The sequence below is a fragment of the Salarias fasciatus genome, chromosome 5 (assembly GCF_902148845.1).
Source record: "Salarias fasciatus chromosome 5, fSalaFa1.1, whole genome shotgun sequence".
Taxonomy (NCBI): domain Eukaryota; kingdom Metazoa; phylum Chordata; class Actinopteri; order Blenniiformes; family Blenniidae; genus Salarias; species Salarias fasciatus.
Genome location: NC_043749.1, coordinates 17,926,948 through 17,999,036, shown reverse-complemented (window position 1 = coordinate 17,999,036; position 72,089 = coordinate 17,926,948). Strand labels below are relative to the sequence as shown.

General features: G+C 40.7%; 1 protein-coding gene across 1 annotated transcript; it reads right to left on the bottom strand.

Annotated features, from left to right (window-relative positions):
* Positions 1-52,165: 52,165 nt before the first annotated feature.
* znfx1 (zinc finger, NFX1-type containing 1) lies at positions 52,166-68,370 on the bottom strand. Its single transcript, XM_030091465.1, has 18 exons — positions 68,219-68,370; positions 66,021-66,841; positions 65,692-65,917; positions 65,267-65,607; positions 64,937-65,116; positions 64,531-64,637; positions 63,923-64,161; positions 62,678-62,809; positions 62,424-62,572; positions 61,821-61,964; positions 61,474-61,660; positions 59,543-59,778; positions 58,943-59,082; positions 58,394-58,526; positions 57,559-57,726; positions 55,866-55,976; positions 55,378-55,473; positions 52,166-55,172 (listed from the first exon to the last, which is right to left on the bottom strand). The coding sequence occupies exons 2-18, from the start codon at positions 66,837-66,839 to the stop codon at positions 52,731-52,733; spliced, it is 5,850 nt and encodes a 1,949-aa protein (XP_029947325.1). The 5' UTR covers positions 66,840-66,841; positions 68,219-68,370; the 3' UTR covers positions 52,166-52,730.
* Between the last annotated feature and the right edge of the window lie 3,719 nt (positions 68,371-72,089).

Sequence of the window (72,089 nt, the reverse complement as noted above, 5' to 3'; positions counted from 1 at the left end):
TGGGTCACTGAGTTATTATGCGTGTTTTTGGACCATTGGAGAAAACTGGAGTACCCAGAGAACGACCCACTAATGCACAGGGAAAACATGCAAACTCCACACATACCAAAAAAAGGGCTTTAACCCTACTTGTGCTGGGTTTTATTCTCTCCGTGGTCATCAAACCAAAGAACTTTATTTCAATGGTTTTGTGCTCAAGTGGAAGTGAGGTACAGTATCTTAACAGTGCAAATCTCTTCCTTCACCTGCTATTCTTGTGCTAGCTGTCTTCAAAGGTGAAATCAAAAGGCTAAAACAAAAAAGACAAAGCACAGACTTCACCTTCTCTTCTGGACAAGAGAAGCAGTTTCAAAGAGATCCGGCGTGTCACTTCAAAAAGCTCTTCAACTCCTTGCCTGTGTTTGGCTTTTTGTTAAAACTGTGTGTTTTAATTTTGTCCTGTAATCTTCCATCCATCTCTGCACCTTCCTCCTTCTCATCCCTGACTCTGTTTGAAATCTCTCTTTTTTTTTTTGTTGTTGTTGTTGTCGTCGTTAATCGCTTCGAAGATTACACAAAATGAAAGATTAATCAAAGCAAGTAAACATTTTTGAGGCATGAATAGGATAAGAAATTGACTTAGCAGAATGCTAACAGGTGGGAATAAGGAGAATTTTCATTTCGGCACTGCTGCTATAGAGTTTGATTCTCATGTATAAGCATCTTCAAAGGAGGGCGATTTTTAGATAATGAGTCCTGAATCCCTCACCGGTCCTGGACACCTGGTGTTTGATCATGTGGTTTTTTTTGCTCGTACTTCAAAGGTAATTTACCTTTCTTATCCAGCGCTGATGATTGCAAATAGTGTGTCTATTAACACTTTCTCCCAAAAAAAAAAACAAGTTGAGAAGATGAGAAGATGTAGTCGGTTCTGCTCAAGCAAATTTCTTATTCACAAAGGACGCGTTAAAAGACTGAAGCACACGGCCCTGAGCCGACACTGACATTCATCTCAGACACAAATCTGGCCTGATGTCAGAGAAAACGAGTTTTTATCATGTTACACTTTCCACCTCACAGCTATTAAACTTGGACTTCTACTCTTGCAGTAAAGTTTTCAAGAGTTTAGCCTATGGTGACACTTCAGTAAGAAAAAGAATGGGAGAAAGAAGATCCGTCTTCATCTCAAGGTTTGAAAGTTCATTAATTGCAAATACATATGTGTCTGCGCCTTGGAAAAAGGAAGACAAGACGATTCTGAAAATAGAAATAAATAAAACACATGTGAGGATGAGTCAGGTGCCCGAGTCGGTAGTTAAACTTCAGATCTTTGTCACATTATAAATTATTATCAGCTGCAGATATTTGCGTGCAATTAAAAATAACTGTTCTAATTGGAGGCTTTTAATTGCATATACTCAAATTTAAAGTTTAACTTCGCTCTTTGTTGAGGCACAGCGTATACATGATGAGAAGGTCAATATTTGTGCAAAAAAAACAAACATTTCCTTCCAAAAATGACTGACGCCAACTTTAATGACACCATCTGGTGCAAAATATAGTGAAATAATTAAAAAAGAATCTCCTAAAGCTGCTGCATTATGCATGTTTTTACAAACTCATCCTGGCAGCATTGCTTTGAGTAACCAGGTAGCTATAGCTTTCATGCACGCATCACTGATATCTAAGTTTGGGTGTCACGAGAAATTTGTTTTAAAGAACAAAAATCAAAAATCATCGTTTTCTTTTCGATTTATAAAATGTGTTTGGTGGTTCGGATTTCTCCTGAAAACCACTGTCGTAGACAAACGTATACACACACACGTGTTCTGGTGCTGTTGTTCTTGTTGTCGTGCTTCTTTCTTATTTACTTTAGTACCCACTAACGTAGCGGGGGGACACCTGGTCCGAGTCCTTTAGACAGATATATGAGACATTTTACTCGAACAGTTTCCTTCGCTGGCAGTGTGGGAGCAGCTGGCTGATGGCTTTTATCTCCCGCTGATAACTGGAGGTGCATCTCTGGGGGGACTTTAATTTTCACTCACCAGCATCACAACTGTTCAGTGGGAAGCACTTTCTAAACTAAGTCAGTCATTCTGCTCATTGACAAGCCGGGCAATCTAGCTGAGTGTTATGGCATTGTTAAAGCCTATAAATGTACTTGTGAGATTATGGGGCTGCCATTGTAAAGATGTAAAAAATGAGTATCGGCTTCGCAAACTCTCCCGAGACTCTTGTTTTCCTATCTGCTCGCGGTGACTTATACTTAAGGAGGTGTGTCCCTTTAATTGCAATCCTGTGGCTTTTATGTTATAGTATCGCTGGGTGTATCCTGGTCATTGGAAATTGCTAAAGTAGATTATTGGAACGCTGTTGCTGAGATAGGGATCCACCCTGATTCTGCCTTTTACTGTTCCCCAGGCTGTCATTGAGAAATATAAAATTCTCCATAATTTACATTTTAACACTTCCTGAAAGACACAGACCCATTAAGAAGCCCTCCAGAGGAGTTGCCTGTAGTTTATACTTTTATGAATCTTCCAGAAGGGTTTTTACAGGCTCGGCCTGACTACATGTGCCAGATAGTCCCCACAGCTGCAGTGCAGCACATAAAAAAGGAATGGTAATTAACGGAATAAACAACGTTTCAGCAAGGGATGCACTGATAATAACATTATCTCAGCAGACTATTTTTCAATAAATATTATATAAGCACATGTGCGCATATCTGGTGCCAGAATATGTGTTAATGCACAGCATTTGTGATGTTTTATTTGCTGCTATAATTTTTCATGTTTGTAGGCGTCACATATATTCACCACATTAATGGTCAGTTATCAAAGAAAATGCAGCACATAGTGTATATGGCATAGTTTGTCATTACACCAGTACGGTTTCACAAATGGAACTGGTGCCGACAAAAAAAAAAAAAAAAAAGACCACATAAAACCTTCACAGAGATAAAACACTGAAGATCTACATCTTAAAGTGTTTCATAAGTAATTCACAACAACAACACATTACATGTTCCATCTGCATAAGTATTCATCAAAATAAAATCTAATCGAATTTGATATATAGTAAATATATGTAATAAAGTGATATAACCTCTGAAACATTTAAGGTGTTCTTAACGGTATATATCCAGTTTTACTGTGGTTGGAAAGGTGTTCAGGTTCAAACTTCAGCAAACGTGCAGCTGTTGCTGTGGAGTGAGTTCATTCCTCAGCTGGCTGTCCACGACTTCTGCTTGTGGACTTTCATATGAGGTATTTTCTGTCTTGTATCAGTGATATAGCGTCCTGTTTTTGCTTTGTTTTTTTTCCTTTTTCAAATTTCAAGTTTTAAGCTGTAATTCTCTGATATATTCAAAAAATGGAACGAATTTCAAAACCTCCAACATCACATGTTTGTGCTTGTGGGTAAACAAACGCAGAAACATATCATTTGTACCAGATTTGTCAGGGTTTGCTCAGAGGCGGACTCAGGACGCCAGGCACCGCTGATGGTAGAGCAGGAGCTCATTTTCTTTGGGAGGCCAAAAATTTAGTTGAGATGCTGGGAAGTCCAAACACAGACTGAGACACAGGGAGCAATACCAACACAGAATCAGACAAACCAAAGACTGGAAAACACAGAGGATGGTCAATATATATACCACAAGCACCAGGTGAAGACAATCACACACTCAGAGACAGGTGAAACACATCAGGTCAGGGAGCGACAATCAGACACAGGGATGGAAGGTCAAGGAGTCTGTGTCTGAACCACAGAAAAAAAAAATAGTGAAAGAAAAGGTAGCGAAATGTGAACCATGACAAGATTGTTCTCATATAATCATACATGCAAAAAAGAATCTTGATTATCTGCAATTTAGCAGGCTTTATACAGACCTTAACCAGCTCCGAGCGTTTTTAAAATTACGCTGACAGTAGCTAATATCATGAAATATGATTTATCTTCTATTTTTTTCAATGACTTTAATGAAGAAATGAAGGAATTTACCATTCACATTGTATTCTAAGTGCACATTACTATTATTATCATTATTATTATTATTATTTTTACAATGACTACATTGCAGTACTTTCTATGTAGGTTTGACATTTGACCCCATCTATCCTTTTTTTGTTTGTTTTTAATCTTAGAACTCCATCAGCAGGACGTAAAGCCGAAGCATTTCCTCCAGCAAAGCTTCACGACTGCGGGAGACTCCAGCACACGTTCCTGTGAGATCAAAATTTTTCAATCCATCACGAGCCGCACGGCTCAGAGTAATTCCTTCGGTGTTTGCGAATTCACTACCATGAAATGTCAACAATGTCAGCACTTACCGCTCCACCCTCCGACTCCATTCCTCACCTTATTATTCAGCGTTACAACTCAGTGCAGAGTCCAAAGTCATTACTCAGCTCAGATCATCCGGGAGGAAGAAGGAGCAGACAACACTTGTAGCGCGCTGGTAGACATGGCTTCACTCTTTCTTTCAAGCAGCGCAGTGCTCTGATTAAGCAGCACCTTTCAAACATATTTTTCCCGTCACTGTCTCCCGTTCTGTGGCTTTTACAAAGACTCTGGCAAAGTCGTTTAATCTGCATACCTCACAGGAGGTAAAACGTGGCAGAATGAGAGTCTTTTTCAAAAGTAGCCAGTTAGAAAGCGACATGAGAGGGTTTTTCTTTTTTCTTTTTTTTTTTAAGGGCCACTGCTGGGGAAAAATGGAAAAATATCTTTTTAAGTTTGCCTCAAAAAAAAAAAAAATACTGTAATTTATCCTTCTCAGGAGGCAAATCACCCTCCATGGTACTACTGTCAAGAGTTTGAAATATTCAAAGTGGGATTATATGCAGAGTCTATTGTTAATCGCTGCCTTCAGTTTGGAGATGCAGGCTGTTGTACCTCAACAAAACCGAGGAGGTGTGTTCCTGTGAAGACCGTCGGCAGCAAAATGTTGTGATAATATTAGGAAGGCCCTCTTGAAAAAAAAAAAAAAATTAGTTGAAGAGTATATGCGTTTTATCATTATTCTTATGATGGAATGTACTCTATTTAGATCAGTTTCACAGTTTAGCTTAACGTCAGACACTGCTGAGGGAGCTGGGCTGTGAGCCGACAACTACCTGACACACACATTAATTCCTGCTTTCATCAAAACCACACGGGAAACACAGTGTTCCTACCATGTGAACGCCCCCGGCGCAAATCCAGATTCCTTCTTGTTGGTCTCTCTGTGTGAGGTTTGCATGTTCTACCTGCACTTGCAGGAGGCTGTTTCCAGTTTTTCAGCAGTGAATGTGAGTGTGTGTGACCGTGTGTGACCGTGTGTTTGCTCCGTCATTAACTGGCGCCCTTGTAAGATGAATGAATGAATCACACAGCATCAAACTTATTTTGTCGGGGATCAGATTGTCCCGTTTACATGGAAACTCAAAAAAAAAAAAAAGATGAAATTGATGTGTGAAAATATCCTTGTTTCAGTAAGTAGATGCATCCCATAATGCTTTGCACTGTGTTGTTGACCATTTGTGAGAATGGACACATAATCCAGCTTCACCCAGAAGCCCACGGTGGGATTTTCTTGCTGTGTTTCTCAGGTTGTTGAACCTTCTTGCTTGTTAAAATTGAGATAAGGAAGAGACCATTACATGATATGTCTCAAAGCAGAGTGCTTCACACTGACAGAGGCAGACCTGTGCAGTCAGGATAATTTCACCCCAACGCGTGAAACACAATTGGAATAAATGACATAGACTATATTCGGGATAACGATCGACATGAAATATGGCTGTTGCTTGTAAGGAAATGTCTTTTCTGATGAACTCTGTCAGATAAGAACTTTTTGATAAACATGCTTAATTACGGCATTTTCATTCTAAAATTGAATCTTATTTTATTATTATTATTATCATTTGCACAGCTATTGGTGTTTAACTGTTTGCAGCTGACACTCCCCTCTTAAAGCAAAAAAAAAAAAAAAAAATCCAAGCTTGCACTGTGTCCGAGAGTCTTTCAGTGAGTTTGCATGCTCCCCCTGTCCCGCCTTGGTTTTCCAACAACCCAGTGATAGCCTGGGCACGCTTCAGCTCTCCACGACTCGAACTTTGATGGGGCAATATGGCTTTGAGCAAAGCAGCGAGTGATGTGGTGACAGAAGTAGCTATAGCTCACAGTGGAAGACTTACTTTGATACTTTAAGGTAAACTTTTGTTTCGATGACCATAATCTGATTTGTTGCTGACTCTGCTTTCTACAGCAATGTGTGTGATATACGATCTCTCATCTTTTATAGCTCCGAGCTCCTCCGAATACAAGACTGACCTCCGTCCACTGCAAGTAATACAGTGGCAATCAGTGAATAAGCTTATAAATGTATACGCATCAATTCCAAAGGGGATTAAGCAAGAAAGAAAAATACAATAATAGATACACTTACAGGCACAAATAATGGAAACAGTTCCTTTAAATAAGTTACATTTCAGTAAGACAGATAGTATGAATTATATAGGTTGCCAAAAATAACATGGTGGCATTATTTCCCTGCCTCTCCAGTGCTTCACCCGCACTGTTCAGCAGAGTCTGAGTTGAAATGAAGGATTTCCACAGACTCCTCTGAAATGTCTTTCTCTCCACCCGCTGGGACACTGATATGACACATATGTTGACACTGGCGAGATGGCACAAAGTTCGCATTAGCCATTTGCTTAAATGCCAGCTTCATTCACTTTGACTGGCTTGCAGGAGTCCCTGCACAGAGCCGGGTCCTCCTGCTGCTGCTGCACCACACTGGCACACACACACACACACAGTTAAACAAATGATGGTGTTGTAAAGGCTTGCTGTCTCGGTTGGTGTCTGTAATCGTCAAATGCCAGTGCATCAAAAATGCAAAATTGTTCTTCCATCAAAACGTTATGCCTCAGTATAACATATTGTGTGCTGGTCTATGTAAGCATGGATTTATGTTGTCTATTCCATTAACATTCTACTGTTTTTCTCAAGCTTTATTGTGTATATCATCTTAGAATAAGAGAGTTTTCTTTTTCACTGTCAATCTGAGACAGTTCTTTTCTGATTTTCTTATACTGCAGGTGTGAAAAGAACAGGACTGACAGCAAATGACATTTCATGGTCACAGGTGGCTCATCTTTACAGTGCAGTTCTCATTAAATTGAGCCTCCTTCAGGTAAAATCAGCTCTCTTCCACATCAAACTTATCAGACTGTCTCAAAACAGAAATATTAAGCAAAGAAATGTTCCTTTTTTTTGTGTTGCCTTTTCTCTCTCCTCTTTGTAAGATATTCCTTGAAGTGACTAAGCTTTCATTTCTCCAGAAGCTACCAGTAGTAAGATAATCATGGTCCATTAAGACAACACACACTTGAAAACTGTGTGCCTCAAGATGATTTTGACAAACGGGCCCCGAACACTGAGTGCCTCTTTCAATAAGAAACATAAAACATCATGATGTGCTAAATTAAAGAGTAAATGCCAAGTCAAAGCATGAATAAATCCAGCCTCCATCCACTTCCCAAATCCTGTGGTGGCGATTATAAAGTGGGCAAACACAGAAAGTTAGAATAATTTCCACTGTTACAAGAGCCACTCACTTCCGAAACAACCATCGCTCACGGAAAAGTGCAAGCAGAGACACATCAATCCTGTCTTCCAAAATGTTTATGTGCAACTAATTTGGAAATATTTCAGAGGGAAAATATTGCTGCATGGATAATGTCATTTTTAAAGACAACAGGGAAATTATTAATTGACATATCTTGAAAAATGTGAGTATTTTGCTCACTGACATGTTTCATTTGTTTTCTGAAAATAGTTTCTCTTGCAGAGCATCTGTTTGTTGTGTTGAAGTACCCATAATGATTTTTTTGCCTTACACAACCCACTAAATATATGACACACAATGCAAAAGAAAGCAAATCATTCAATCACACAACCCAATGCATCTAGCATCAAAAACCTCCAAAAGTGAATTTATCCCCATCAGCCTCAGTTGTTCTTCACATTTAGTGCTTGCAAGCATATGTTTACGATATGAGTCCAAATAAATTCCCAAGGCACTGGCATTGGTTTCTCTGAGAAAATAACATTAACTAACCACAAGCATTTTATGTGGTAAGTCAAGGTCATGTTGTTTGGAGTGCCTGTACATTATAAGCCAAAATGTTGACCTTTAACCACAGGATATCTTTCCGTTAAGTACTTGCAGTCATCGGCATTGGTTCTGCTTTTCAATGAGAATTTCCCTTAACAAAGTGTTTCCTTGCTGAGAAAATCACTTCATTTTCTGTCTTTTATCTATTGGCGTGCACACTCAGGCTGGCTTACACAGAGGTCGGTGAGACTCAATGAGACAAAAAGAAATATATATATATAAACTGAACCATAAACTGTGCTCCACTTAGCAGATTTCTCGTCAGTTAAGCTCTTAGAGAAGACTCTGCGCTGAGGAGAGTTTACTCCATTATCATCAAAATGCCAAATAATGAAAATACACTAGGTGTAAAGCAATACTGAACTTAATGGTCCAATGCTGATGCTCTAATTGTGAAAGCAATATCTTAAAAGCTGCAGAAGTCTCTTATTAAAAATCAATACATATTACTTCCAACATACGGCTCCGGGATGATTTTTGCAGTGTGTTTGCTTTAAAGCATCAAGAGAAACTGTGAATGAAACGGAGGCTGAAGGGACCGCATCTGGCAGGAGGCAGTGGGCGTAGCCTCTTTTTTTAGTCTCTTACTGCATTTAATATTTTTAAAGATATTTCACACCAAAAAACATACACTTCAGCTTTTTGTTGACTGTGATATATTGAATATGCGAAAACACACATTATTCAATACGTACTTTTTTTAAATGATCAAATTCAACTTAAATTCAAACATCCTTTCCAAAATTATTTACTAGTTTTTTGCATGATGCTATAAAACATGTAGAAATATGAAAAAATATTTATGTACAAAAGTGACTTTCATTCTTATTTCTGGAGACAGTAATTCAGATTTATTCAACTGGCAGTGACCAGTGGTGACCATATGAACCCAGACGTGACAAGTGTTTGCTGTGGCGAAGCAGTGAGTCACAGGCCGTGTTCTGCATGTCCAGACTTCAGTTCTGACTTAAACGTGATCGTGCCAGAGGGCGTCCACCAGAGACGGTCGAGGGCTGGGGATGAGGGCAGCACGGTGCTGAGAGCCTTTCACAGAGAGTTACTGGTTTTACATGGAGTATCTCTGTATGTTTATGCATGGAAAATCTTAGTTTGATTTCAAATTTGAATTTTTTTTTTCACCAAAGCAAATCAGATTACAGGATTCTGGCGCACGTAAACTCTCCATTTAATTTAAAGCTGCTGATTACTGCACCCGCCCCCCCTTAACACCACCGCCCCATGCTCTGACCATGTTGTCTAGTCATCACAAATTCCTCATCTTTAATCTTGCACATTGTTCTCACACAGCAACTATGTCGAGAAAAATGCTTTTGAACCTATCCATCATTACAAGGAGCCATGCGAAAGAGTTTTTCTTTTCACCTGCTGGTTAGAGTTCTTTGTGCCATGTGTATACTTTGCATGCTGCATATGATCAAAGTCGTGATCAGACACATGGATGGTGTAAAGAGGTACACACACATATATATAAACACAGTCATTGATGGACAATCAAAAGGTTTAAACTCACACTCAAACTTGTCATGTTATGCAGAGTAAAGATCAAAAGATCAAACATATCCTTGATACGAAAAGTTTGTGCAACCATCCAGACTTCAAACCTTCCTTCTTCTATTTTTTTTTTTTTTGAAGAAATCCACACTGCTTCGAACGGTGGCACTGAAAGCAAACATAGGTTTCTTCAGAGTTGACTGAACAAACAAAATGGACGGCCTCATCAAATGCTCACTGGCTGAGAACAAAAAGATATCTGACAGCGCTGAGGTTAAGACTGTGTGGCACTCTGAGCAAGTGAGAGCAATTGGAAGTCAACCATAGAGGTGGTGAACTAAAGCAACCTGAAAGGGATCCGACGCTGCGGGGAACTTCAGAATGATGGGAGGGTTTTCACCAGCAGTATAGCCAACCTGAGACATCAGAGAGCCAATTCAACGACTTGTTATATAAGATACTTTTCCTGTATGGATCATTTGTCTCTGATGTAAGCAGTATATTCACTGAGCTATAGGGAGAGAACTGGGCCACCCATCAGCTCTGTGCATCGCCTGATGAAAGGGTAACAACATGCTTATTAGTTTTCTTATTAGAAGGCAACATGGCCAGACGTTATTGTGTAATCACACATTATTCCCTCTATTCATTCAACACGACTGCAAATCTCTTGACCTTTGAAGCGATCTGCACAAACATCACCTCCGTGATGCCTTTGAGACGCTTGAGAATGAAACATTATCAGAAAGGTCTGAGAGCGTCAACATCTCCCAGGCTGCTTTCTCAAAGGGTGAAAACATGAAATAAAGGTAGCAATGTCTGGCTCTCACTCTCAGTCTGACTGAGACCTCGCAGAGTAGTATGGATGGCAATGTCAATACCGCCGGCTCTTTGTTTTATGGTCATAACAGCTCACCATCCATCCTTGGTTTACAGGTTATTGATTACAGTAGACTTAACATCATGTGAATTCTATTTGTGCCCTTGGCCACGACTCAGTGTAAAAGCGTAACTACCCATTAAATCTTCTCTTAGAGCACAAGCAAAACCTGCACGGCCTTCTTAGTAACAAATCCTGAATAACATTATGCAGGTTTCATATGTGACTTTAATATAGTGACATTGGCTCCTGCTGTCATATTTACTCTTATTACACTTCATGAATGAAACAAGCGAACAGAGAAGAACCTGGATTATATCTGCCTCGGATAGAGCAGAAACATTTTGGTATCTCAAAATAGTAGCCCGCTGTCCAATAGTATAAATTAATCTTATCTGTATTGACGGAGATATGGATGGAAATTATTATATTTGGAGTCTTTCAAATATTGTAAATATGTGTTATTTTGATCTGTTGATAGATCCAGTGTCCAAATATAAGTAAACAGTGGCTTTTTAGATGGCCAATTTGTTGCAGCAAAATTAGTATTGCAAATAAATGGTACCAGATGATTGAATATTTTACTATTTTCACAATAATTGACCACAATCACAGCAACTTTTTTTTTTTTAAATTATAAAGAAAAACAATCTGGTTTTTGAAAGTTATGTAAAGGAAATGCTACTCTAAGATATATTGGGAAAAAAGAAATCACAAAAATCATCCAGAAGCCCAGAGGTCTAACAAAAGGTCCACTACATGTTAGACAAAAATATTCTTATTTGTGGAGGAAAACAAAAAAAAAAACAACTATAAAATGGAGGGACATTTTGCATATATTTGCAGTTGAAATGCATGTACATTGCATGTGCAGATAAAGCTCTTTACCTTGATATTTTCACTACCTTCTTTCTTTGCAACCACATGTAGACACAAAGCCGAAGAATCACTGCTGCATCAATTCTAAAGTAAAAAAAAAAAAAAGCTTTTATCGTCTGCCTTCTGCATCCTCTCATCCTCCTCCTCGAAACCTCGCTGGAAACAGAGATCTACATCTTGTTATGAAGGTCAGCTGCCAGCAAAAGTGTTCAGCTGCACATTCAGCAGCAACACACACACACACTGATACTACACCTGATAGGAAATAAGCTGTTGGACATGAAAGATTATATTTATATTTCACTATATGTGCATGCATGCATACCATTAACATCTGCCAGTGTACCGTCTTCAAAAAGCAAACAACCTGCATGGGAGGCAAACAGATTTAACCACATCTGCACGCATCATTGTAATGCCACGCAACGTCGGGGCAGGCAGATGGCAGCGGGCTGCAGCTGAACAGGAGAGATCAGGTCTGAACTGCAGGTTCTTCCTGTCTCGCTCTGAACTGTAACATGGAGGCTCATGGGAATTGCTCAGACAATAGGGCCAGGCAGGCTCCTAGAGAGGTGAAGAACAGACCACCTGTGCCAGCGAGAGCGTGTGTGGGTGTCTGTGCGTGGGTGACATTGTGTGTGTGTGTGTGTGTGTTATGTAAGGAAGGGAATGAGGTGATGAATGAGATCTTACAGCAGGAATCTATCCCGAAATTTTTATTTATCTTTTTTGCTTTTTATTAATGCTGAGGACAGCAACAGAGTAATGGGAAAACTGAATGAATTTTTTACTATGTGGATGCGCAGCACGTTTTGAGCATGCTGTATCTCGCAAGATTAACATGCAAAGGATCTTAGCAAAGGATAGTTTAGGAGGCTCTTAGTAAAATCCTTCAACAGAAAACTATTTGATGTTTTGTCCAAAGGGGGCTCATGGTTCAGAGACCGTAGAGGTTTATAATGTTATCAAGTGTGCAGTAGGTGCGCCTCCCTTCATTTTCGGAGCATCTACGCAAGTAAAAAGTAATTTAGTACCACACACTCACTTTCACACACTCACTCTAACACATGCACAGAGTGAATGCTTCATTAAACTGCATCCGTCCTCCCAAATGGGCCTCAGTAAAACCCAGAAGGGACGCATGCAGACAGAGATGAAGACCAATGCATTTCTGTGGCAGTTCAGCTTATCTCAGAGATAAGATGGAGACCCTTCAGGGAGATGAGAACAGAGACTGAAAGATGGAAAGAGCCAGAGAAACGAGAGGCAGCTCACCAGAAAGTAATGGGACAGATGTTGAAAGAGAAAGACAGGGGAAACAAGGAGGAAAAGACACAGCTAAAGACATTCAATCTTCAGATAAGACAGAAAGACAGAGAGAGAAAGACAGAGAGGGATGTACATATACATATATATATATATATATATATATATATATATATATATATATATATATATATGAAGTTGGAGTTCAGTGGCTTGAGGTCAGTCTACCACTCTGTCTATGTTCCTTTATTTGGTGCTAAAAAATGGGTAGATTAGGACTGTGCTCTCCAAATGTAAATCAGCTGGTGGGGAGATCAAACACTTTTGGTTGATTTAGCCCTTCGGTCCTCACACTTGCTTCCTATCAGAATGGAAAATGTTACAGTTCTCCCCCTGTAAACCCTGGGAGAATAAGAAGTAGACTTGCTCCTGACTGCAGGAGCAGCAACCTAACTTTTTCCCTCTCATCCACAGCTACACTGTGACCTCAGATTTACAAGAATGTAGAGAGAATCCACAGGATACTTGTGCTAGCTGAATATGTAATTTTTACTCAAATATATATATATATATATATATTTTTGCCTCAGTTGAGTGGAAAGTATCAGGTTTTGGCACAACATGATTAGCTGGAAAAGTCAGTTCTAATTAGGGTTTAACTAAAAGGCACCCTAAGGAGACCTGCGTGTGACTCTCCATGCAAAATATCTAACAATATTCATCCCTTGAATCTACAGTGGAGTGTGCAGCCATTCGTTGATAACCTCTCAAAATAGACAAGTAGATGAAGAGTTGTGGTGGGAATGAAATGGTTTTCACTTACCGGGAACACATTGGATTGACCTCCATTTAAACATGGAACACATGAAACCCACCCACAGTCTAATGTCCACATTGAGAAATGCAAAATGAGGCTTGCTGTCGGTGTTGCGGTGTTTTCCAAAAAAACTTTCAGGCTTCTATTACGGTTATGGAAACAGTATCAGATATGTTGCATATCACAGGCCAGTGGAGACTCTCAAGGTAGAAACTGCTCTGCACTGTTCTGATAATGCTGAATGGTGGGCTCATACATACGGGCATTTTTTGCCGGGACATTTCCTTAATAATTAAAACTAATCCAAACATACTTTTCCTCAAAGGCCAGAAGCGTCTGTACAGACACGCAGATTTTTAGAGTTTCATTCTGGCCCGTGGTTAGAGATTTTCAGGAGGGGTGTGTGAGTGTTTAATGAAAGTTGTCTCCATTATTGCATAACAGTCGGACAGCTCTCTCAACAGGATAAAGAAATACATGGATTTCTCCTTGGGCATCTCATAAAATACTGGTTTTGTTGTATATTCTCAAAGTTTAAAGAACCCGTGGGCAAATGGATATTCAGAAAGTAAATTTTAATCTATGCCTTTTAAGGCATTTGCTTTACATAAATGTGCTGTGCAAATTATAATAACAGTGAAATTGATAAACGTAATTTACCCTGCAAAGCAATGATATTTCCTTTGACTTTTACATTCTGGGATAATTCGTCCTATCCTCTTCTATAACAGGTATGACTGTTGTACTGCAGCCAGTCTTGGTTTACAATGGGCAAAAGGCCACATCCTTGTCATGTTGCTCGCTCCGTACAGGGTTAACGCAGAAAGACAGGCAATTCTTCATGCACACACTCATAGCTATGAGCATGTATTTTATATTATAGAAAATCTTGAAAATTACACAAGGAAGCCGATAACTGTACCAAGGCTTTCTGACTGTGAAACAGGAGAGATGAAGACCGCATCACGGTCCGGCTATGGACGCCTCACTTGAGTGTGCCCGGGATCTTTTGAGCTCATACCCTCAAAAACCTGATGTCAGTGCAGAATTCTATGAGAATCTGTCTAGCAGATGTTCGCAGGATTATTAAAATCTTCAATCTACTGAGAGCAGGAAAGGGCAGCACCAGTGTCATTAGAATTCATTATGTCAGCATCATGAATATTTGCAACCAAATTTGATGGCACAGAGCCACACAGAAGTTGAGGCAAAGTACCGGAGTCTGGCAAAAGAGGAGAAACTCGTCAACCAAGAGGCAGTTTACAATGGATGTATAAAACTATGAGTCGGTTGTGTTTTCTGCAGACAAACAGAAATGTACTTTCACATTACAGCAGAGGTCACATTTAGATTTTCAACTTACTGAGAGTTGTTCAAAAACCATCTGCCATGGCGCCGTGCATAAAGCATGTCTTTAGCAAAGGTTAGCAGGAGTCCGGCGCCTAATGGGGGTCACTTGCTTTTAAAAAATGTATGCTGTGGAGCTTCTGAAATTACAGCGTTCATTATATGGCAGATGCGGCGGCGGCGTATCTCATTCACGTCTTCATGCTCCGCTGGTCTGACACGGACCCGAAGCTGTTCGCTTCAGTCAAAGGTGTTTTGTTGAACACTAAAAGCTTGACGCCTGAAGTGGACAACTGGTCGATGATTTACTGTGCAGAAGGGCTTTTACAAATTATGGCAGTTTGCGGATGTTCCTAAACCCTGCATTGTTACTGCTCAAGCATCTAAACAGCTGGAAGTGATGGATGGTTTATGGTCTGACAAAATGTAACATAAACTCTGTAAATATATGGGCGTCATCATTCTTCTCTATTCCGGGCTGGATTTTGTGAATATGCTTGAAGTCGTCTGACACGGAAGGAAATGGTGATGAAAACTATTAAAACGTATAGGACCTTGCAAATCCTTGTGCTTATATACTGCATATACATGGATTTAGTGTACAACTCTTTTCAGCACAAATCTTCATGATTTCGATATTCTCCTGCTTTTTAGCTCATTTTTTTTTTGTGAATTACAAAAATTCACAACAAATATGTAAACAAGCCAAGAAACAAAATCAGGCTTTGTTTATAAGGATAAATGGAAGCACTAAGGGAAAAGGCACTGAATAAATAAGAAATAACCCCTTCAAGTGAGTTTAAGCCATGTGTAAGTGTGTCTCTGAATGACGTAATTCAGATTTGTTCTGTTATGCTCCTGAGTGCAGCCGTCTGAGACCCACCACCCCAAGACACCACAGCCGTGACATTTGAAGGAGTTTCAATTCAGATACACCTTAAAGGGAACAGGCACTGGAGGGGAGAGATGATGCAAAACACACTGGTGACTTCAGGTTCCAATCTTTGCACAGAGGCCTTGAGAGTCTGGGATAAACTCAGGGTGTCTTACAACAAAATTAGCAGTCAAAAGACATATTACTGTTGCATCCAGTGAGTTATATTCACAGGAAAATACAAGGTTACTCCACCAGGCACCTCCAACCTGTGAGGCTATCCTGCCAAAGTAATGAATAAAAGATGTTTCACTGATTATTAAGTTACAGTGCCAGCACTTTGAACAGACAGACACATTAGTTTTCAGGGAGAATAAGCTGATGTGTTTGCTGGCTCCATTGTAAAGATTTGGCAAGGTATGTGTAAAATATAACTTCATTAAAGTATGAATTGCTTTAAACTTTGCAATTACTGCATATATGATATAAAATTTGTCATTAAAATGAACAAATGGGAGTTGGACAACCACGTGTCATGTAGTTTACTTTGTAAAAATGTGTTAAAAGTGAGGCTTTTGGTGTGTTAGTTCAAGTCAAGATAGAGTTTCCTTTATTTTCCATTTCTGTTGGGTCAGAATGACAAAATGATCAATTTTGGTGCAAAACTTTCTGCTTTTCAGTTCAGGTTTTCCAACAGGTATATGGGCATCGAGAACCTCAAGATACTACATGTGCAAGAAAGACTTGAGACCTGGTTCTCAGCTTCAGATAAAGTTCAGCAAAAAGGCAGAAAAAGGTGATATTTCAATTTCATTGTCAGGATTCTAACTTTGACTGGGAAAGCAATAGTAAGAGCGCATAATCACCCTGAAGGAAGCTCACAGAATCAAACCACCATTCTTTTTAATCATTCTGAACCACTGCTGCAGAACCAAACGGAGATCAAGAAACAGGACGGACAAGAACATGCAAACATTGACCCACAGCTTATACACCACCTAAAGTGCTCCTACAGTGGAAAACACCAATAGAAAATTCTCTTTTCACAGTTTACAGGGGTTCACATGACAGTAACAAATAAGCCACATGGCCGCCTCCAGCAGCGCTGCTTTAATGCTGCTGTCAGAGTCCAGAGAGGAAACATGCTCGTCATCAGATATGTCAACCGAGAGGGCGGCGAAAAGCTCAGGAGGAGCAACGTATTTCCACACTACAAATATGCACATTTACTGTACAGCTGGTGGAACGCTTTATGTCTGTGTCACTGAAGTGGTGAAACGCTGAGTCATCGTCTATGCTGATGAGTACAAGCAAAAAGAAGAATGAAATGATTTTGTGTGCTTACTAAGTAAAGTATTACACATTTACTCAAAACGCTGCGAAGTTGAGCGACGTCAGACCTACTTCTGGAAGATCTCTGAAACATACACTTTTCTAAGCAGGACAGTCACGCTTTCCCTGTTTATCTGGAGGTGAGTAGGCAGAAAGCGGATGGAGAAATGTGCAAAATAAGCAAACATGAACAAAGGCTGGGATGAGTTTCTGAAATTTTGATATACTGCTGTGACAAAATATCAGTTTACATCAACAGAGAAAACAAAGCAAACATGAATAATCTTATTAATCACAATGCAAAGTCTGTTTCAGGGTAATCCTACACTATGAGTCTGGCGTCTCAAATTCCAGCTCAGCAACCACAGAAATATGCGCTAGTGTTTAAATTTCAGCTAATGTGACAGCATACAAGAAAGAAAAGGCAAATAAATGAGATTCTTACGAGCATTCCTCACACATTGTTTTAGTACTGCAGTGTGGAGCAGCCATAATACAATTACAATCCTCGGTACACAGACAGTTACAGATAATACACACCATAAAAGACATTATTTATGAAATGAAATTAGATTTTATGCTTGAACCAGAGATTTGGCTCACCTCAGATGATTTTCTGTAGCTTTCACTGCGGCTGCACCCCAAAACAGCTATTCTGTCAGACAGTGCCGGGAAGGGAGACGAGGACTCAGCAGTCACTTTCACAGAAAACTTTGGCCGTTAAAAGAGTTGACTTGAAGATTTTCACAATTTATGAGCGTTTGAAAGCAGCCTGAGCTCAAATGCCGAAACTCAACACCCAATGGAGTAAAAAGGGTTTTGTGGCTTGCTATCATACATGTCAAAACAAAAAAAGAATTGAGAATTAGTAGGATTTATGCAGTCTGAGGAACATTTTTGTGCTTTTTTTTTTGCATGTCCGAAACAGCTTTCCTATCGTGAGCGACTGTTATCAACATGTTGTAACAACTGGTCGTGATCATATTTATTCAGTTTAAAGTAAAGGTTGAATAGAATACCTGAGAGTGTTTAATGCAATATCAGAATGGTTGTGAATACTGTCACAGTCAACTAAAATGTAATCTGTGAAATGAAAAACAAGAACAGAAGATTCCTAAAGAGAAAGTGACATGAGGGTCTTCAGGGGTAAAGTAGTTATTCAAGTTAAGCCTGTGGAGAAAGGCACTTTGTGGAAATTAACTTTTTCAAAATCATTACTGACAACACTTCCACTGCGGCTGTGCCCTGGGTATGAACCCTAAGTGATTCCACATTTATTTAACAGGAATGAAATTCTTTGTTTTGCAGAGCTTGTTAGCGGCGCCCATTACGCTCCACGCTGTGGCCCGTCTGAACAATGGAACCAAACACTTCCACTGATGCTGCACCGAAACAATATGTCAGGGTTCCAGGTAAGAGTTATTCAGGCTCAAAAAAAAAAAAGGAGAAAGCACTCTGTAATAGTTTATTTGAGGTTTCCGACAATTACTGAAATGAACCAAAGCCCACAAAGCAAAAATTTGAGAACAGTACCACAGGAACCAGGAAACCATGAAGAGAAGTAGGTGGAGATGGAGCTTCAACGCGGAGGCCTGGAAGCCCGATTCAGGGGCTTTTACTCAGGTTTGTAGGGACCAGAGTGCACATTTCCTGTAGATTAACTTGTAAATGAGGCACAGTGGTTTGGTGTCATGTTTCAACGACTGCTGCATTGCATCATGGTCACAAGGTAAAAGGCCAAAAATATTTTTTTTGCCCGTCTGCAGCAGACTAAAGCCGCTCTCCATGAGCCATTTATTGACTACAGCAAACACATCACTTCTTGTGCGTGATGGATGGCTGTGCAGTCACCTTACCGAAAAGGCAATGCATCTCGCCTCGGCTCCCGGATTGGCCGCGGTTGTTTGTGTTCTCCTTCGCCATGTTTAACCACATGTGAAACGCTCCGGCAGTTACAAACTACGGAAAGCGTTGGAGCTTCAACGTGTGGCATCCATTTGGTCATGATTTTAGAGTGGCGTGGTGTGAAAGGACCGTAACTCTACCGTTTCAAAGCAGGATCTTTCAGTCCTCCAAGTGATGGTGCAATCTCCTATTAAATCTCTTCATTTTTGGAAGTGCTCTTGAGCAAGGCACTGAACCTCAAATTGTTCGAAATGAAGATTATTCTGCATGGCAGCTTTTACCGTGTGTGTGTGTGTGTGTGTGTGTGTGTGTGTGTGTGTGTGTGTGTGTGTGTGTGTGTGTGTGAGTGAGAGAGAGAGAGAAAGCAATTGAGTGATCCAGTTATAATTTTTTTGCAAAATGTGAAAAAAAAATTAAAACTGTGGATTTCTTCTTTTACTGTTCACAAAATGCTCCAAAATTTCAGAACTTAGCATCATTTTATCCAAGTAGAATCCATCCAAAAGACATTCTTCCACAATTTGTTCACTTTCAGAAAGATGTTGAACTGGTACTTTTACTTACACTAAAGTCTTACTTTGCTCGCTTATAAGCAAAGAATGTGAGAAAAGAGCGCCGCGCGTCTGTGCTGGGGTCTGCATGAGTCTTTGCACTTTGAAATCTTTTTGGTGCAGTCAGATGTAAGCCTCGGAAGCTGAAAGGTTTTGTCTGCCAATCCTTAGAAGCAGTCAAGGGATGGAAACGCGTAAAATCACAGGTATTCTACAAAAGAAGTACAAAGACGGGAGAAGAATACCTGGAGGTGGATTGACAAACATGATCTGGCAAACACTGTCTTACACACATCTGAAACAATAAGGGGGAGGGCTAATCAATACAAGGGACGTGCAAACGACCACACACACACACACACACACAAAGGAAAAAAGAGAACGACTCACAGGTGCAGCAGGAACTGAACAGAAAAGTACTGAGACAAGATATGATAACAGAAAAATAAGACATGAAGGTATTCATAAGAAAGAAACCATATCAAAGGAAGACAAAGAGCAGGAGGTTCAAGGAACAAGGAGGAAATACAGATGGAGGAGAGCAAGGCCGGAACACAGCAAAGCACGAAACATGACGGTTGTGACACAACAGTATTCAGTGGAGTCAAAAATCTGACAAATATCGATACAAAGTCATCGCTCCATAATAGTTGTAAAGGCAAAAAGGTCTTTTTTTCACCTCACAGATATGACAGTTGCTTTAAACTGGAAAATCAGTCATGCACTGGTGCTTCTGTTGGCTGTTTGACATCCTCTATTAACAGAATTGCCAAAATACTCCAACTTGATTCAGTTTTTTTAAAAATTCAGTGTTAGTTTGTAGAGAGAATTGGCAGAAAATGAAAACTGCCTTTTTCTGCTAATTTCACAATTAAAATGTCACTCCTACCAAACGCTCCAATGTGGCCTCAAGTGTCGTTCACTCTGTGCTCCAAACAGTTGATGTAGCGTTCGATGACCTGCGGCTGCAACAGGGACAATTCACATTGCGAGGCCGTTTTGACATGCTTCACTACTTCTGTTCTTCTTTCACAAATGCCGCGAATTTCCTACTTTCATAGTTTTCTTTGCAATTTCATAGTATTGGGTCAAGAATCTCCATATATCTGCTGTTCACTTGAGCATACATTCACTTGCCGGCACCTCACATAGCTCCTTTTTGTAAGTGGATTTCTATCATTTGTTTGTGTTATGTTTTCCTGTTCAGTCATTAGATTTCCCGTTATCAATTGAAAATGAAGAGAAAACATCCACCTTGACCTTCCTTGTATTTCATTAACCTTTGAAAAAAGAAATAAAACATTTCCCGCCTCTTTGAAATTGATGAAGCCAGTAAGAGGAAAAAAAAGCTTCTTCCCTCTTTTTTTTTTAAAGCTCATTGTTTATTTATTGCATACAGTACACAATGCATTTTTAATAGCATTCACTCATCACAGGCTTTCTCCAGGTATGTATGGTACTTTTTGTATTTCAATGACTACAGTTTCTAGAATAAGCTTGCAGATCTCGTCAAAAAAAAACCCATTTACGTTCTCTCTATTATGCTCACCTCAGATGTGTTTTTATTTGACAAAGACGTACTTGACGCTCCTGTGCAAAATAATAATTACGGCAATCGTTGCTCAACATCTGCATGTTTTCTGATAATGCCACCGAAATCCACCTTTAAAAATTACAGTTTATATTGGATCTTCAATGGACGCATTAACAGAAATACCTGCAGTCAGAGAAAAAAAATATGTCTTATGAGAATCTCTTTCCCTTTAGACATTTGAATAATAAATGATCCCTTCTTCTCGGACCGTTCCTGCAGGTCCAGGCCTGATGTATGGGAGCCCAGAGGGGACAGCCGGATGCGTTAGGTCTGCACAAATGGGAAGTGAGTGATGGCAGAGAGTGTTGACATCCTTTGACAGCTCAAAGAGCGAGAAAACAAGGCCTGGCACTTCAGTTCCAGTCATCCGCAGACGGAGGTAATTCATACTCACACGAGGAAATGTCTGCAGGACAGGAACATGTGGCGAAACACTTGGCGCGAGATAATTTCTCGCTAAACTTTGAAGCATCAGTGAAATGTTTTTGTAATCACTAATCACCTTTCCTTGGTATTGAATTCCTGTTACACCGGGCCTGCTTTGCATAGTGCAGGCCAATTAATCCAACTTGGCTGCTCCCTCTTTGAGTGCTAATGCGATTAATGGGATTGTGACTAAAGCTAGTTGGATGTGGGTGACCGTACTCCCGCGAGCGGATGAAAGCAGTCGCAGAAAAGCACATGTTTATAGAAGTGAGGAGATATTAAAATCACTTTGAGGCGTTGTGGAAAATCAGTGAACTGTCGACCTGCCGTAACATCTTTAGGATGAGAGAGAGGACAATCACCGAATGCTCACAGCAGCCATATAAGAGTCCAAAGAGTGGAGATGAAAGAGGAATATATTACAAACACGAGTACAGGATGCTGTGGCTGGGTGGAGCAGACATTTCACACACACACACACACTCGCGTCCAGTGTCTGGCGAATGAATGGGTCAGTCTGACCATGGTTTGAGAATGCTTGTGTGGATGTGAATAGAAACTCCCACACCACTGCCACAGGGAGTCAAGGTTACTGGATAAGATGAGATAAAGAGTGGAGCTGTTGATGATACTTACTGCAATGAGAGGGAAAACGCAAAAGAAAATGTTTCCACGTGTGACAGAGATGATGTGTGCAGTGAATGTACACTTTGTCAGAGAAGAGTGAGCAGCTCAGCCACTCTGGATTCTGTCATTGTTATCGTGGTGAAACTACTGGCACGTGCACAAAGAAACTCTTGATGAAGTATTGCACGCTTATGAAAATGTGATTTTCCTCAGGAACCACTGTCGCACAGTGAATAGATAACATAAACATGTATGAAGATAAAACATAGGTAGGAAACAGGGCCAGAGTTGTTTTATTCAAAACAGGCACATTTTTTGAGCTCCAGAGATCATGAACATGGAAATAGTGGTGCGGTGGCTGAAACCCAACGATTTCATTTTAATCAAGAAAATGTGTCTGGCTTACCTATTATAAGGTTGTTCCTTGATGCAACTCTCAACTAATACATTAGCTGCCAGCTCACTTTTAGATAGTTTTATAAAACTTGGCAGTGTTTTATTCTTTTTTTGTCAAATTTCATTTGATTCTTATGCAAACGATGAAAAAAAACCCTCAGCTCTTTGAACTGTTCCCGCCGCTTTGAAAATATTGTGTGAAATAAAACTGCCATTTTACGGCTGCAGCAAACAAAAAAAAAAAAAAAAAAAAACACTCGAAGTGGGCCACGTCCTGATTGTGTGCGGGCAGTTCAACTACAAACGCGCTCCTCAGTAAACTCCATCCCACAGAGGCCAGTGCCCTCACAACTGCAAAGCAGCTCAAAGTGTTTCACAAATCCAGAGACAAAAGGCAAAGCAAGAGTGAGCAATTTAGTGTTAGCTGCTTTGTGAAGGACCTCGCAGCCCACACAGCGCCGTTCAGGGGGCTAAAACACTGGCCGGGATTACGCTTATCAAGCATCAACTGTTTGGTCACACAGACAAAGGCTTATTGCTGTGGGACAACTTTAATGGCCTGTGGCTAAGTGCAGAGAGCGCCTCTTCTAACAGAGAAAGAGAGAGGGGGGGAGGGGGGGGCGAGGCGGGGAGGAAGGCCGGCAGCGGCGGCACAATCACCCCCTTCGATAATGATGAGAGCAAATGAAGGGATGAGCAGTTCGGGTTTGTTGAATGGCATTATCTCTTTGGGCCATAATGAAAAGGGAGCAGCACATGAACCGCTGAGTGAGAGAGCGAACAATGGCGGTCCCTCGCCGTCCAGAGGTCCATGTGAGATTCAGAAGCCAATAATAGCTGGGCGGATGAAAAAGTCTGCTGGAGCTGCGTGATGAAGGAGTGAGAAAACGTTGTCATGGAATTCAAATCTGTCAAGAACCCGCTGTCAGAACAACACACGGAGCCGTTCCAGTCGGTTTGGCGTAAATCCGTAAAATACAGTTTAAACTTTCATGACCTTGGATAACAGGTGTGCCTCGGCACCTTGCTGTCACCTGCATGGGCTAAATGCCCTGCATTTGATGAGAAATGTTTTTATTTTATTTTATTTTTTTTTTTTTTGACATTGTGCAAATCTATTTTACTGTTGTTGGGATGTGACATTTTGATTTTTTGAAGTTCTTTAAACTGTAAATCATTTTAATTGTATTAAACAATGTCGACTCGTCCTCTACTTGTGTAATTATTGGCAATTTTGGGTCTAGATAAATGTATGGATATATGAATTTCATTTTTTGAGCATTTATGATAAAATGTGGCTAATGATAAATATATACGGTACCTATCTTCCAGTCACCATATTTTGATTTAAAAAAAAAGATTGATTTTTGGCACAGCCTCAATAGACAAAATGCTCTTGAGCTTTATTCAATAATTACAATAAATTCTTTCCTTATTTCCTTTGTAAGGACAGAAAATTCTTCCAGAACTCTGAAAGTCCTCAGATGTTACTCAGCATGCTTCATTTTTGCCTAAAAATAACCTTAATTTAACTAACTGTGATTGCAAAACAAATGACCTTTTGACCTTTTTACCACAAACTTCACCTCAGACTTGACTTCCAGTGAGTGCAAATCACTGACAGTAGACCTGAGCAGTAATCCACAATAATCCTGTCAAGAAGATATGACACTGGTCACGCCAAACACTCGTTCTGTTTGTTTTATCCCCCTCCGCCAAAAAAGCCACCAGCTTAAAATCCCATCAAGCCATCATGTGTCCACTGCTTTTTTAGGCTCTCACTTTTGAGGTGGGAAAAGAAACCTTTTTTTCTGGTCCAACCGAATCTTTTTTTTTTTTTTTTTATCCCTTTCTAAGTGACGCCGCTTCATGTGCTCTTTTCTGCCTACTATACTTCAGCTCATGCCATGTAATACTTTTATCCCGGCGTCAACGTTACACAGAGCTCACCTACGTATTCCAGTAACCACTGATACACTCTCCCAAATCCATCAGATAGAGTCCTTCCTTCTGCAAATCCATTCAAAAACTACATATGTAAATCCTGTTCTTCATTTTTTTTTCTCTCTTCCTGTTATTCTCTTAATCCTCGGCTCTATCTCTCTTCTCTGTGTCTCTCTCGATGCCACTTCCTTCCCCCTTATTTTCCTTTGCCTCGCCTCCTTAAGATCCCCTCCACATCCTGGAAGCGCTGAACTCACACCTGCATTTGCTCAAGGGTAATACGTAAACAGTAATAAATGATTTGGCATCGCTCACCGCGGATTTCCTTCTGTCCCACTTCTCCCACTCCTCCTCCGTCTCTTTACGGCTGCTTGCCTAATTAAAAGGCACACAAAACATTTTATTATGACTCTGAGACTTTAAGCTCATCTCCTTGCAGATCTACAGTACAAGGGTCAATTATACGATGCAGACTGCAGAGAAAAATTAAACCCTCCATTAGCTCCTTTGTGCCATCTGCGTTATTGCAGGGTACACATGTAGAGATGTTGTAAATTTCAGCCTGATTTTTCTTGGAGGGCCATGCATTGCTGAGTTTGCTCTTGTCATGGTAAAGCATAATTATTATGGAGGAGTTGTGTCACAGTTAATTTAATTCCGCGATAAGATGACAGACTAGCTACTTGGGGACACTGGGTAATCACAAAATAGCTGCTGGGGCAATAAAATGTGTGTTTGTGTTTTTGTTCCACGAGCCCAGCATTTGAAATGACACGCAATGGACCAGAGCCTACTCTGCCATCTCGGAAACCAGGCCATTACTCTGCCTATTGATATTCCATAACAGTCCTCGTTCTGAGGCATCTCCTCACTTGCATCCCGGTTCTTTGCTCTGATGTGACAATCTCTACTTGCACTCCAAAGGAAAAAAACCCCAAATACACACAACATGAGAAAAGCAACACAGCGAAACCCAACACAACACAGCTCTACACGTGTGCAGTCAAAGCGGTGGAGGTCGATGAGCCACTCTCCATTTGCGTTTGTTCTCGTCGTGACAGTCTTTCCTGTGGAGTCTGTGGCAACTGAATACTAAAGAGAGAGCAGGGCTGTGATGTGGGGAAGGCGCGCGGGTCCCAGCCGCCTCCCCAGAGACGCCAGGTGCCTCGGCGAACAAGGGAAGAAACGGAGACCTAGACTTTATTCATTGATACCGCCCACTGAGCTAAAGAGTTTCAAATGGGTGGAATTACAGGATCAATAGCGTGATTAGCAGAGGCCTTGTAGCTATAGCGTGTTGTTGGCAATCCATTGCATCAAGCTAAACCCAGGGGACGAGGGGGTCGGCTGCTCCTTCCACATGTGGAGACTCGAGAAGGATGAGAAGTGCATGTGAAAGAACCTGGAACCAGTCTGAAAACCTGCAGAGTCAACAAGATTTTACATGAAATATATCACCTAACTGTAATACTTTTTTCTTTAATGATTACAAACATTAAAAAAACAAAAAAGCATTTCTAGTAATAAATATTGAGACTAATGCTATCAAGCAATGTTGTATTCCATTAATGCAGATAACTGGCACTGGTGAAACCTGAGAAATGCATTTCTGCCAAATAAAAGTGAGAAAAGGGATAAAAAAGACAGAGACATATGGCAGGAAGGGGAACTTGTGAGCTGTTTGAATATTGAATATGTATTTGTTCTCGCAGGGATCCAAACGTCAGTTTCGCTCTACTTTCCTCTTTGAAGTGAAGATGTAACTGTGATCTCCCAAACAATATGAAACACACTAAGATGAACTATTTGTGGGGTGTGATATTCACATCAAGCGGACGGAGATCATTACTGTTCTGCGGTACAAATAACACAGACACAGAGATCATTGTGTGAGCAGTCCTGTCCAGGTTGAACCTCTGCTGCTCTGCTGTGTCGAGCTGTTCCTGGGTCCAGTCCTCATAACAATCAATGCAAAAAAACACATGAGAAGTCCATAATTATCTCTCCTCTCAGATGGATAAACTTGTCCGATTAAAATGAAAAACATGTTTAAAGCTACTTGTTTTGCTTCAGGTGCAATTCAGGGATTTCTGTTGTTTTCTGCTCACCTGTGTACATTTACTGTTCCTGGAGATATTTTCTGCGCTCAGATTTTGAAAAATGCCGCTTGTCATGTTGCACCTGCCCGCCGTGACAGCGCCAGGAAAGTCTTTCGAAATGCAGCCCAGTCGAAGCCGTGCATTTCAAGTCATTCTGGGATTTTTTTTTTTTTTTTGTGGATGAGGAATTTAAAACATGACAGAACATTCATTTCAATAAAAGCGTGCTACTGGTGCATGCACTGTAAAACTTTCTCTGGTTTTGTGCTGGGATTCCAATAATGCATGCTGATTAGTGTCTCACACTTGACTGCGTCTGGATATGTGTAAAAAATCTCAGCATTTCTTTTGGTCAGATTCAGGCACTTTATGGAGCTTTATTACAGAGATAGTCATATTTAAGTTTTCATTATAGCACAAATATTGTACTTGTTTATCTTTGTTCAGAAAGAGCATCTCTCATCATCAATACGGGGAACAGTTCCTCTCTCATTCTATGTTTCCACAGGTATCCTCAAGGGACAAACCGACACTGGTTAGAGTGACGACCTTCCTTCTTTATTGACAACTGTCTTACACATGGGGTTATAAAAAGGGCTTTCATTGAAATATCGAAAAAAAAAAAAAAGAAATTTAACACTCAACAACTTTTCATGACCTACTTTTTAATGTTTGTGACTTTTTAGAAATGCCTTAAAAAAGAAAACAAACCATTATTGATATGTCATAAAGTCTTTGGAAAGAGTAAAACTGATTGGAATAACTTAGAATTCCAAAAAATATCTGGATGTGCTCACAAAACCTTTCACAAACTTGTTGCCTCAACTTAATCACAAAATGGAACTGCAAAAAAAAAGTGTTTTTATCAGAAGAGCAGTTCTGGAATTGTTGTTCACTTATCATGGTTAGTTTTAGAGAAATAAGAAAAAGTGCACCAAGGTTACTCGCCCTGTAACCTGCTCAGGGAAAAAAGACTCAGGTGTCCACAAACTGCAATATTGTTGTGAGATGCTTCAAAAGAAATAAGACTGAAATGTTTTGGGTTTTTTTAGCCATAAGGACCTATTAAGCATATTTTGACCTTCATGCATCTTCACCGTTTTCTCACCAGATGCTCCTTTTAGCGTTTGGAGGTTGTCCAGAGACCCAGAGAAAGGATCCATTGATCGTGGGATTCAAATCAGTGATGTTCTGGTTGCAAGTTTAGTGACCAGTGGTTCCAAAGTTTTATCTTGAGGGACTCAAATTATTACCATCATAAACTAAGGCGACTGTCCTCCACACCGTATATGAAATCCAGTTTCTTTAATATATTCTGTAAAGACGGGTTCCTTTCTCTCTTCGGGTTTACGCACTGTCCGCTGTTTGTTGGACTGGTGCCACTTCAGCTGCAGTTTCAAACTTTTATTCACCAGTTTTTTACGACAAAAGCTGCATTCAGCTCGAGTTTTGTCCATTGCTTCAATAAAGCCAGATTTTATGTAACTCTGAGTATATCCTTTTTTACTACTGGACAGATTCATCTTTTTCTTCCGCCTGACGTTAGGAGCGTACCTTTGTGGATGTTGGTTTTGAATTTAAATCTTTCTTCACACTGAGAATGGCATCATGCTTGAATGTTTGAATCCAAGTTTAAAGGACTTTCTGTGTGAAGTTTGCATCTTCTACCTGTTTTTTTTCCTCTTCTACCTGATTTTGTGTTATTTCTCCCCCAAAAATTGACTTTAAATGGCCCCTCTGTGTGAACTGAGTGTAAGACTGTCTCTCTAATTATATGGCATTAATTGAATTAAAAATATTTTTTCAATAATGTAAAGTGTAAAATTTCTCAAATTTTCAGAAGTTGTGGTTTAAAAAAATCTGCAAATAGAATAATAAAATTCTGATTGGAAGTCATTCACAAAAATGTCACTTGTTCTCTAATGACTGACTCACTCTTAAAGAATCAAGAAGAAGCAGTAACATACAACGCATGACTGCTTTTCCCAAAGAGGGTGTAGAAGATAGATGTGTTTAGTTTCTGCTTGCTGAAAATTTTTAACATTTTTCTTTCTGAGCATTGTTTAGGAATATTTTATCCTCAAACTGTTTCCTCTACCTATCAAATCAAACTCAGTATCGCCATTAATCTAAATTCTGAATAAAGTATCAGTTTAATTAGTGTTTTATATTGATCCTAATTGTGAAATATTAAACCAAATGAGCCTTGGACACTCCCAGATTTCATCTATTTTTCAGAAATAAGAAGACCTGTAACAGTTTCCTGAGCTGAATTTGGCCTTTCAGCCTGTGATAATGGACGGTGAATTGAGCGGGCCGGCCGGCTTTGTTTTGAGGCCCTCACACAACGTCTAACGTGTGAAGAAAAATTCCCAAACAAACAGCGCAATAAAGCACGAGTTCATGACATTACTTTTTTTTTTTTTTAAATATATATATATATATATATATCACTCATTGGTCCCCTCAGAGCCGTTTTCCCACGAGCAAATTATTGGCCACGGCGGGGCATTGCACACTCGAGGAGGTGAAGCACGGATGCTGACCTGCAGGTAAAGTGGCAGACCGGCAGTCACTCTGTCCCCCTGCCTTCTGCTGTGCGGCTCTACAGTACCGCTAGTTTACCTCAGTCCAGACCGGTCTTTATGCATTTAGAGCTGCTGGTGCTGGCATACTGGCTGAATTTCATTACAGCGTGCTATTACACGAGCAGGGCTGCCGGGCCGGCCTTGGGATGAGAAGGCCAATCAATACAGTCAGTATCTGCCCCCTCTAATCTCTGTCGCCTGTGTCAGCCCTGCTATCTGTAATAGATCTTAAGGATTACAGGAGCCCTTCTTAAGACACTTCTCTTTGCTGAGAACTGGCTGCCCAACAGGACCCAGGGGGGGGGGCCGGGCCTAGTCATGCTGATCCAGCAAGAGTCGCGTGGGGAGTGCCAGCAGGATGGTGAGAGTGACACGCTCACGAAAAAAAAATGAGAGTGGAAGCAGTGGCGGCATGGCCAGAAACGGAGATAGGAGAAGGCGGGCTAGAAGTAAGGGGATGTCAGGGGAGGGAGGTGAAGAAGCCAAGAGAGCAGCCATGACATGGAGAGATTGATAGAGACAGGTGAAGAAGAGAGAAAAGGACATTGGAGTGGGAAAATGGTGGGTAAACACAGAGCGAGGCTAAGAGGGTGAGGGGTGAGAGAGAGAGAGAGAGGGAGAGAGAGAGAGAGAGAGAGAGAGAGAGAGAGAGAGAGAGAGAGAGAGAGAGAGAGAGAGAGAGAGAGATGAGCAGAGAGGAGGATAAGCACCAGGCCAGGAAAGGCGAGAGCCTATGTAATTTCTCTAATCCTCCTGGCATTTACACTTTCACCAGACAGATAATAAAAATGAAAAATAAAATGGAAAACTTTCCCCCTCAGACTGGGCACAGGATTTTTTTTTTTTTTTTTTTTTTTTTTTAATCTGTTGCACAGCTCAACTTTTTTTCCTTTTTTCCTTTTCACAACGCCTCAGTGGATGTGTGCTGAGTCGGCAAACTTGTGTCGGCGTTATTACTGCATGTCATGGGAGATGTGACTCACTAAGGCTTTATTTCATCAGCCGAGGCAGACACAGACGGATCCATACATACATAATTATATACACATACACACACGTACATACATACATATACACTGTCTGTGTGGAATTTGCATGTTTCCTCTGTACATACATGAATTTTCTACAGACCAAACCAACGCCTCAGTTTTCTATAAGAGTGTATTGCCTATAGCTGTGAGTGTGTGAGAGTCTTTGTCTGTCTCTGTGTTAGCCCTGTAATAGACTGGCAACTTGTCTCGGTTGTACCCTGTCCTTCATTCAATGTCAGCAGGGATGGACTTCAGTCCCTGCGGCCCAGACTTGAACAAAGTGGGGATAGAAGATGGATGGAGAGATAGGCGGCTCACTAGTGCAGTGATTGGCACGGTTGCATTGCAGCAAAAGGTTCCTGTTTTGAGCCTGCTGGGAAAAGGCTTCAGCTGTACAGTTTTCCCTAAGCGTGTGTGGGTTTTTCCTGAGTGCCTCAGCTTCATCCGGCGATCCAGAGACGTGCATGTGAGGCTGGCAGCTCTCACTTGGTCATCAGTGTGAACATGTATGTGGGTGTATGGGAAAAAAAATGGAGCTAAGGTGCTGACAATTACTTGCAAAAAAAAACCAAAAACAAAAGCGAGAAACAATAAATGGTGTAGAATCCAAACAAGGGACTTTTGGAGTCCAGAAAAACTGATTTCAAGCAATAACCGAGCAAGCAACGAAAAGCAGGGCAGGAAAAAAAAAAGCATTTAACAGGACAGGATTGAAGGCAGTGACATAACAGTGTGGGGGGGAAAAAGCTGATTGAGAGAAATAAACAAACTAACAATGACACGAGCACAGAGTGCCTCTTCCATATAGACACAAGCAGAGGGTAAACAAAACACAGCTGGCAACAATCAGGGAGAGTAATCAAAGAGGAGACACAACGTGGGCGGAGCTACAGGACAGAAAGAGGACAGAAAGAGGGAAGGGACAGACAGGAGGGATGAATCCACACAAGAACTGGAAACACACATGGCAGACAGCAAATCACACTTGGTCTTGATGCTTTGTTAAAAAGATCTAAAAACAGTAACGGTTTAAATGGCTAAAACAACTTAAAACACCATTGCAGACCTTCAAAAGGTCAGAAAAAGGTAAAACAGGTGAAGTTTTTACTTAAAATTACTGAAAACAAAATACTGAAAAAGGCCAACATGTTTCATGTTACTGCATTCTGCAGAAGGCTTCATTAGAAGAGAAGAGACAGGTGGCTGAATCCAAATTATTTTTTTTTACTGTGTTTTTTTCCAACTTGAATCTCATAGAAAAAAACAAAAAAATAACAAAATTCTTATTGTGGATTTATTTCAAACACATGATGGCCTTTTCATGAAGGAAATAATTCCATTTAGAGAGTTCACATACCTCTTCTTACAACTATAAATATATGAAGTTTGAATGGAAAGAAGTAATTAACTTTCACGTTAATGCATTTCAAACTTTTCACATCATGACAGGAGTGTGATATTTTATGTGTCAGCTTCCCTCTGTGACTCGCAAACGCCATTAAATTCCAGTAGTAGGCGGACAAATCCACTGTTCTGCTTTCTTTTCATTCCCCTCTTTACGGAAGCAGCGACGCACACACGCAGTCACACACACATGCACACACATGCACACAGGAGATTGAACTGTCGTAATTGTGAGCGAGCTGGAGGGCAGGAGCCATGTCCAATTGTTTTTAATGTGCATGGCATGAGAAAGCAGCTTCGATACACTTGTAAATCAGGGCAGACAGCATCCAGCCAATTAGAGACACGTCACTGTTCATAACCAACAATGCATGTTTGTGTTGCTCACGCTTGTCAGGATGAGGCGGCGGCACGGCGGAGAACCAGCAGTCCAGCCGTTCTCCAAACACCGTTTTTTCCCCACGCGGGGAATCTGGTGTTTACCTTCATGTCGAGCAGAGCGTCTCGACATGAGAAAAGTCTGTTGACACTTTAATGTCACGCATAAAACACCTCGTTACTATTTTGGCCTTGTAGTTTACAGGCGCGGCGTTTCACAGCGGCGAGCTCCATACACAGTTTGTCAGGATAATTACTCGACGGGAAACAGGAAGGGGATTTTGTATTTAAAGTTTCTCGCAAGGATTTAAAGTCAGTTGTGTGCCGCTGCACCAGAGGATACAAAAGGGCTCCTCCCTCTTGAGTGAGAAATTAAGATGAGAGAAAATTGCGGTACTTTCTGGCTGGTACACAAAGCACTTCACGCTCATCTGCTGCTACTTCTGGACTCCAGCAAACCTGTCCTCTTTTCTGAGCACACCACAATTAACCCCGAGCACAAAAAGGTCAGGACAAAGTCATTTCAGTCGTTTTCAGTCATTTCAACAACTCCGATAATGCGACTGCCTCTAAATCTTCCTGCTTCCCCCGCTCTATGATTGGTTCATCCAGGAGCCAGATTAATGTGTTTGTTATACAGCCTTCGGGAGGTTAATGTAATTGCACAGAGGAAATGCACTGAAGTTATATGTATTCAACACCATGTATTATTGTCCTTCTTGTGTGTGTAATCACAAAGAAATGGTGAAAAAAAAAAAAAATGTTTTTAAAATAGTGCTTTTTTTTTTCTTTTCTTTTCATTGTCAGTGTTTGATCATGACCTTAAACCAGTGTTTGTTATCCAAAGGAAGACATCAGCAGTCTTCACAATTTCACATTCACCCTAAAAGTTTCCTGGTAATTTCAAAAGGTTATTGAGTTGACCTACTGACCGTTCAGAACTTTTGCTGTGGCCACAGTTCAAAATAAATAAAGGAATACACAGGGCAGTGAACAAAGTAGGACAACAGGCTAAAACGTGAAATTCACAAATAACTTAAAAATCTTAATACGATTAACTGTAGCAAACCATATTTTAGTGAGATATATATTGACATTTCCTCTAAATGTCACAAATGTAAAACATGTCCAGTATGAAGCATTCCTATATTCTTGGTATGCTGAAAACTAAAACATTTTTGGAAACAGGTACAGGAACTGACTTTCCAGCTCTTGGGGACTCTGTCGGTCATCTCATTGGTACAGCAATGGACAATATGCAGGACGAAAAAAGAACTTTCTTCTAGTCATACATTGCTAAGAATTTCATTTTCCTCAACTGGAACCATTTAATACAAAAAACTAAAACGATGCTCTTATGGGGAGAAAATCTCTAAAAATGTGAAAACCTTCCTATATGGAAGCATCCACACATAGTGATCATTTCCATTGAGTGTATTGTAATCATTATAATCTTTTTGAAAGATATTGATCCATTTAATTTTTTATTTCCCATTTTATGTTGTTTTGTTGCATATTTTTCAATAGTTTTTCCTGTCTTTGCTGTTTTGGTGTGGGAATACTTGTAAAATGTTAAACAAAAAAAAAAAAAAAATCACCCTTTTTTTCAATTTAAGGTCGTGTGACACTGGAGTCGATCCCATCTGACCGGGCTACACTGGAGACCTGGCCATCACATGGTGAACACAAAGAGATGGACAACCCCACGCGCTCTCATTTTCACCTACGGGCAATTGTAGAGTCCTAATCAATCTATCTTCTCTACTGCTGAATCCAATTCGGAGCTGCAGGGCAGGGGAGTCGATCCCAGCGAACAGCGGGCAGAGGCGGCGCTCTCCGGACGGGTCGCCTCTACATCACAGGGCGAACTCATCACGACCGTTCACATCTACAGGCAGTGAGGTAAAGGGAATCAGGGGGTCAAATATAAACTTAGATTACAAAACAAAACAAAGACAGAAAAGGAAACTGCCAGCCTCCAATCCTCACTAATGGAAAAATGGCCTTTCAAGTAACCACTCCTCTTTGCTCAGGCCATAGGCACCTGAGAAAAGGTAAAGGGAATCAGGAAAGGAATGGCTGCAAAAGCGTGTCTCAAATTTTTACCAGCTGTCACTATTTGCTTTAGATTTCCAGGTTAGTTTTTGCTGAAGGAGTGCAAATTCCATTTAGCAGATTTTTTTCGTGCGTCTGTCACGACTGCTTTACTGTACCTCAGGCCCCTTTTACAAGCAACCAAATCGCACAGTAACATAGAGCTGCAGTGTTTACAAGACTAAGCAGCACCATGAATTCTGACTTTGCAGGTATTTTGCCGTTGCTGTAACTAGACTCATGAGAGGAGCCGCCACACTTGCAGGATGAAAACCTCTATGAGAGCAGGACCTGCCAAACAGCAAATGGTGAAAATAAACATTAGAGAGATTTGATGGTGAAAGTAGGAAAAGCTAAGCAGCTGCCAACTATTAAAGCGGCCAATCTCACCTCCAACTTTTCACAATCTAAGTCAAACACACACGCAAAAAAAAAAAAAATACAGAAAAAAGCTTCCTGATGGTGCACAGCCAGCACTGCGTGGGTTTGTTAAAGAATAGAACAAATCATATCAAATAATTCATATATACAGTGTTATAATGTGCTTCAGTCAGTGGTGCTTTATAACATTTGTCAGCCCACCCCCGGTATGGAGCATGAGTGCTCGATCCAACCGGCATGATGAATAATTTGACCCTTTTAATGTACCAGTGACTGGTCTGTGGGATATTTGCCATCAAAACTGCCCAAACGGCGCACTTTGCATGGTTTTAGCCAGTAAAATCACAGTCTTTTGGAAATGTGTCATCTATTCTTATATTATTTACCATGCACTCATAATGCCGCATGTGAATTACTGCGCAGAAGCCTGAGTCAGTAATAGGTGTTGATACAACAGAAAAGAATCACACATAAGGAGAGACCATACCAGTACTTTAATTCATGAGGTTATTTATGTGGAAATGCAAACGTCAAAAATATTTTTTAAGTTTGTTTTTTGATTTGCGATGTGAAATTATGGAGCCATTTAAAAGCAGAGTTGAAGAAATTAATTTGGACGAAGCATCTAAGTCACAACAACTTGGTCCTGGGCATCAATTTCGTTTCTGTTTTTTGTGTTTGTTTTATTTTATTTCTGTATGATCATATTGTACCGTTGCTTTATTTTGTATTCGTGATAACTTCAGTTCATTCATTGATTCACTGAATTGCCACATTTAAGACTTGTAACAATGTCAGTGATGAAAAGGTAAACCTGCAAGTTTGGGTAAGTTGACAGTGTAGCTTGAAAACGCGAGGAAGGCTGTGTTCTGAAGGTCCCTCACTGCAGCTCCCATTATCCCAGTATGAGTTTGATCAATGACTTGCTCTAAGGTTGAATAGCCAGATTTTGAGCGTCTGAGTTCAGAGTTAGAGCGAGGAAATAAAAGACCAACTTCTTTTGAAGCTGTGGCCAGCAGCCTCCTCGCTCTCTGCAGCACGAGAACCCAGTTTTCCTTTAATTTGGGCTTTGGCACTTCAACATCGCACGCACCATTTACACCATTTACACCCATCCATCATCGCTCATTACAGATGTTACAGACAATCACACTCCATTTAATTGTCTTCCGTTTGATTTATTTGAGATGAAATGAAGATTTTTTTTTTTTTTTTTTTTTTTAAGGGCGTGGGATGTCCTGTGTCCTTTTCATTTTTTTTTTCTGACGACCATGTGAAAACTACAATTACAAACACAACATTAACTTTATTTTTTTCATGTTAATATTTTGAAAAAAAAATAAATGTGACAGTAGTAGATAGAACAAAATACTGACAGCTAAAGAGAGAAAATTTCAAGTCAAAACAACAGTTTGGCACAAAAGATCAAACCTCTTTCAAAGTTTTTTGATTTTTGAAGATATGTTCAGGTAAATGCAACCACATTCATCAATTGGAGCTCTGATTATTTATCGTTAAAGTCTCCTTTACAAGATTAAAATGAGTATGTGGTTGTCCTAAATAGTTTACTCGATGGTGTTTATTATGTGTACCCTGTGTGACTGGTGCTGTCGTATCTCAGTTGGTGAATTAGTGTGTTTATTTTATTTTTAACAACAGAACTTTGACTGAGTTCATGTGATTTCCGATAGGACCTGAGCTTCGGTATTTATTGTTGAACATATCAAGTGCAAAGGTACAGTTGCCAGGAGACGCTGTTGGAACTGGCTTCTTTGTTTGGTATGTTCTGCGTTGCAAATGTTTTGATCCAGTCGTTGGCACCGGAAATCAGGGAAACGATTTCACTTGGTGTCAGGTGGATTAAACGAGGTGCGTGCCTTCTTTGTGCGCGATGCTGTGCAGGATGTACAGGGCGGCTGGAGATGCAACCTGGTATCGTTTAAACATAAACCTGATGTTCTCGACAGCTTTTGTAGTGGTATTCTGCTGCTTGCCGGTGACAGTGCGTTTAATACAAATATACTAAACCATGAAAAAGAGGACTCAGAGTGACAAGTACATTTCGTTTCTGAAATGTGTTTTCAGAAAACTGCATGGTGGAGTAATGGTTGGCGGTCTTGCCGTATATTTAGAAAATTAGAGGTTTGAGTACAGGCCAGGTCTTTCTGTGTGTTCTCCTTCCATGTATGTGGGTTTATTTCCTCCCACAGTTTAAATCATGTATGTGGAGTGAATTGATCCCATCATATTGCCGGTAGATGGGCGTGGTTCTCTGTCTCTGGGTTTGCGAACAGGTTGCTCTTTATAGATGTCATCTTTTCTCTATTCAGGACATGCCTCTTACAGCATGGTTCATCATATTCCTGCAGCCATCGGATGTGGATAAATCTAATATCCAATTATTGAAGTGTGTCCTAATTTTCTTGTCATCATTCAAAGAATAATAGCGTAGCATCTAAATAAAATCACTTTCCATGGGTGAGAAATTATATTATTCTGACACCAAATGTATGCGATGATTTGACAGTAATTTTCCAGGGCTTTTGTGTGAGTGGAACCTATTTTGCGCGAGAGGTCATGAATATCTAATTAAAATGTTAAAAGATAGAAGGGGAAATGCATATTTCCTCTCATTTTATTCATTATCTGCCCCAGCAATTGGCACAGAGTGTCACTGAGGCGCGATCAGATGCTGCTGTGGCGGTGATCAGGTGAGCGCCTGGTTCCTGTCAGACTGGGCACAGATCTGTCACTAAAAGGACTGACAGAGGGCTTTTCAATGGCTCCTCTCCTGAATCCTGTTTTTTGCCGTCGCGGCACAATGTGACTATCTCAGCCTTGACAGCTATCCAAATTCATTCTCACTGCTCACACAGTGCTCAAAGCGCAGAACATTTCCTCTCAGTCTATCCAGAAAATAGAAAGAAGAGACCATAGCAAGATCTTCAAATACAGGTCTGTGGTCAAAGCCCGGCACTATAACTGTTATTAGCCATACCGTCCCACTACTTCAGGCTACGACGGCACAGTACTTACCTGAATAAATTTTAGGCTCCACTGGGACCTTTTCTTCGGTACAAATGAATTCAAACTGAAACAACCATTTGCTGTTTGACTCCAATTTATGCTCAAAGCAGAAGATGGGATGGTTTGGACAACGGGGCACACAAAGTCCAAATGTTACTGAAAAACCTGAAGAATGATGTCATGTTTTGGCAAAAAAAGCCTGAAATTTTTCTTGCAAGACCATAATCAATGTTACAGGTGCACCGGTGGCAGAGACTTACAATAGCTCTTTCATTCACAGTGAAAACTTTGAACTAGAACCCATCAGTGAATTATTTGCCCACGCCTTTGGCGCTGTCAACATCTTTGATTTTAACAATACAAAAAATGTCCAAATGTTCAGCCAAAAATGTAACTGGTGTGTGGAACAAATGTCACATTAGATTCACTCTTTATGCCCTAGAGCTGAAAAATCAGATTCACTCAGAGTCTAAAATATGAATTAAATAAGCATAAGGAGGGATATGTAGACCAGAAGCTGAGGGGATATCCCTGAGGAAGTGGTGAAAACATTTTAATGGGCCATGTCCAAAACACCCCAACTGGATAAACTTAGGCTCTGGTTTGAGATCATTTCAACCTTCAATAATATCCACATCAAGATGAAAGATGAACATGAGGGGGGAAAAAACTTTAGACATCAATGTCAGCTCTGAAATTTCTTTGCCATGTCAAATCCAAAGAAACTCGTCATTTTTAAAGTAGTGCATAGGTGAAGTGAGTATGTCTAAAGTTTGAGCTTTCTGATCATTACTTTGTTTCATTTAAAGTCTCCATCTCAGCTGAGTGCAGCAGAAGTGAAGCTGAGTTGAGCAGAAAATGCCACATTGTTAAAAACACATGCACATTCTTTCCCCAGACATTCAATTCGGCTTTATTTATAAAGGTCCAATTACAACATTGTAATTTCTAGACACTTTTACAGAGAAAATCCAACAGATTCACATATAAGTCACCTATAAGTCTGATGGGACAAAAACCGCTACATGTATTGATTTGCTTTTCACCAATGCAACAGATTCATGTTCAAAAGCAATTTCAACTGATGTTGGTTTCAGTGATCATAATTTAATTGCAATTAACAGAAAAACTAAAGTACCAAAATCTGGACAGAAGATAATTATAAAACGCATTTTTAAACAATTTAGTGAAGCTAGTTTTTGTGCTGACATTAGAAATGTTGATTGGTCACAAGTGTTACTGGAAGATGATCCTGATACAGCTTTGGAGGTTTTCACAAATTTTATAATGCCAATTTTTGATAAACATGCCCCATTAAGGCGAATGACGGTGAGAAATATTGCATCCCCATGGTTAGATTTAGAACTCAAAGAATATATTAAACAAAGAGAGAAAGTAAAGACAGAGGCGATCTCATCAGATGACAATGCATTATGGGAAAGGTACAGACAATTAAGGAATTATGTTACCAAATTAAATCGAACAAAAAAGAGGGCTTATTATGAAACTAAATTTAAGGAGGCAAAAGCAGACAGTAATAAAACATGGAATACTCTAAATGAATTAACTGGAAGAAAATGTAAATTTACACCAACATACATGGAAGTAGGTGATTCATTCTTGACTAAACCGTCTGATATAGCTGATCATTTAAGTGATTATTTTAAAAATAAAATCCAGAATTTAAGGAAAAACCTGATTTCAAAGACTAAAGGTGATTTATCATTTAGAACAATTAAAAATAACATTATGAATGGGAAATCGTGTGCATTTGCTTTTGATAAAGTAACTGTAACTACAGTGGAAAATGTGTTGCAAGTAATGAAAGTAAAACCTCCAGGGATTGATGAACTTGATGTACAGTTATTGAAATTAGTAGTTGATGTAATTTCGATGCCTGTGTGTCATATTATTAATCTAAGTTTAGAAAAATGTAAATGCCCTGTCAAATGGAAAACAGCTAAAATCGTTCCTATTCCGAAAAACACTAAAGAACCCTTTTCTGGGAAAAACAGTAGGCCTGTTAGTATTTTGCCCATTTTGAGTAAAATTATGGAAAGGATAGTTTATGATCAAATCACTTATTATTTTTGTAAAAATGGGTTGAATTCACCGTGTCAACATGCTTATAAGAAAGGGCACTCCACAATGACTGCCTTAGCTCAGATGACTGATGATTGGTCAAATGATATTGATAAAGGGAAATTAATTGGGACTGTATTGCTAGATCTGAGTGCAGCATTTGACCTACTTGATCATGATTTAATTTTGGAAAAGCTAAGTTGTTATGGTTTTAAAAACTCTGCAATTCTATGGATTAAAAGTTACCTTATGAATAGAGATTATACCGTATTGTTTAATGGTAGTTTTTCTGAGACAAGGCCTCTTTCATGTGGAGTGCCGCAAGGGAGTTGTCTAGGACCGTTGTTATTTTCCATTTTTACAAACGATTTGCCTTTTATTTTGGAACATGCCACTCTTGTTCTATATGCAGATGATTCAACTATTTATGTGTCTGGTGACAATATTGCAGAATTGAATACACGACTGAATAATGAATTAAAATTAGTAGAATATTGGATCAATGAAAATAAGTTGGTAATTAATGCTGAGAAAACTAAATGCATGGTCATAGGTTCAACATATTATTTAAAAGATATTCCTGCTTTGCGTTTGTCTGTAGGATGCACAATCATTGAACAAGTCACTGAGGCTAAGCTGCTTGGTGTGACTGTGGACAGCCTGCTTACGTGGAATCATCAAATAAAACAGATATTACATAAAATGGGCAGAAGTTTGGCAGCAGTTCGAAATTGTAGAAAATGTGTACCACACCGAATAAGAAAGATTTTGGTTGAATCAATAGTTTTGTGTCATTTAGATTATTGTTCCGTTATTTGGTCAGCCACTACAGAAACTAATATCAATAAACTTCAGGTTGCACAAAATAAAGCAGCTCGGCTCGTCCTGAACTGTTCTTTTAGGACAAGCATTGAAGACATGCATAACCAGCTGGCGTGGCTGAGAGTAAAAAGTAGAATAAACTATTCTCTTACAAAATTTATCAGAAATATTATAATTACAAGAACACCAGCAATACTCTATAATAAGCTGACCTTTTTCAGTGATGTGCATCAGCATTCTACCCGTCAAACAGTTGAGGGACGTTTTCTGTTACCTGTCTGTCGATCCAGTCACATTCAGAGATCCGTGCACTATAGGGCAATGGTGGCCTGGAATCGTTTGCCGCAGTTTTTGATTTCACAGATGCACACAACTTATTTTTGTAAACAAATGAGACTATTTTTATTCACTCAGGAATAACATGGAACTGGTCATTTATGATTGTTTAATGGTGAGCTATTTCGTCTGTTTTGATATTGTTTTGTTTTTGTTAATGTCGTCTTTGTTGATAGTTATGTTATTGTATTGTCTGTATGAATGTTGTCTGTACATCCTGTTGTTGACGCGTTGCTGAGTGTTGGTGCAGAAATATTTCTGATGAAGTTTAGACCCCAGGAAGAATAGCAACTGTTTTAACAGTAGCTAATGGGGATCTCAATAAAACAAACAAACAAACATGAGCAATCTCCTAGATTATCGCCAAACACGGTGTTAATGCACGTGCTTTGCTTAGTGTTGCAGACAGACTTATCTTTTAACACAATTCCTCAGCATCAGTCATTCCTAAATTGTTATCTGATGCAGCATGCAATTATTTTGCATCCCAATTCATTCCAAAAATGTACACCAGTAAGAGTGAGAGGCAGCCAGTCTACCTCAGGCATTAGGACAGTAACAACCGGAACAAAAATGTTCTGTTTAATCTGGTATGTTTTCACCTTTTAGACCGCTCAGCTCTAACTGATGTTATTCAGCACCTCACGCCCACAACGCCTTGACACTCTGCCCACAAACTTTTTTCAAGATTTTTTTAACTCTTTAGCTCACGATGTAGCTAGTTAGCCATTTTTTTTACCCTCTAAAAGCTCTAAAGACAACAATTATCAAACCTCTTTTAAGAAGGATTAGTTAAACCTACCTTTCTTAGGTAAGATTAATGAAAAGGCTGTTTTTATACAACTTAATGCTTTTTTGGCACAAAACAACTACTTCAATGATTTATAGTCTGGATTTGATTAAATCACAATTTGGAAACACCATAAAGTGAAGAATAACGTCTATGCGAGTCTCACTTCCAGTGTCACTCGATCTCGGTGCTACTTTTGACACAGTTGACCACAACATACTGCACAAGACACTTGAAAAATATTCGAAAATCTCAGACGCTGTGAAGGTACATCTTCATTTTATATTTCTTAACTATTTATTCTCCTGTTTTGTCTTTGAAATGCTCTTTCATATTCTTAGTATGTTGTTTTGTTTCCATGATTTTAATGTCATTTCACAAATTGTTTGATTTTGTGAAGCACTTTGAATTGCCTTGTGTATGAATGGTGCTGTATCAATACATTCGCCTTGCCTCACCTTGAGTTGGTCAGCTCTCTTTGACTGAGACTCTTGCTGTCACTTCACACTCTTAATATGCCTTTTAGTTTGAAAATTGTGAATACCTAAGATTTGGAGTCAAAATGAATTCACAGTTCGTCAAACTGAGATTGCATTTTCATCGAAATGCCCATTTCAAAACACACACAGCAGGACTATACAGAAAAAAAAAATCCTAATATAAGTTGCAATACATGTTAGCAGTCATTTGCTAAGAATGCTTTGTTTTTGTTTTTCTTTATAGTGTATTTTTCAGTGACAAAGAAATTAGGATTAAGTGTTATTCTAATTATGAATTTGGCATGAGAATGTATGCTCAAGGAACTGGTAAATCCCTCCCGCTCCCCCTCCCTAAGACAAGTTCTCATGCTTTGGAAACACTTTAAGTTAGCTCTTGTATTCTTTCAGACGGATACGCTTTTAAATTATAAACACATGACGATATTCATTTGACTTAAACTGTACAAAAAAACCTTTGCGTGGTTAAAACGCATCTAAAGAGACACTTATTGCAAACACCCTGTATTTTCCCACTGGAGCGGCTTGAATGCACACAGGGTGGCAAACGACACCTTTGCCTCTTTGGATTATCAACAAATGCAGATTCATTCATTTTACACACCCCTATCGTGTTTAATTAACTAAAGGTAACTAGTCGTTTGGTGTTATTTAGTGTCTAGCAGTTGTTATAATGACTGGACTGAATGAGAACGACACGGCGGTACAAACAGCTCAGCAAACCGTAAAAGTGTGAAGACAATACTACGCCTTCCCCCGCTGAGAGAGGAGCAGTCAGGCGGGCCGAGGCTCAAAGAATACTGACACGAGTAATCATATCTGGATCGCTTCTCTCACTAAGTGTTTTTAGATTGCATCAACTCTGCAGAGGCCATCTCACAAATTAGAATGGAAATGTGGAAATGCTTTTTACCAAGCACGCTTTACATGTGCAGTTGGTGCAGAAGTCAGACTTAATGATTCTCATTTCTTGAGATCATGAGGTACCGTTAAGAATGAATTCATCAAAATAACAATCCTGTAGCTATTCATTGGGCAAGCGAGCACATTCAGTAACTTGTGTGTCTCTTTTGGGGTTTTTCAACAATGGTGAATAGAAAATAAGTATCTATTGAAATAAAGGAAGAACATGGTCTGTACAAATGTTTGTATGTAGTGCACCTGCTCAATTGTTTTTCTACAATGACACTTTTCTGGCTCAGAATAATTCCTTCAGTGTCTTTCAGTCAGATTTCCAGCCTCATCTGCACACAGAAACAGCTCTTGTCAGTCTTCAATGCCATTTGTCTGAACACAGAGAAAGTGAGAATCTCAGTTCTGGTTTTGCTTGATCTCACTGCTGCTTTTGATATTGTTGATTAGGACATTCTGCAACAACGACTGGAACACTGAGTAACCATCCTGGCACAACACTTAAGGGTTTAAATCCTCTCTAAAGGACCAAAAACTGTATGTGTACAACTGCAATTTCAAGTCTGAGCTCAACAAAATTATGTGGTGTTCCTCAAGGCTCCATTCTGGGCCCACTTCTGTTCAACATCTACACGTTCCCTCAACAAAATTTGCTATCATAGCTATGCAGATGACACAGATTTACAATGCTCTCTCACCAGGTGGCTCAGTCCTGATGAACGTCAAAAAAGTGGACCACATCAGTCCAGTTCTTAAGTACTGGAACTGGCCTGTTCAACACTGAATACATTTCAAAGACTAACAACTGGTCTACAAATCTCTGAGTACCTTAGGCCCAAAAATGTGTTTTGAGCTATCCAGATTTCCCAGGTTATCTGGATCAAGCCTGCTTTCTGTTCCCAGAGTCAAAACCAAATGTGCAGAAGCTGTTTTTTAGTTTTTATGAACCAAATATTTGGAACAAACTACCTAAAAACTGATGTAACTTAAAAGTTTATTTAATTTTATTTCAAACCAGGCAAAATACCTTTTTTGCTGCTGCTGCCTTTCAGTAAAGACTGAATTAATTTTATGCTGCATTGTTATCTTTATGCTTGAACTTTACTGTTTTTCTTTTGCATTGGAATGTTATGCATAAATTTTATATTTTTTATTTATATGCACCTTTTTCTTGTTCTTATCCACTACTTGCTTGTTTTTGTCTATATGTTTCATTGTGAACTACACGTTTGTTAATGTAATGTGCTATGAATTGCATTGTTGATTAAATTTATTATACAAATAAAGCGGCCTTGCCTTGTCTGCTGCAAATGGCATTTTCTATTTCCAAAAAGACATAGATTAAGTCTGGTTAGTCATATTTCATATATGTCATTTCTAAATAACACATTGTACTGTACAACAAGAGCACTCAGTTATGCATAAGCAATACTAATAGTGGAGTAAAGCTCATTTAGAAATGTGCCTTTACTAGAAATGGTGAAATATGTGTGATTTTGCTCACTCCACTTTGGGAGAGAATTGATTGTTTAATTGGCATGTAGAAGTTTAGAATGATTTTTAAGTCTCTCAACAATATTTTAGGAAATGAATTGCACTTTCTACATACTCAAAACTGTTAACACCACTGGTTAGAGATTTTTTTTTGTTATTTCCCATCAACACTTTAAAAATCTGCAGTCAATACAGTGATCAGTCTGATAGTTGTATCGGACTTAAGAGTCTAAGTATATGTACATATACTGACTCATTTATGATCACATTTGTAGGAACAGATTACTAAATACTGTCAGTTAGTAAAAAAAAATATAAATTTCAATCAAAAAATAATAACAGGAGGAAAAATATAAATATTGAATGTGGAGTTTGGAAATTAGACTCCAACAATGGCAACACCATGACTCAGACAATTAATGAAGGTTTTCGAAGGTAGAATGAAAGACTGAGGCAATTTGAAAGTCATGGGAGATGATTTGCTTCTGATACTCAAGCAAAAAGATCATGGGGTGGAAAGAGGAAGCAGTAAAATCATCAGTCAATTGATTTAGGAAAGTGGAAGTGACTTAAAAGATAAAGCAACAGGAAACTGAGCAACATCTTCAAGACTGCCAGTAAATAATAACATCACGTTAGTTACTTATCCTATTTTAACTAATGAAGTGTTTCGGAAGATAACTACTATAAAATCCATATGGTTGCCTTTTAAGAAAAGACTGTCGTTTTCACTCCAACACAAATGGTAACAGAAGCCTACAAGGTGCTCTCTCTCTCACACACACACACACACAGTGAGGGGAAACCTGGAGTTCAGTGTCTTGCTCAAGGACACTTTGACACATGTACAGGCTGAGATGAGTGATTAAACCGTCAACCTTGAGGATAGAACTGGCCGGACCATCTGAGCCACAGTGCTCTGCCTCAGCACAGACTCTGGACAAACAGAGCTCATTCACCAAACAGCAGGACAGTTTACCATTGGTCTGTTACTCACACAATTACCATCAATTAGCATAAACTGATCAAATCTGCTGCTGATAAAAATTTTTTTTTTTTTTTTGGGGAGAAAGCAGAGATCAGACGTAGAGAGACGCCTGACTGTTTTATCAATTAGTCTTTGCTAAATATGATTACCATCCAGCCACAGTGAAACCAGCCTCTGCATCTAAAGACAGAGTGACTCAGTGAAGCACCGGAAACATTTTTCACATTCCCACCTATTTTTTTATTTTTTTTATTTTAGGAAATTATTATGCAGCAAAACTGTGGACCCAGCTCTGGGAAAGGAGAGACACAGTGCAACATCAACCTGCTGAGCTGGACAAAATATAAAGTTAGATTCGGTAAATTAAACATCTGATGTTGATTTTCAGCCCAAACCAATTCATCAAAACATGCTTTGATCAGCTCCTTTAAAAAAAGCTGAAAAACATATCTGCAGTCAGTGTATTATTGACCAATCGGTAGGAAAATGTAATTATTGTTGTTGCACTGATCATGAAATATCAGACAGTACATTTCATGTAGCTGTTATTCTGGCATTTTGTAAGTCTCCAAGCTGCTTGTTTGCAGTAGGGCACACACACACACACACACACACACACACACACACACACACACACACACACACACGGTATGACACAGCAGAGTGCGGAAGAGGCTTTAGGTTATTTCTTGCTCGAGTCAATGACAGCAGGGCTCGTTACCCTGTAAGTGCCACAAAATCTGCCAGTAAGGGAGAGAGTAGAAGCAATTTATCAAGCACCTGTTGAACAAGTAAAACTCAAGTGGCATTTGTTCTGCAGAAAACATAACAAAAGCAGAAATGTAATATTTTAAACTGCACCCTCTCTGTCAACATGCTGCTTGGCAGTGTCTGTCTTGTCTATCAGCTGCATATCACATCCATTTATCCTTTATAGCACTTTATCAAACGTACAATCACAGAGAAGGCAAAGCCAGCAATGGGGGAAAGGGAGGAGAAAACCCAGGCCTGCTCAAGGAGAACATGCAAACTCCTGCTACTCGCAGTGCTCACCATGACACCACAGTGCAGCGGAGGCAACATGCACCCTGGAAAGGTTGCTAATCAATCACAACACGAATCTCACATTCACACCTGACTCCACACATCGTCCACTCACACGCAATTCATCATCCATCATAAAGCATCTCTTTCTGGAGCACTATCAGTCATATACAGTGCTGATTGATTAGATTATCGACCACTGTTGAATATATAATGTCCAGTGTGTTTCCTCACCAATACAATGGCTGAACGATATAATGGAGCGGCTATTATCTGAGTACAAGGATGCTAATTATATGACCTTTTTCTGCCTCATGGTGGAGTAATGTCCAATAAAAGCTGTAAATCTAATGTCATCTGCGGGTCATTTGTTACTGAAACCCATGTTTTTGTGTAGCCTTCACACAGCTGCTTGCCTGAGAAACAGAACTCCACAGTGAACTGTCAACTTCAATCAGATTACAAAGAACAATCTGCACTGAACTCAAACAACCACCTGGCAGCAGAGTTGTTCCTGTAAACCATGCCACATACGCATTCAGAAAATAATGCATAAAGATTACAAAATGTGGTTCTTGAGCGCATCATTTTATAAATCTGTCCTCAGATTATGATACCCTCCGCCTTGCGAAAGACTTGGGGTCTGAACAAACTGAATAGTGTGGAACTTTTCTTCATAGGTCTGTATATACATGTATATGTATCGAAAATACTTATTACTGTCAAAGTATAAAGAAATTAACTTATTTGTGAGAAATAATGGTGAAACACTTCTCGTAAATGAAGCCATGGACGCTGAGTGTCTTTGTTGCTGTGAATGTGTTTTGCTGTCAGTGTTATCCAGTTCCTCCTCAGCCATGAAGCGACTTGTCTTCAGAGTTTACGTTCAAAAAGCACCTTGTTTAGTTCCATGTCTTGCATTCTGTGTTCTTTTATTATGATTGAATAATCCTGAAAACTCAAAGCAAGGCTGAACTGAATATAAGAAGGACTTTAGTAGCAGGATGGATGGACTGATACTTAAAGGATTTTATGCATTTTGTCATCAATTCATCTTGAAATCAGACTTAATGCTACAAGAGAACACAGTAGCACAAAACGTGATGCAAAGCTTTGTTTAGAAATAGAAGGACATACTCAAACACCAGTATATCTTTGAGAAAAAGTAGGTGGATAAAATAAATAGAAAACAAACAATTAGGATAAGAATGAGCTCTTTAAACTCAATGGGAACATTTTTTATTTGTTACTTCACATCTCTGGCAGATTTGTATATTTTGTAAACAATGCTAATTATTATATTTCATCTTTTCTTTTTTTTTTATTAGCTATTTACTGCTTGTCATCGTACCTCTTATCCTTTCATTTGAATACTTTTATCCACAATACTAATGTTATTTTAGACCCAAGTATCATTTCTCCTGGAATAAAGAGGTGTAATGACACCAATTACCATGCAGGGAAGTAGAAAACAGGAAGAGAGCCAGCAGTAACACTGCAGTCCTGAACGGGAGTGGATCGATGGAGTTTGGTTATTTATTGTAGATCACGTGTGAATACCAAATGCTAAAGAGAAGCGTGTGTGCATGTCTGCGTGCTTCACATAAATGGCCATTCAACTCCTGCGGCAGGTTCAGGAGCGCCGTGGCGTCGCCAGGGGGGGACGGGGACGTGTGTCTTTGCTTAATGCTTTCCCCGGATGGAGCAGAAACACAGTTTGTTTTAGTCCTGTCATGGCCTGGTGGGGCTCTGCTCGATGGCGAGACGCCCTAATACATATTGATAATCATACACTGATGGTAATGGTAATAAACCACCTTTGTCACAGAGCTCAGGCATAGGAGAGTAGAATGGATTAGCCGGTGTATTATTTCCCTTTTCTTAGCCATATTTCAACCGCTACTCTGTGAGACACTAAGCCAAGCTCATTGCATATTCTGCAAAGCACATATGGTCTTGTATTAAAAATTTGGAGGTAAATCCAGAGTTATGAAGCGGCAGGAGCCACACTCGGAGGCCCAACGCAGCAAAACAACTTAATGTCACTCACTAATCTAGTTGCAGGTGTTCAGAAGAGCAGAGCTCAATTAAACCAAATTGGCTTTCACACAGTTATTCAAATTAGTTTAGAATCAAACCCTCACAAACTAAATATGCTTACCTGGGCAGAATTGCCCTCTTTCCTCCAACTCTCTCCCGTGCTCCCTCCTTTTCTGAGACACTGTCGAATTGGGAGGAGCTGGAAGAAAAATGAATTTACATTTAAATCAGTGTGGAAGGTGAACAAAAAATGCGATCAGGGTCTGCGCTTCTCCCACCGCCTTAATCAAAGTTTTGATGCGATGACACACGTCCTGTGGGAAGTTTCCCCGGCTGGTATCTCAAGAGAGGCCAGAGGTAATAAGTTATTAATATACTGCCCACGCCGCAATTAAGCATCAATTAAAGCCACAGGCTGTGTCCGCTATATTACTGGGCTATAAACCTTTTAAACCTCTCAGAGACTTTTCACTCGTTTCTAAATGCGCTTGAAAAGTCGTGACTGCCTTGGCTACGGTGAAGGTGATTGGAAGATAGGCTTGTTTGGAAATAAATTCAAAAAAAAAAAAAAAAAACTCCTAATGGCTGAAAGCAAAGTGTTGAGAGACAGTGTTATTTGTAAGAAAATCAAGTGTCTTCGCTTGGAGTTAATCCAGCAAAAAATGCAGAGTCAGTCTGAGCAGCTCAAAACACAGCAGCTGCTTTGGAAGTTTTAATTGCAAGATTCATGATAGTCCCTCCAAACTTGATATAGATGAGGCGTTTTGCAGTTGGTGGCTTGAATTTATGGCATTACCTTGAAAAGTTTCATTTAAAAAACATCAGCCTCTCATGTATTTCTATTTCATTGACGTTCACAAATACTTTTTTCACACCTTTCACTCTCTTGAAATAAGACTTCTCATTGTATTTTGTTCTTTTTTTTTCTATTTTTTTTGTATCTTCTTTGCTCTTGTGTGACCTCCGAAAGATCCTTCCTCCAATCATATTCACTGGTCAAAGGATTGCAGCAACAGTCAAATCAGTTCATTCACTTCATATCAAATTGGGCTTACTCTGAATTTATATCACTTCTTCCCATCTTCCGTCTTGCTTTCCCCGTCTGCTCGCGTCTGATGGACGGAAGACAGATCAGTCAATCAGTCCAGTACATCCCCTTCCCATCCAATCTCCACTTTTCTGCGCTTTGATTTTTATCTCTGCTTTTTTTTTTTTTTTCTCGGTGAGTGCGCGCGTGCCTCGGCTTCCGCTTGTCTTTCTGTCTGTCTCTTTGTGTGGCTTACTCCGTCTCTCCGGCCCAGCAGATGGGGATCAGTCAAATCCAGAGGGAAACGAACAGCATGTTAACAGAGCCCGGAGTACCTGTGGGAATGATGGCCAGGGATGGGAGGCCAGTTGAGGCTAAGTGAGTCTGCCACTGTGAGCCGAGAGAGAAAAGGACTGCTGACCTGCTCCGTCAGAAACTCTCACCTGAGGTTTGCAGACAAATTTTGCAGGAAATTACAACTGATTCAGCCGTAAAGCCAAAGAAAAGGAGATAGCTAATTGAATTGGGATTGCTGCCCTGTCTTTCATGACAACTTGTGATAAACAGCAGCTCACTGCCAGGAATGCAGGCGGATTTCAGAAACAGTGCCACATGGTTGTGGACTTGTGTGGATTATGACCTTTCGAACCAAACAAAAACAAAGTACTGTGACTTGAATCGACCTCAAAGTGCATTCATTTATTTTTTTTTCCCCCCGAAATGCCATAAAGTGCAAAGCTAAAAGACACTCCGATCACACAGCATCATTAAAATCCTTCCCCCCTTCCCACGTCGTTTGAAGAAAATGTTGGGGTAATTCCTTGTATTTTGCAAAATGCATGCAGAAATATGCTGCAATTAGCCCATGCAGCACTGTAACTGAGTTAAAAGACAACTTCTCCACAGTACAACCAGATAAACAACCTTTCATATATTATTGAACATACTTTTGAGACATGGCTTCTTGCACCCGAAGAGGCTCGAAGGTAAGGCGTGCTACCGAGAGTTTTGCTTCAGATCTTTTGGCCTCGGACCAAGGTTGTGACGCTCTCCATCTGCGACACACAATTTCTGTCTCATGAAAACTTTGGACCACAACCTCCTTTACCGGTGAAACGCCTCCAAGGAAACATTAATGAGCAATTTTCTGATAAAACAAACCCATTACCCTTAGCTGCCATAATACCAACAGTTCATCCTGTGAATATAAATCTTGTTGATTTTCCACCGAAAAGTGTATTAATGCTACATATACTGCATTCTCCCACTGACTGAACTTTTAAAATGCAAGAAAATGAAATTGACACCACCACGACAAGCCCCAAAAAAGAAATGGGTTAACCCTTAAGTTACCTTGATAAAAGAAAATCCCACCTCGCAGTGCAGGCCTCTGTTCAAGCCTGGAGATTATTTGCTGACAGGGTTTCAAAGAGTCTTCCCGCTGTCTGAATTGTCTGAAAGCTTTTCTGTCAGTTTACATTCCTCTCTTAGAACTCAACATAAAGATCACCCGCTGAGACACTTATGAGAGTGGTTTGAAAAAGCAGCAATCTCGAGTCTGCCGAGCCTGCAAGATCAATTAAAAAGGAGACACTTTGGAGATAGCAATCAAAGAGTCATACATTTTTCAAGGAATTGTACTTTCTTTAGTTGTGATAAATCTATACAGTGATTTGGCTGAAGGTGTTGGGAAACCCAAGCCCTAAAATGAACTGACATGTTGTAAAGGTTTCAGAAAAGACAAATTCACTTTTTCACTACAATCAAGAAAACATTTTTCATAACTGTGTTTTACTAAGACCTTGAATTTAGCTGTGTTTTTATATGTGTATACTACATATATGTACTTTTTTAATCCACACGTTCTTCAATTGTCTTGGCATCTAAGAGGTGGTCATCAAGCTTTGTGCGATGGACAGGGTGTGGGGCAACTTGGTAATCTGTATTGCAGAGGCACACAAGTTGAGACTCCGCCAATAACATATTTTAAATCTACCTGGCATGATAGATGAGACAGTCTGCCCTGTAGGATATTACCATTTTTCTCTGGTGCGTCCAGCTCGCTCGCTCTACTTGGTGATTGTATCCTATAAATACTGGCAAGGTTTTTAAAGTTTGCTCAATTTCAACACTTGTCTTGACAGCACATTCCTGTTGTTCCTTTTCTCCCCGGGCAGACAGCACCGTTTGCATTGGAGTTGGTTTTATGACAGGGACACATTCATCATGTAATAAAGTGATGCAAGCTGTTTGAAAAACGCCAAATTGAAACTCAGCGACTGTGAGTTCCTATAGCAGTGAGGAGGGATTTGAGCTATTTTGGGGATATTTGTTTTGCCTTTGGTGCCAGTGATGGCCAGTTACAGGCTGGAAACATAAAAGATAATATTTACTTGAATGGACAGGCTTGATTTTGTTCACAAATTTGATAGCACATCAGTATAAACATGGATTTTTTTTCTTAAATCAATTCATGGCTCTATTCCAAGTACATGGGTGTCAGTCTGGTTGAGCTTATTTCCTTTTTATAAACAAAAACAGCATCCTCTATTATAGTTTCTGAATCACACTCACTGCTCTCCCTAATGACATTATAAATAAAATGTGTATATATGTAAAAGAAGACAACATGTTGGTCCAGAAATGCATCTTTATTGTAAATGTGTGCAAACATAACTCAAGTAATGATGCATGTCATTTAACAGTGTTTTACTGCCACCTATTGTTAGGGCGAAGAATAACACATCCTTGAAAGAGTTCTGACCTTTGAAAGGATTACACTTGGAATATTCATTGAAAACAAGCATCTATAACTTCATAACTCCAGTGAAATCTTTTGTGCATTTTTTTTTCTTTCAAAACAAAACCATACAGTATATTGAAGTAAAAACAAACAAGCAAACAAAGAAAAAACTTCCATGCACTGAAAGCCTGCTGATTTATAAATAAAGTGACATTTTGAATGTGCAACAAACAACCACTGCTACTAACATCTACATATTATCTCCATCGCTCGAGAGATTTTAATGCTGTGAATCAAAACAAGCAGTTTCATTTCTAGTACTTAGTATACACAGTTTAGGACTTTTCCATCATGAACAATTGAACACAGGAAAACCAAAGCCATTAGTAACTCAAAACTTGGACTAAGGCTGGGGTAACAAAAAAATAAAAGAAAAACACAACTGAAATCAAATTCAGAAGCCAAACTGATCAAAGTTCTGAAGGTTGTTGACTTCAGACCAAGCACTGTGCTGTGCACCATCCATTTCTGTGGCGACTGCATTACCACTGTCAAGCCTGTGATTTTGGCCTCCGATTGTGGCGTCGCAATCGGGGCACTTTCTACTTTCCATAGCCCCGCCGCACTCTGTGATGAGATACACGTGGCCGTTGGGGCATTTGTGCCAATGTCCAGGCCGCATTTTCATGGCTGAGACGATCATCTTTTTCTCCTGCTCGCTGATCCCCAGGCCCGTCAGTGGAATCTTCTTTGCCAGCTCCTTCAGAGCTTCTTTCACTCTGTCTTCATCGCGCTCGGAAAACTGTCCAGGCATTTCCAAAGCATCTCTTATTTTTTGCACAGCACATTCAATGTCAGCTTGTTTCTTCACGAAGGGCGTCTTGCAGCATGCTTCGAGTTCAGCCAGGAGGTAGAGCCTCTGCAGCTCTCTCTGTAAATCAAAGACCTGTTGGTCTGTGAATCTCTGCTGCTGATGTTTGAGCCAGTACAGAAACTCAAACACTTTGGGTGTGAGGCCATCCATGGACCGCAAGTCGGTCCGCGCAATGTTGCAAAGCTTTCCCACCCTTAACAGAAACTCTAATTTGTTTTCCAGAAGCCATAGATCATTTCTTGTGAGGCTGCTCCTCTCCAACATTTCCTTGATGTCCATAAAATCCAGCTCCTGAAGGTCTTCAAGAATATTGCCGTTTTCCTGCCACCGATTTAGCAGGAGCATCCTGTGTTCTTCAACATCTGGTTGGTGTCCATTTATTTTTTCCTTCACCATTTCTACTTCTGCCAGACGTTTGTTGATGCTTGATCCATAACGCAAATTCTTACGAACTGGAGTTCGGCACTTGGGGCATTCTTTGAGTTTGATGGCCACTTCCTGTCCCTCTGCTGCTTCGTCATCATCCAACTTCATGTATGTATCCATGGCCGTGTATTCTATGATGTGCCCACAGTCTTCAAGCTCAATGAAGCAAGCGTCGGGTTCGTCTTCAGTCCCAAAGAAAATCTTTGTGACCTCTTTGCGGTCGCAGACACGGCATTTCTTTGGACACTTATCTCCACACAGTCCGATACACGGGTGGCCACAGTGCAGGGTCTTATCGCAGGGTTGGGTACAAGGTGGCCGATCGCATGGCTCGTGGCAAAGCTTGCTGCAGCTTTGGTGCTGGCACTGCCAGGCACAGGGCTCCACGCAGGGAGAACAGGCCTGTCCGCACTGCTTCATGCACTTACTGTGGACACAGCAGTTCTCACAAGGCAGCTGACACGGAGGGCACTCGCGTGTGCAGTTTTCCCTGCACTTGTGAGAGCAAATCAGCAGACGCTCACATGGGTGAGAACAGGGTACGTGGTAGCGTCCCTGATTACACCTCCCGCAGGTACCTGGACAGGTGTGGCCACATTTCAGCAGGTGGTTACAGGAGGTCCTGCACTCGGGCTTTGTGTCATGTGTTTTGTAGTAGCACGCATCCTCCTGGGTGTGTCCACACTTGAGTTCCAGGCTGACCTTCACTCTGCAGAACGGGTTGCACGGTTTCCCACAAGGTGAAACGCATGGATGGCCACACGGTAGGAGCTTCTCGCAGCGATCCTTACATGAAAATGTGTCAGGATCCTGAGAGCAAGGAACCATTTGTGTGTGCTGACATTGTGGTACGACCTTCTCAACCTTCACTTGACAAGTCGCTGGACATTGCTGGTAGCACAGAAGTTTGCACTGGTGCCCCTGGTCACATAACATCTTCTGGCACGGCTTCACACACTTGAAATCCTTGTGCTCTTGATCGTTTGGGTGACACACACTTGAGCAAACATGGCCGCAATCCAAACGGAACAGGCATGGCTTGGTGCAGCCGCCCTCAGGTGCTTGTTTGAAGTCCTCAGCAGTGGAAACTTTTGCCTTTTGATCTGGATGGTTCTGGCAGCACAGGGTCAGGGCCTTTCCAATCTGCTTGTGTTGACTCAAAGTGTGGAAGATGTTTCCCCACAGGTTGACTCTGCCCAGAATCTCACTGTTCCCGATACAGTAGAGACCCTTCTTTGCACGAGACAGGGCGACACAGACGCGATTGGGAATGCTCAGAAAACCGACTTTACCCTGCAAGTTGCTACGAACCAGAGACAACAAAACAATGTCATTCTCTTCTCCCTGATACTTGTCTACAACATGAACTTTTACCCCCGAAAACTCGCTGGCGGGCATAAGTTTGCGCAGACGGTGGAGCTGGCCAGTATAGGTCGTGAGGATGGTAATTTGGTCTGGCTTATAGCCCTGAAGGAGAAGGTAGCGACAAAGAGCGACAACAAATTTTGCCTCATGTTCATTCTGATGACTCTTCCCATCTTTGATCTCCTCTTCAAGGTGGTTGTGCTCCACAAAGAACAGATTGGCTTCGAGACCCTGTAATTAAATAAAACTATATCAAGGTTTGCTTTTTCCTCTATCACTTTGAAGAATTCTTTGGAAATTTTAATTCTTAATCTCTTTTTACATTCTCCAAATTGTGACTGAATTCTTCATCGTACACAAAAGTGAAGACAATACAGATATTTTGAACAACACAGACCAGAACCGAAACAATATAGGACATTTAAAATATCCATACCTTGATGTGTTCGTAATTCAACACAGAGGGATGATTTTCAAGCTCTGGGTAGATGTGTGGGGTCAGAAGACGAGCAATGTCTGCCCTCATGCGATGCTGAGGAACAAAGAAAAGAAAAAACATTGAAATCACACAAAGCTTCTGGTCTGTGATGGGCTGCATGGTGGTGTAGCAGTGAACACTCCCACTTAATAGTGACAATGACTTCCTACAGATTTTTCTCCCTTTCTGTGCATGTGTTTTCACTGGGTACCAATAACGTGCATTTCAAGTGAATTGCTGGCTGTGCATGTGACTGCCTCGCTGCGTCCGCCCTGTGACGAACTGACTACTGTCCTTGTCTTCATCAATGGATGGATGGATGAAATTACATGCAGGAATGCAAAATCAAATTCTTTCATCTTGATCTACATCATCTGTAGATGTGTAATGATTATTGATAGATTCAGTCAAAAGGTAAACAAGTTATTATAATTAGAAACACAAACCTGGTAGTCGAGTCTGACGAAGGGCAGCTCCATTTTCACCAGCCTCTCAAACATGGACATCTCCAAGTTGAAGTTCTTTGCAAGGTCGTACACTGTGGCACTGGGACGTAGCTAAAAGGGAAAAAAAACATGTATGTAGTCATCTCATATGCTACATGTCTTGTTTAAAAAGAAAGATAACAGATCGTATGCTAACAGGTTTGTAAACTATATAAGAATGAGGTTTCTCTCTTGAGGCTGCAGATCTTCTGCATGACAAAAGTTTAAACTCTTCAGGAAATAATGTAAGTGAAGATGACTTTTCTGATCGCAAAAGTAACAAGATTCATTCAGTGAAAGGAGAGGATGGGGCGGGGGGAGAAGGCGGGAGCGAAAGAATATTCTGCTGTTGTTTTGAGTTTTAGTGGTGACTGGAAAATTAATAAAAAACAAACAAAAAAACACTAACTTTCTTCTGCTGTCCTTTTAGGTTTCTGTTGTTGTGTGTGTGTGTGTGTGTGTGTGTGTGTGTGTGTGTGTGTGTGTGTGTGTGTGTGTGTGTGTGTGTGTGTGTGTGTGTAAAACTAATTTAGCGAGAGGACAGAGTGTGATTGTGCATGTATGTGGGAGGGGTGTGGAGGAGGCAAGACAAATTCTCATATAAATGTGAGGCATTGTGTTCTGCTCGATTCAGCACTGAACCTGTGATTAATGAACAGCACAACAATGCGCCAATGCTTATTTTACTTGGAAAGTGTGATCCATCCACCTCCATTACATGCATGGATTCGAGTTTGGGTTACTCAAAGAAAACAAACAAAGGAAAAAGAGGCCCTGAATACGTGCTGATGGGATCAAAATAAACATCAGCAAAAGTCCCCAGAATCCACAGAAAAACTTTTATATGTAGACACTTAAAGTACCATATCTTGTTTGCTTTTAAGAACATTCTACATTTAACCTACATCAACTTTAAATTGAGGCACCACTGATAATTTAAAATTGACTAATTTTGAATTTGGTCAAGCACACTACGCCTATTGTTTCACTTTCATGTTGGATAGTTAATTTTAATACTACAAGAGTATCAAACCACTTTTATGACTGATTTCCACTGGCGTTCCTGGCTTTGTTACAATAAAAGAAAACAATAAACTCCTTCTGAAAATTCTCTCCTCACGATTGCCAAACACTCAACACAACAGCTTCAGTTTTGTTTAAAGGGTTAAATACGAGTATAAATTCATGCAAAAACTTTGTTTAACAAGCAAATATTAGTTTGGAGAAGGCAGAAGTTTCACAGGGAAGAGACAGGGATCGAACATTGAGAAGTGTGATGGAACTGTGTGTATTTGTGATTGCATGCTGCAGATTGCTAGACAGCCTGCCTGGCCATATGTCCTTGGCAGGCCTTGAAAAGTTGTTGTATAATAGTCTACAAACGCCCAGCATTTCACTCCTCACTCTTCTCTTGTCACTTGTAATGGCTAACACGATTTTTTTTGTCCCCACTGAGGCAACAGACGACACAAATCCACAAATTCACAGTTAAGATTTTGCCTCAAATTTCTACCTGGGTGTGAAATCGGATTTATTTCAGTGCGGAGCAATTATTCATGTCAAAGATAGTTCTGAAGAGTGTTGCTGGGTGCAAGTCCACTAAAAAGAAAAGAAAAACAAAACTGCAAATGCAGCTGTTCCTAAACCCACTGACCTGCTGGTGGTCTCCAATGAGAATGAGGTGTTGGCAGTCTTTGCTGAGTGTGGTGATGATGTGTGCCTCCAGAACCTCTGCAGCCTCTTCTACAATCACCAGGCGAGGACGCACTTCCTGCAGGGCTTTGCGAAACTTGGCCGCTCCTGTTGTTGTCATGCCGATGACCTGAGGAAAAGGTAATATTGCATATTTAGGACTTCAGCACATTTGGATAAATATCTGTGTTGGTTCACCGAAGTTGTAATGTCGTATTGCCTTCCCTGTACGTTAAGATTTGGGAAATTCTACTTCAGAGTATGGAATATAAACAAACAAGATCTGGAATGATGCCCGTCCCACTTTTCGAGACATAAAAGCCTGTGTTAAACATAATTTCATGCTCCTGGATTTAGTCTGAAAGACTGCTTTCTTTCACCTGTCTATTAAATCAGAAATGTTAACTCACAGTGAGACTAATCCCTGCATTTGATATTTCCAGACTGATCACAAGCACAGCTCAATAAACCTCCATATTCAGACTCTAGTCTTTCATGAAATGCATGTTTAAGAATTTCTTTGTTTCACTTATAACCACAGGATAGCAAGATTTATCATTTTCATGTCCAAACCACAAACATATCGCAACAGCCAACTGATGGCTAAAGCACACAGCAAAATGGACAAATTCTTCAGCCATGGACATTTCTCTTTTTGATTTTCTAAAAGTACAGCAAGATTATATCACGAAAAGTTTCTTTTAATCAAACCAGGTGAATGCATGGTGGGATGAAAAAGAAAAAGATGACCCTCCCCAAACACATTCTGAGTATTTAGTAGTCTGGTTAATATGTACCGTTGCCTCCTTGAGGACACAGAGGCTCTCGCGTCGTTTTACATCTGCCAGTCTGTCCACTTCCTTCTGAAAGGCCTCTTCAGATAGTTGTGCCTTCATGCGAAGGTCCAGCCTGTAGCGTTTCACCCACAACCTGCAGACATCCACCACAGAAACGTGTAACATCTGGTGCCATGTGATACTACAGCGATCATGGCAGGAATTATTGATTTTTGTTGATAATGATAATCAAGTCTGTGTCAACAGGAGTGTTTTATAGTCTTGTTGTCACAGCAGCAGAAGTCTGGAGCCACATTTTGGCTCTGTATGGTGAGAACATCCTCTGGGACACACTTTCCTGGTGATTAGTTGACTTAATTACACACACTGGGAATAAACTTCTTCCAGAATGAGGTTGCTTGGGGAATGAGAGGAGCGAGGCAGGAGGAGGAAAATTTTAAGGAGAGAAACACAAAATTTGCTTTAAGAGGTGATAAAAGGAAGGACTTAAAAGGGAGTTGCATAATATATAAACGGGAAGATAAAAGTGAAAGATAGTTGTAGACCCACCGATAGAGCCGCCATCTGTCTTGTTGACTCAGACTCCAAACATCCAACACGTTGCGCTCTTCTTGTTCAGTCATTGCAGAGCTCTTTCCCAGCTCTTTCCGAATTACTTTTTTCATCTTTTTCTTCTGTTCCTTCTGGAACTGTAAGAAATAGAACATGAAAGGACATAAACAAGCTTAAACTTCAGACCACCAGTTTGCTTTCAATTAAATTTCAGTTCTTCTGTGTTCAAATCAAAACTGGACGATACAGTTTTGCCCCCACCCAGAGTAGAAAGACAATGTATCGGAAGGAATCTACAAAAATAAAATGCTGTTGCCAAACGATTCATATTTCAGTATTTAAACAATCAAGTGGTTAAAAAAAAAGTTTTTTTGTTGATATTTTCTTTTAAATATATCCACCAAATCCACTTATAGATAACTCAAAGTCATATTTTTTTTCTTGTTGACGCATCAATTTCATATCAATCTTGATTGCAGGTAATCGCAGACATCGCAGATCCAACCTGTAAGGCTGTGTCTCAATTGATTAGCTATAAAATCGAACTGTTCTTAACATTAAACCCTCATGTCATGATGAATATCCTCCTAATCTCACCTCAAATCCGTCCTCACTCTGCTCAGGCTGTTTGTCAGCATTATCCAGGTTCATCGCCAGCATCAGCTGTTCCACTTCTTTGACAGCCATCTTCATTCTCGTCTTTTTGTCATCTTTTTCACCTCTGGGACGAAAGTTCCAGTCTTCAATAATCCTGTCTGCCTGGATCCAATCTGCCTCCTCTTCGATTTCAATTAAATCCTCTTCCATCTCTTCATCCGACGCTACAGGCGGCACTTTACAGGGAAAAATATGGTATAAGGATCATTTTACCAGCAACATGTACATGTTTGTTCTTCTTAGAGAGAAGGCACGAGGTTTCATAAAGCAAAAAATGTCAGTAAAACAGATGTAATGTAAAGAATGTAAAAAAGCAAAGCACACAAGTGACAGTCTGGAATAAACAACCCGATGTGATTTCAACTGGGTCATCCTAGAAAAATGAGACAATCAGAATTATAAATGCCCACAACTCAAAAATGTTATGTTCAAGTATAAGGAAATACAAATACAATGTGAAAATGTTCATACTAGATAGACTTTTTCAATACCAATCATGAACATCTGCCAGAGACTGAAATTGACAAAGTCAGTCGCTTCCCTATCTCCCATGATTTCTGAAACTTTTAGTTTGCATTAGTTTTTATCAATGTAATTTTGTTAGATAGGGGTTTACTGGCAATTAGCTGAAAATGGTGTCATTGTGTCCTCTAATCCGACTGAAATTGTGCAACTGTCAAGTAAAAAAAAAAATCTGTGGGGAGGAAAAAAACAAACAAAAAAAAACTTGCTTTCATCGAAAATGTGCAGAAAATGTCTGAAACTTGCTTTGAGCTCAATTTAATCATGCTTGAGTTGAACTAGTGAAATGGAAGCATAAATATCATCGAAAAAATTCCAGCTCCAACTGTTTGTAATTTTTTTGGTGCAAAGGAGTTTAAAAAAATGTTACTTTAAATATAATAAGAAAAAAAAAACTGAACAAGTGCAATTTCGCCAATACCTCCTGGTGCCCTCCATTTGCACAATATATTGAATTTATTTGCAGGGTGTGTTTTATTTGGCATCTTGAGTAAGTCATTCTCTGCTGGAATAGCTGGAAAACACCCTATTGCTTTGCAGGGCAGTTTTTACAAATCCAATCTCACAGTACGGCTTTGATAAAGTAAGGCTACATCCATGGCAATAAGGTGGCCAGATTCACAGCTCTCATTACTGATATCTCAGTAGGGTCTCAGAACAAGCAATGAGAGAAGATATTTTAATCATTCTCTTATCTGTTTTGTTGGTCGGACCCTCGAACAGGCCAACCATGGCCAGGGGTCGGTATTTTTGACACCCTGAGTTTGTAATTTCATAATTTGAGAATCGTCCTGCAGGCCTGTTTGGACTGGTTTTTGCTTGCGGGTCATATACAGGGACTTCTTCACAGCTGATGCTTTTAAAAATTGATAACAACTAATGGCAGCCATTTCCATGTTATAGCTCACCATACAGCTATTGGTAGTTTTTCATGTTCAAGTATTTTCTACTGAATGTACCTTTGGAGATATGCAAGAGACTGTTATAGGTTTGACAAATGTCATCAAATTCTTCAATTTGATTATGAAAAATAACATTAAAAGTAAGTTTTTCCTTCCAAGGTTAACTGTGTATGTCACTGACATAATTTAAAAGGACTGCACAAATCATGCTCAAAGGGGATCATAGTTTATTTCTCCAGCTGAAGGAATCTGAAAGTGTACGGCAGCATCCAGTCACTTCAACTGAAGATTCCTCAACGATCTGAAAGCTGTGCTCGAAATATATATATGGGACTTTGCAGTAACTCTTTGTAAGAAAAAAAAATCTGTTGACTGTCGATTAATTAACTTCATTTATCCTGGGAAGGAATTGCTTTTCTGAAGAACGTCAAAAAGCAATGAGCTTACCAGGACTTGTGTTTTCATTCTGTGTCTCCCTCTGGAGGAAGACGGTGGAACTCAAGCCCAGCCACTCCATCATCACACTGGTCTTCTTCTGTGTCTCCCTCTGGTGGAAGACGGTGGAACTCAAGCCCAGCCACTCCATCATCACACTGGTCTTCTTCTCATTCGTGGCCATGAATCCATCCTGTTCCTGAACATTGTCAGAAAAAAAAAAAAAAAAACAACAACAACAAAAAAAAAGTCCTGATGAGTTCACTGTTTTGAATTCTGGTTACACTCCACTGACACACACACAAACACATACACGCACACACACATTCAAAAATGTATCGTTGTTCGATGAAACTCACAAACTGAAGGTGCAAACTGGTCCAGTGTCTCGGTGAAATGAACATCTTCAAGAAGGTCTCACGCAGGACACCTTTCAGAGAACACTCCAGCTTGATAGTGTGTTTCTGGAGCTCCCTCTCCCTTTCGCACACATCCTTGTACACCTTGTGAAAGAAAAGCACATAAGATATTATTACACAGTAAAAACTGGGTAGGAGCTGAAAGATGCGCAGCTTGAGCGTCAGGTTGAAGTTGACTGGGAAATGTATTTACATTTATTGCACATCAGTGAATTTAAAACATAAGAAATTACCTTGTAATTATTTTAAGCTGATGTGATTAAAGTAATTAAACAAAACTGGGATGCGCAGAGAAGAGGTGAATATGTGACAATGGACAAAGCAGACTGGATAAATTTGGGATTTTACGAAGAAGACTGGTTTTGGTTAGGAATAATTAAAATTTACTATGTTTACCAGACATGCGAAGATGAAAGATGGAAGTAAAATTTATTTGTATAGCGCTTTTCACAGATCAGCCGTCACAAAGTGCTTCACAGTGGCATGTGCGTGTGACAAAAAAACCTTCAACACATCAATATTGATTCTGAAATAGAACCTCACTGTGCTAAACGCATTTTGAAGGTGCGCTGGCAGAGTGCGTCTGAAGTTGGGCGAGCTCATCAGCTCTCTCAGGGTGAACCTCTGCAGTATCTCACTGTTGCTGCGACCTCCTACTCGTACGATGCCTTTTCCCAGAAACCCGTGAATACCTGAGTCACAAAGTCATACAATGCACATTACAGTTTACTGTGGTGGGAGTTCACGCTAATATCATTCCATTTTGATGCAATTATGAATTTGCCCTGAGAGCCTACCCTCCAGGAACTGATCCAGCGCATGGTTGGTATAACACACGACCAGCATCGGAGAACTGTCTCTTGGATCCCTCCAGAGCTGTCGATTGGTCAACAGAGCCTGAGCAATCTTGAGGCCAACGTAGGTTTTTCCTAACAAAAAATGAGAATGCAGAAGAAGACATTAATGTTGCTGTTAATAATAGTGGAAAAATGAACTTCTTAAAAAAAAAACTCTTCAAACGTCTTAGCATACGAGGGGGTGCCCAAAAATTCCCGGAATTTGATTGTAACTTTTTATTTATGACATTCCAAAATAAAACACCACCGTCGCCTTCAAAAATAATCTCCATCTGAATTAATGCAGCGCTCCAGCCGTGTCTCCCACTTCACGAATGCGTCGTCAGACTCGCGCGTAATTGTGCCATTTCTTGCCGTCTGCGTTTTTTCTGTCACCTCCTCCATATCTGCAAACCGCTGTCCCTTCAGCTCCTTCTTCAACCTGGGGAACAAGAAAAAGTCACTCGAGGCTACATCTGGCGAATAAGGTGGATGGGAGGGGAGATTCATCCCATTCTTCGCCAGAAACTGCGTGAGGCGCAGCGCCGTGTCCGCTGGCGCTCTGTGGTGGTGGATCAACCGGGCTCCACTCCGCCACAATGCGGGCTGCTTCCTCCTCACATCCTCACGGAGCTGTCTGAGGACTTCCATGTAGTAGTCCTGATTTACAGTCTGACCTGGAGGGACAGACTCGCTGTGGACGATACCCTGGACAGCGAAGAAGCAGCTCAGCATTGTTTTCACTGCTGAGCGGACCTGACGCGCCGACATCTGGCCCTTCTTAAACCGCCCGGACCACTCATGGACCTGATTCTTCCCCAGAGCATCATCCTTGTAGGCTTGCTGCAACAAGGTGAGTGTTTCTGCTGCTGTTTTTTCCCAGCAAAAAGCAGAATTTAATGTTTCCGCGCTGCTCTGGCTTTCCGGTTAATGTCGCCATTTTGGAAAAAGCGCAGACCGCCGCTGAACTCTGTTACTATAAATAGCGCCTGACAGGCGTCAGTGTAACTCTGGGAGCTCAGCTTTTTCACAGATATGCACGAGGCTTACCTGTCGCACATCTGACGGCCAGAAGTCGAAACTCATTATTATTAGTATTTTATGACCACATTCCGGGAATTTTTGGGTATGCTTGCATTCCACACATTTAATTTGAAAATGAAGTCATCCTCCGAACAACGGCTCCTCAGCTTCTCAGTTTCTTACCTGTGCCTGGAGGACCTTGTATTATGGCCAGCTCTTTGGTGAGGGCCAGCTGGAAGGCTTTCATCTGAGACTCATCCAGTCCCAGCTGCTTCATTTCTGGCCAAGCCGCTGGCACCAGGCTGGAAAAGGGTCGCATTTTCTTCTCGTGGTGGCGGTCAGCGACAAATGACAGATCGTAAACATCATTCCCTCTCAGATAAGCTGGGGGCGCCACTTCTTTGTTGCACTCCACAATGTACCTGTAAAGAGTTATTGACTCTCGTTAATGTGTCGCAGATAAAGGATGAGTGAGGTTTTGAGCTCTGAAAACATGACGTTTTAGTTGAAACTGTTCAGCTTTTTCATGACATTATGTTCAAAATTTTTCATTGCAAGATAACTAAGTGTGCAGAATTAATAACCAACAGCACTTTATCGCAAAATTCGTGCAATTAACAGTTGTTTTATTTCATTTTTAGGTGACTGACTTGCAAGTGGATGACTTATTCGTGCCAGTTAAGATTGTAACTGCTGAACACCTTCAACGTGAATGACTTTGTTCTAATTCAGGATTTTCAAAAAGAAAAAGAAAAAAAAAAAGACCTGGACACTGAGCTACAGAAGCTTACCTCTGGAAAGGCAGGTCCTCCTCATCCTGCTCCTTTAGGCCTTCCAGAACGTACCGATAGGCCTCAAAGTAGGCAGTGGTTTCAACCATCAGGAAAACCTCGTTTTCCTGGATAAATGCAAAAAAACAGCAGTTAATTTTACATCGTGTTAAAAACAAACAAAAAAAACAACACACTGACATTAACAGAGTGTATCGCTCACATGTTAAAACAAGTGTCCACCAATATTTGGGACTGTGATCCAAAATCATGGGATTTTAGTTTAGTAGGCCTATACATAAACTAAAAGCCCAATGCAAATTTTCAACAAAAAATCTTGTGAAATAAGTGACTTTAACATCATATTTCTTCATTAACTACATCCATCGTGAGCTTTACAACAGCTACACATAATACACCTCCATACCTCAACGTGGGCCAACCTGACTCTGCTTTCCTCTGTGAACATCATCTCAACCTGTCCTTTTTTCAGGTCCTTCGGTTCTCGATCTGACACTGTGGCGAACAAGAAGCTCTCAAAATTGTCGGAAGACAGGCACACCAGTGACCCGTAGATCAGCCTCTTGGAGTTCTCCCAGCAAACAAACTGTTGGAAAGTCACAGGAACAATCAGGATCAATACAAATTTGTATTTATTGCATTTTCCAAAGCATACATTAACACGATCACAGTTGCTGCTTCATTAAATGATGACGACAAAATGAAAAAGGTCAAATCAAACCATCTTAAGACTAACCTTCAGTGGCTCAATGTCAAATTTGACAATGTAAGCAAGGCCAGACCGGGTACATTTGGGTGCCATAATTTTTGTGTTGAAATATACTCTGATGTCGTCAAAGTGCTTCTTCAGCAGGTTGTCGTTTCTCCCGTCCATTTGGAGCAGCTGCTGGATTCCCTCACGGAGAGGTCGCACAAAGTCTTCTCTGAGCAGCCGGAAGTGTGTGTCAAGGTAGATGTAGGTGTTCGTGTAGCGCTGGCCGGTGAGGTTCCGTCGAATGAACGGCCTTTGAACCTGATGGAACTCTTCCAGCGTTGGGTAGATTGGTATGTCCTTGAAATTCTTCTCGTCTCCTTCACCTGTTTGAACAGTTCAAGTCATTCTCACATTCAGACATCTATGTTTTAGGAAGGAGTTTTAATTAACTGAGCAGGATCACTGACCTGGTTCATCGTCAACGGCAGGTAGGGGAGCCTTGTCTGACTTCAGGGTCCCCTCCCTGGATTTCTTCTGTAAGTTCTCGATCACTCCGTGAAGACTCGCTGCCTTTTCCTCCATTTCAGGCTGGATGTCCACATCTGATGCCTTCAGGCTGCTGATGGAAACTTGAAGAAGCGTAACAGCCACGCCCACTGTGTTCACCGAGCTGGCAGGAAACACGCTCAGCACCTAATGAGCAAAAATGTTACAGCTGTTACATACAGGTTAATCCCTGTGGTGTTACTATACAGCTGAATTACATATGAATGATTCTTTATTCATTTGTACGTACCTCTGAGAGAAGAGCCAGGATTCTGTCCAGATGCTGTGGGTACTGTGCTCTCAGGAAAGGGTTGGATTCTGACCCCATGCCCACTAGATAGTGGGGTAGGCTGCTCCGCAAGAATTCTGAGTCTTTAATGATGCCTGCCAGGTGCTGCAGCGTGCTTCGGTCAGTTCGAGACTGAAAAGCTTTGTTAATCACCCGGCACAGGAGTTCAATTAAATCCTGCTTCATGCTTGTTTGGTCCAGGACTTTCGGAAAATCTTTGTGTGTAGACAGGGTCATGGCCACAACAGACGGCTCCTTATCACAGAGTTCTTGTAGAGATCTGAAGCCCAGACCACTTCTTTGAGGAGCCTTCATGGGACGTGGATACTTCAAACTCTGTGCTCCTGCTCCCCCAGTTACCCCTTTCGCTGCCACCACCTTTCTAGCGTCTCCTCCGGCTCCATCATGCACTTGATTTCTTCCCATCTGAAATCTCTTTGCATCTTGCCTTCCATGACCACCTCTTCCTCCTCCGCCTGTTGCGAATTTTCCCACCGCTCCGTCTGCATTCGATCCACCTCTTCCACTGGCATTCCCCTTTACCTCCCCACCCCAACCTCGGGCGCTACCTCCCCTTGCTTTGCCTCCTCTTCCTGGCTCTGACCTTGTTCGAACTCTCCAGCTCAATGCATCACCTCCACCATTACTCCCCTGTGCGCTTTGACGGTTTCCCAAACTCTTTATTTTCTCTCTGGACTTTCTCTCTTTCTGTTTTCCATCCGCACCTCCAGGTCTTCTGCTTCCATCTTCAGGTGTGTTGCCATTTTGGCCAGTATCCATTTCTGGAGAAACATAAAATTCTTATTGAGACTAGCAAAAGAAATACTTGACACATTTAAGCTCCGTTCATTGTCTTTATTGTCTAAGTCTACATTTCTAAAGGTCTTAAAAGTAAATAAATGACATTTACAAGTGATAAATGTTTAACTAGAAGGACATGAAATGAAATTTTAATATATATATATATATATATATATATATATATATATATATATATATATATATATATATATATATATAAACAAAAGAGATTCTAGAGTGTGCTTTGTTCTTTTTCCATTTCACTAATTGTTTGCATAGTCAATGAATACAACAGTGGGATGAAAAACTATCTCACCAGTTTCAAATTCTGTGAAATGAAAGTTACTGCTGCATGAGACTGAGGAAATGTACTTCAAACCACACTGACTGAACCTACTTGCAAAGTCCGCCCCCTGCTGGTCTTACTAGTTTCTTTTCCTGAGAAATGACTCAGAACATTTGACACTCTGAATCTAGTTCAAGCCAAATCATGTGGTTTAGTGTGTATTTGTCATAGATTTTATGACTTCAATCAATTCATTTTGAAAGCTACAGTAAAAGACTTTTGTCTGAAACATTTACTTTTTTATCATATGAGAAAGGTACACACATTCTTAAGCTGAAGTACAGGTAAGAGAAGACTTCAATGCAAAGTACCAATTCAACCTCTTTACTAAAGTTAAAAATAAACCTGTTTGCCACATCCATTTATAGCAAACAAGGGTGTGACAGAATTCAGGTCAGCAAGTTGGACTCCCACTGCAAGAAATTTGATTAAGATTAGATTAAGATTTCCATATAAGTGACATTCCCTGTATTATTTCTATTATGTTTTCATTGTGACATAACTCATCCTCAACTTTGAGAAAAGAGAAATCTCTAATGCAACCTGAAAAATCACAGTTTATTACACATAGGAGTCTGAATACTAACTTAAAACAGGATGCAACTACACAATTGAAATATGAATCATCTATACAGAATTACTAGTCGAGAAATTTCTTTAGGTAATCTTAAAAACTCCCACTTTTAAGAATGTGTGTCATTTCAGGTGTATTTAATTGACCTAAATAAATAAATAAATAACATGTCTATATGCAGTGCTGTGACAGATAGCTTCCTTTTCCCCTTAAAACAATAAATAATCATCTAAAAATGTTTATATTTGTGTTTGCTGTGGATATCTTTGTCTAATATTTACAATAGTTTGATTGTCTAAGACAGTGAAGTTTTGGAAATATTCCAAAACATAACAATAACAATGACAAGAAGAATTCAAGAAAGGGGGACGGCAGTATTCACAAAATATATGAAATATTGGTCCCAACAGCTGGAAACAAAGCAAAAAAAAAACTCACCGAAACTTCACTGTGTTTATCCTGGGTGTTTTCAGCTAGCAGCCCATCGTGCTGTGTCCGGTCCGGTCGTCTCCTCCGCATCTGAGCCCTCAGAACCTGCGGCTGCTCCTTTAAAACCCTCCGTCACTCTCGGTTTCGTTTCGTGAGAAGAGCCGCCGCCGTGACTCAGAGAAGTGAAACCGCAGATCACTCGACTCACCGGCATGAAAACAACATGCCGTGCTAGTTCCGGTTCACCGGATCAATTAATTAACCGTGAAATGACTTAACGTACAAATACAGATACGGTAACAGCTGCAAAAATTGGGCAAATAAAAAAAAAAGGAGACACTTCTAAATATAAATTCTTTTACCTCGTGGCTGCAAAAGACCGCCCGTCTCTACCAAAAAAAAACAAACAAAAAATAATCAAATAATTTCATTGGTCTGTCATTTAGAGGTAGGCGGGGCTTATGCCGCATCCCCGAAGCAGCTAATCTGATTGGCTTTGAATTTTGATGGACGCAAACATAAACGAATCAGCAATAGGTTAATTAAATCACTCTCTGGGAACTGAAGGAACCAGAGTTTCCTTCTCCCTTTATTTGCTTGCTGTTTTGTAAAAAGTGTTAGTTGTCTGGAGGAGCTACGGAAGAGTTTTACAGCCACCTAAAAAATAAAAACTAAAAAAATAATAATCAAATAAAAACCTGCTGCACCTGCACAACAAGCAATAGAACATAAACAGGTTTTTATATACAACAACACAACAGATAGTGGGATTTTCATTTAAAATATATATATCAAATTACATAACATGAGTTTTAGCAGCTCTCTTTTTATTTGAATTACTAATAGTTTTTATTTATTGCTTATTTTCCTTTTCAAGTGCAATAAACTGAAAGTTTTGTGCTGCTGAATTTAGCCCTATGAATGTGGTATTTTCCTAAAATGATTAATAAGTTAATTTGATAGTATTGTGTATGTCTTTTCTTATCACTATCGATACCAAACAATACATCTCACCAGTACAGACAAAAGTCTATCTTAACAACGATAAAATGGGCTAAGTCTTTTAAATACTTATAAGAGAGGAGACATTGCCAAAAAAATACATCACTCATGTTAGTAGACGTTGATTTGCAGGACAGTGTAGCAGATTAAAGGTCACTTCTCTTCATTAGTGAGCAGATACTTTGAAGGTGGACTCCATTGCTTATAATAAAGCAGGTCAAGGACAAATCGATGTGCCGTGTGCATCATATCACAGACGCCCAGTGATGCTGCCTAATATCTCCCATCTTAGGTGGGTCTCCCAAGGCTTTACAGTGTGTTTATTGCTGCTGAGGAAGGTGTATGCTCAACTATGACGATTTTTATTGCTCACATTTGCACACATCAAAACACATGCCACGTTTCCTTATTATTATTATTATTATTATTATCATTATTTTCCCTTGTTCTGTTTGGCAGCTGGGGTGTGCAATATTGTATGATTGTAGCCTTTTACTATCCGAACAGATTTTAAGGTTACCAGCCGGACAGGACCGGGATGGAAACGCTCAGAGAGCAAGGGACAGAAAGAGATAAAGATAAAGAGAGTGAGAATATATATATATATATATATATATATATATATATATATATATATATATATATATATATATATATATATATATATGTACGTATATATATATATATGTACGTATATATATATATATATATTTTTTTTTTTTTTGAGATTATAGCTAGTAGTAACTAGTAGTAAACTCGGGGCGTGGCTAAACAGTGTTGTCGACGCACCACACGCAACCTAGAACAATCCCAAACCCCCAATCTGGACAACCCCAAAACAGAGCCGACAACCAACACAGAAAATTACAGAACCATACATAATTTTTTTTTTTTTTTTTTTTTTTTTCCAAACCATATTAGTGAACAGACCAGGCCACAAAAATAAAAGGAGGTGTAGGGGAGGAAGGAAATGCAAGGAGACCACAAACCCTTTTTGTTTTTTTTGTTTTTTTTTTTAATATAGCTAGTCGTAACTAGTAGTATACTAGGGGCGTGCATCAAGAGAGGTCTGCTACAGATCACCATTAGTCTAACCACCACAAGAAGACAAGGTAACCGAGTATGTGAACAGTGATTAAAGATCAACGTGATCATGTGAATATGATGGTGACAGTGATGGTGATAGTGATCATGCATATATGACCTCTGACCTCTGAGAAGGCCAGAAGCAGGCCAGAGAGGCCCTCAGAGCCCAGACAGCCGGCGGACATCACAGAGCCCGGATCCAAGCCGCCCCCCCAGGCAGAGGCCCACGCTCCAGTCCAGAAACGGGGCCGAGGAAAGCCCCGGCCGGGGACCCCAGCAGTCCCGGGACCTGGGCCCCGCGGAGCCACGACCGGCAGGAGCCGGTCCACCCCGGGCGCCGGATGCCCGGGGCGGGCAGGACCGAGAGCACAAGGCCCAAGAGCCCAGGAGCCAACCCCCCACCCCGGGCCAAGGGCCATGACCCACCCGGGAGAACCAGCCCACACGGGCGGCTACCCACCCCAGGCCAGTACACCCCCCAGCGCTCCGGCCACGCACCCCGAGATCCAGGGCATCACCCCCCCCCCCCCCCCCCCCCCCGCCCCACCCCCACCCCCACCCCCACCCCACGACCCCCACCCGGAACCCACCCCCCCGTCCACCGCCCGGCCCACCCCTCCCACCCCCTGTCCTCTCCCGCCTCACTCCCCCCCCGCCCCAACCCAACACTCACACCCACTCACTCACACTGACACACACTTAAGGCCCGTCCATGCTTCACATGTACGCGTTTCCGCGTCCGCTTTGGAGGGTCCGCGCACCACCGATGCGGACGCGCTTTCTCTCATGCTACATTTTGAGCTCAGCTGTGCGCGTCTCCTGCAGGCGCGGTGATCCACGCAGCCTCGAGAAGCTTTTCCGGCACTACAGACTGTTTATCTGCTCCTTTATTACGGATTATTTAGAGAAAATTAAGCACATACATTGTCAGTACATTATCTTTAAGTATTAAAGTTTATTTAGCCTTTTTTTTTCTGTTTATGAATCGCGGGGCGGAGCCGGAGCGGTTAGTTACTTTTTCACTTCTGTCTGCAGACCTTCTCCTCCCTCCAGACATTCTCTCTCTCTTTCCACGAGTTTTTCACTCTTTCGGTGTCTTTAAGTGGAGCCATCAGGCTGGAGCTCCGTCTACTTTCACTTTTACCGTCATGTTTTGTTTGCTATGGCGCTCTGGCGCAGGCGCACACTTCCGCGACCTGCGCGCAATGCGCAACGCGGTCTCAAATTCTGGCTGCTGCGGGGACATCCGCGGACCGGTCCGCGCGGACCCTAGCGGACAGGAATTCATGACGATGTTTACGTCACGCGGACCAACGCGCAACGCGCACCCACGCGGACATGTGAAGCATGGACGGGCCTTTAGTCATCGAACACTAAATGTGATGGTGATAGTGATGGTGATAGTGATCATGCATATATGACCTCTGACCCCTGAGAAGGCCAGAAGCAGGCCAGAGAGGCCCTCAGAGCCCAGACAGCCGGCGGTCATCACAGAGCCCGGATCCAAGCCGCTCCCCCACTCCGGTTCAGAAATGGGGCAGAGGAAAGTCTCGGGCGGGGACCCCGGCGGCCCCGGGGCTCGGGCCCGGGCCCGGGCCCCGCGAAGCCACGACCGGCAGGAGCCGGTGCACCCCGGGCACCGGACGCCCGGGGTGGCCCAAGGCCCAAGAGCCCAAGAGCCGACCCCCCACACAGGCGGAGGGCCATGACCCACCCAGGAGAACCGGCCCACACGGGCAGCTACGAGATCCAGGGCATCACCCCCCCCCCCCCCCCCCCCCCCGACCCACCC

What these genes read in the sequence shown, in the direction of transcription:
- znfx1 (XM_030091465.1), bottom strand. Translation starts at nt 66,839, where the DNA reads ATGGATACTGGCCAAAATGGCAACACACCTGAAGATGGAAGCAGAAGA. An exon ending in GAGGACCTGCCTTTCCAGAG is followed by an intron (nt 64,162 to 64,530) that starts GTAAGCTTCTGT and finishes AACTCTTTACAG; the next exon opens with GTACATTGTGGAGTGCAACA. An exon ending in GCTGGATCAGTTCCTGGAGG is followed by an intron (nt 62,573 to 62,677) that starts GTAGGCTCTCAG and finishes TTTGTGACTCAG; the next exon opens with GTATTCACGGGTTTCTGGGA.